Source organism: Strix uralensis, chromosome Z, assembly GCF_047716275.1.
Source record: "Strix uralensis isolate ZFMK-TIS-50842 chromosome Z, bStrUra1, whole genome shotgun sequence".
Lineage (NCBI taxonomy): Eukaryota > Metazoa > Chordata > Aves > Strigiformes > Strigidae > Strix > Strix uralensis.
The window spans coordinates 940,742-1,001,689 of NC_134012.1; the positions used below are offsets into that span (position 1 = coordinate 940,742).

The 60,948-nt window shown below is 45.3% G+C and overlaps 1 protein-coding gene across 1 annotated transcript; it reads left to right on the forward strand.

The window, feature by feature from the left end:
• The first annotated feature begins 19,991 nt into the window (after positions 1-19,991).
• ELL2 (elongation factor for RNA polymerase II 2) lies at positions 19,992-41,582 on the forward strand. Its single transcript, XM_074856177.1, has 12 exons — positions 19,992-20,143; positions 22,776-22,842; positions 23,277-23,398; positions 26,101-26,264; positions 28,901-29,160; positions 31,929-32,053; positions 32,194-32,281; positions 34,010-34,568; positions 36,855-36,921; positions 40,224-40,395; positions 41,295-41,339; positions 41,472-41,582. Exons 1-12 carry the CDS (start codon positions 19,992-19,994, stop codon positions 41,580-41,582), a joined length of 1,932 nt encoding a protein of 643 aa, XP_074712278.1.
• The last annotated feature ends 19,366 nt before the right edge of the window (positions 41,583-60,948 follow it).

A 60,948-nucleotide genomic window follows, 5' to 3' on the forward strand; every position in this document is an offset into this window, starting at 1 on the left:
GCCAGGGCAGGGTCAGACTGGCTCTTAGGAAGGATTTCTTTGCAGAAGGGGCTGTTGGGCGTTGGAATGGGCTGCCCAGGGCAGGGGGGGAGTCCCCATCCCTGGAGGGGTTGAAGAGTCGGGTTGACCCAGCGCTGAGGGATCTGGTGGAGTTGGGAACTGTCAGTGCTGGGTTAACAGTTGGACTAGATGATCTTCAAGGTCCCTTCCAACCTAGATGATTCTGGGATTCTGTAATTTATATAATGAAGTAGTCATGTTAAGAAAGATTCACATTCCGAAGAACCAATCTTGCAGAGAAACACATACAGGCAACCCTGGTTGCAACGGAACGCTGCAGCACTGCACAGACACACCCATGGGTATAACATTTATAGGACGTCCTTAACCCTTCCCTAAATAAGAAATGATAGCATGTGGATAGAATTATGCATTAAATGCGCAAAGGATTGTTACCATTAGCTTTCTTCTTCTTATATATTTTGCTTGCTTAGTTTGGGCAGGAAATAATCATCACGAAAAAGTGAAACTAAACAGGTCTATATTAAGAAATGACCTGAAGAAAGAGGGTTTTATGAGGGGGTGTGTGTATATATGTATGTATGCATATGAGTGTGTATATACATACATATATACGTGTGTATGTATATACCAGAAAGATATTTTGGTCTAGGGCAGCACAGAAGAAAGTGGAGGAAAAGAATAAAACTGGTGGAGATGAAAACATGAAAACTCAAACAGTAAATTATAATCTGAGCACAGCAGCCAGGAGACCAGACCAGGGCAGATATGGACGCTGTCTTGAAGGTGCAGACAAAATTTTAATTTGTGACATGAGAATTGTGCTTTGTGGGATACTAGTCAACATGTTTCAAATAGCAAGCTTTGCCTAACCCTGAAAAGACCGGACAATTTTTTTTTGGTGCCAGCTGACTGGGATGAATCGTAGAGCAGAAGTAAGATTAGGTATGGGAAAAATGAAAGTAGAAGTATTTTAAGCTGCCTATAAAATATTTTCTATGCATGTAAGTAATGTCAATGGCCACCCGGAGTCAGTAGAATTATTGGCCTGTAATTTTGGTGGGTGCTACAGCGGCTCCTCCTGCAGAGCACACGGGAGCCTTTGGATGCTGCAGGTTTGCCTCCTTCTGGGAAACTGGGGGGTGAGGAAAGACCCGGGGGGGGTTTGTCAAATTTTAGTGTTCATGCACGTGGGCTAGTCCTCACTGACCGACTTAAAACTGAGTGGGAGGGCTGTGTGCTGCTGGTTAGTGGTGTTAAGCGGCTGCTTTTCGACGGGATAAAGCAGTTCCCCGCTCATCTTTCATCGGCACTAGAAACCGGCTTCCACAATTTCACTGCCCAGCGTGCTCCTTTTTTATTCAAAAAGCGCAAAAAAATTACTGACAGCAGCAGAGACAAACCGCCCCTGAGGCACCCAACACCCCTCAGGGCAGGGGGGTGCCCGCAAGCCTCGTGGGGAGCCCGCGGAGGCCCTTCAGGGCGCTCCTCGCCGCTCTTAAGCCCGGCTCTACCCGCTCGCCCCGAAGCCCGGCTCCCGCCGCCTGTCCCCTCAGGCTGCCGCCGGCGCCCCCTCCCGCCGGCCCTGAGGAACCGCCGTCCCGCGGCGGGAACGGTCCCGGCCTGTGACGTCGCGCCGTGGCCCCGCCCCTCGCCGGCGTCCCCGCCCCGCCGGGCCAATGGACTCGGCGCGGCTGCGCGCGGCGCGGACAGCGGCGGGATGGCCGCGGCGGGCGGCGGCGGCGGCGGCTGAGGGCGAGGGGAGGGACGGGGCGAGGGGGCGCGTAAAATGGCGGGACTGTGGCCGGGGCCGCGTTTCGCCCCGTCCTGCGGCGAAGAGGAGCCGAGCGTGACGCTGCCGCCGGTCAGGATGGCCGAGGCCGCCTTAGGGTCTGCGGAGAGCTACGGGGCGTGCGAGGTGAGGGGGGCTCGGAGCGCTGCGCGCCGCGGAGCGGGGCTGCGCGGACAGCGGGGGGTGTGTGATTCGCGGTGTTTTCGCTGTGTGCGTCCCCGCGCGGGGCTGAGGGACCCCCCGTCCCCCCATCTCCCGCGGGGGTCCCTCAGCGTCCGCGGCGGCCGGCGCGCAGGTGGCGCGGGGGGATGACACCGGCGCTGGGCAGGGCGGGGGACCCCCCACCCCTGCTCCGCGGGTCGCGCCGTGTCCCCGCGGTCGGGGAAGCGCCCGGTGCAAGTTGGAAGTTGTTGCGCCGCTCCCCGCGCGCTGACAGCGCTTCGTAAACTTTCAGCGGCGCTCCGGCGCGCCTGCCGGCTAAAATTAACCAATTTACCGTTTACGCGTTCTTTTTTCTGCGAGACGAGCGCTGCTGTCACGGCGAGCGGGCAGCGGCAGGGACTTCTGCAAAAGGCTCGCAGCCGGCGGGTGTCCGCGCCGGGTTTAAAAGTGACTCAGGTATTTGATATTTTGAGCCGCGTGTCGTGGCGCCGGGATCGCGGCAGGGACGGGTTGGTGCTCTCCGGGAAGGGAGATGCTGTCCCGCAGCCCCGCGGGACACGCTGCCGGGGCTGGGACCGAAGCGACAAGGAGCTTAAAACTCCCTGTTTTGGGTGTTTCGTGGGGTTGCTGCGGGGAGCGGGGATGCCGCGGAGGCTGCGCGCGCGGAGGCTGCGGTCTGAGATCGGACGCTTTGCGTGTTGGAGTGCATGGCAAGTCGGGAACTGTGCTGAGTGTAATAAACTGCTTTCTTTACTGCAGGTAGATACATCTTGGAAGAGGTTTAATTATTTCTGATTTATGAAACAACTTGGGTAAATTATTTACTGTGTTTCTTTTTTTCCCCTAAACCAGGATCAATTTCCAAGTTAATATAATTTTGCATGAAAAATGAGTAATACATGCCCGATCATCAGAATATTGCAAACTGAGTTAAGAGCTACTTCTGGTAATTATGATCAAGAAAATAATTGAAGTTCTTTTCCCTATGCCACTATTTCCTCATCTCCTCAACTGTGAAGGAGTCTCCAACTCTTCCTGCAGGTCTGCTTTCCATAACCTGGTCCTGCCGCAGTTTGAATGTGCTATTTGAGCAGTGACAAGTGAAAGCATAATGGAACATAAAAAACTTAAAGTGTTGTTATTCTAGCCTCTGGAATTTCTGTGTTTAGAAAGGGTTGTCTTTTAAACTGTTGAACCAAATCACATGTTTCTAACTTTTGCGCTGGCAGAGACACCTCCCGTGGCACTCCTCGGGAAGTGATCCTCAGAGTTACTTTATTGCAGATGCTTTTTGGTTTGTTTTATTAATATGTGACAAGAATATCAGCATCGGGGGGGAGGAATGAGGGAGGGAGGGAGGAGAAAGTCTCTCTTGTCTCCATTTTTAATAGGTCCGGTTGAGATCTGCTTCCTCGCACATCTGTCCGGTGCCGGAGGAGGGCAGGATTGATGCTCGGTAGCTGATGATCCCCTCCCTCTCTCTAGTTTAACACTCAGCTACCTTGCTGACCTGTTTCAGTTCTGACTGTGCAACTGAAAAATTTGGGGCGAAGGCTTAAAATCAGCATTGCTGAGAACTGGGGAATGCAGTAAAGGGAATGCAAGGGAGGTAACCTACAGCTCTGCTGCTGCCTCTGCCCTGTGCAGGGAGATCTTATCTGTGTAACACAAGTAATATCGCAGAAAGTGTGTGGAGGTGAGAAATCAGGATAACCCCCTGATGACCTGCTTATTCCATCACCTGTAGAACCCAGGCAGCATGTAATCAGGCTCTGTATACTTGATTGCTTAATGCTCAAATTTAACAGTCTGCGTAAAGAACAAGGGACCTGGTCTGTGTGGTTACCTCTGATAAGGATTTTCTTAGATTGCCTGACAGTTAAAGGAAACTCAGACGACTCTTAAATTCTTACTCTAACTTCACCTCCACCTTCCGAGATACGGAATACTGATTGTACCTCTTTGGCAGGACTGATCTCTCAGTGTAGGTGAGGACAAATCCTGATTCCCTGCTCACTTTATACACTCCATTGTCATGACCTGGGGGTGACCGGATTCGGATGATGCAGGACAGCCTTGCCTAGATTTCCTTTGGCAATATTGAGCAGCATGCTTTAAGATCCTGGAGCATCATCTGTGGCAGTATTAATTTAAAGCATGGCTGACTGTTTTTTTAAATCAGGTTCTGTTTAGTAGGGAGTAACACTCTGGCTTTAGCTCAGTAAAGTGCTGCGTGTTGCTCTCAGAAGCCAGAGCTGCACCCGCTCTGCAGGAGGGATCCCAGGACAGTGCAGGAGGGCTCACCCCAGGACAGTATCTATATCCCCTAGGCAGGCAGGACATCTGGGGTCCTGCCCTAAAAGCAAGGCTGAGGGGTCCCTGCCCACCTCGGGCAGAGCCGTGCCTACTGGTGGGATGCGCTCTGGGGCTCAGTTGCTCTGGCATCTCACTGCTGCCAGACATGGCTTTGCTGGCCCTGGTACATCACTTCCCTTCATCCCTTGTATTGCCCTCTGGGACTTTTTGGAATAAATTTATTTAGTTGTGGTGTTCTTTTATTTCTTTTTACACGTTGGTGCGGTGCTGGATGGAGAAGCACGAGAGCTCACAGGCCGGGAGTGTGCAGAGAGCACGTGGCCAAAATAAGCGGTGTGAGCAGAACCTCCCTTTTTCAGCTGATTAGAGGAGCTCAAGTTATAGTGTGCAGCTCTGCCCTCTGCACAGCAACTTAGCCTAGCAAAAAAACCCCCCAAAATCACTTTTTGCTGGCTTAGCTCTATAGCTGGCTTACTCTATGGTCCTCAGAAGCAGTATGAAGGGAACAGGCTAAGGAGAAATGGAGTTGTTTTACCTTGGTGCACCTGGAGCCTCTCATCTGGCTTGGCTACAGCATATAATTTCACTCTTGCTGGTGGTAGCCTGACCTCATCTGCTGACTACGCTGGAGCAGATCAGGGAACGCTGCACTGTCTAGTGTCTGCAGAGCAGTGGGGACTTCAGCTGGTCTGGCTTTTCGCAGGATGCCTGTCCATCTACAGTCGTGTTTCAGCTGTGCTTCTCCAGGTAAAAGCAGCTGGAGGTGTGTATTTTATTCCACATGCTGTTAAAGCAAAAGTTTTGGCCTGTAAAATCTGAGCTTTTCAAACCAAAGGATAATGGTGACTCTTGGGAATCTGTTTTGCATTTAAGTTTTCATTCTTCAAACAGTCTTTGGGATGTTCCAGCTGCAGAGCTGCTGAGTCAGTAAGCATGAGAAACGCGATCTTTGCCTGATGTTCCCCCTCTCCAAGCAACTGAAATGGAGTCACAGGGCCCTGCCATATTTCATTTACCAGGGTTGAATTCTCCCATGGCTTGTAGCTACCTCAGACAGCCAGGGTCTGGGCTAGGGGTTAGGAAACTCATTTGATTGAAAGGTTTGGCCATTTAGGGACCTCTGGCAGTGTCCTGTGGGGAATGAGGATGCACTTCTGCTCACAGGTGGGGCAGATGTCTTAGCTTTTGCTTTTTTGCTTTCAAGGTTGGCTCTAAGGTGCACACCTTTTTAGCCTTTTCAAAACTTGCATGTCCCCGCAGATGTGCTGGATTTGGATTAAGGTGTGTAAGGATGGGCTCTCGCACCTGTGGTGGGGAGATGCTGCCCTAGATGAGAGCTGGGGAGTCAACAATGTGGGACTTGGCTGGAGGGGGAGCTGGAGGTGATGACACAAGCAGACTGGGAAGATAAGCCCTGGGAAAAGAGAAAAGCAGACTGGGGTTACCTGGGAGTGATGGAGGAAATGGGGAGCAAGAATGATTAGGAGCTGTGAGTGGGCAGCTAAGGGCTGAGGGCAGCTCCATCTCCCAGGGAAGGGGATGGGGTGAAGTGAGCTAGCAGGGAGCAAAAGCTGGGCTGGAAGAGGTTGAGCGAAGAGACTGAAGATCATCCCAGGAACAGGAGTGTGCAGGAGAGTCTGGTTCCTGCAGGGCACTTCCAGAGCCTGCAGTGCAGCTGGGAGAGCCCAAGTCCTCCCATTCTGCCATCAGCACATAAATGAAAATCTGCCACCAGCGTGTTTGCCGCCCGTATCCAAACTGCAGGTGAGTGGTGGTCACTTTGGTGCAAAAGAAAGGACGTGCCTATGTGACACCTCTCTGGTTTTGCCTCCAAGTAGCCTGTTGGAGAGTTGATAAGTTGTGTGTCTGTTTTCATTTGATTTCTTGAGATCTAAGATTGCATGTATGTTAACGTATGATGTAACTGATAGTGCGGAGACAATCAATTTGAGCAACACAAGTATTCATTATAAATGCATTTTCATCGATTACTGGTTGATTGCAAGCTCTTCTGAACCTGTTTTCTTATGGCAGCAAGGCCTGGGCGACCTGACTCTGCCTATTTTTGTGTTGCCACTAACTTCTGAGTCTGTTTTCACACAAATCTGTTACTGGGGAAAAAAGCCTTAATGCCTACAGTTTCTCTGGGGCAGCTGGGTGGTAGCTGTAGTTCTTCCAGTGGTATTGATGCGTTACCTTCATGCAGAACTTCTACCTCTTCTAGTGCACAGGACTGCCCTGGTTGAATCAGAGGTCTGCTATGAAGTCACTTAAGATGTGTATCCTGTTTCAGATGCCAGAAGGTTGCTGCTGGTGAGACACGGGGCTGCAGGAAAAACTTAAACTCTGTCCTAGCAAACGTGCCAAGTTGATCGTAGTGCCTTGCCTGTACCCTGCACAGGTGACACTAGAGACACAGCTGAGCTGAACATCCAGAGTGAAATTTTGAGATGCCTTGAACTTGGTTTGAGGTTTCATGACTATTGAAAGGGGAAGGTCCTGTTCCACTTCTTTCCATTGGAGAAAACTACCCATTTGACTTTTATTTTTGGAATGTCTTCTAGGGTAGCAAGTTGAATGAGATTATAGAAGAGGCCCACGAGTGCTGGAGGGAACGGGTAGAGAAAGGAGCCAGACCTTCCTCTTTCAGGCACTCTGGGCTGTTGAGCAAGAACACAACTTTTTTTCCAATACAGCTAAGTAGCTGTATTGGAATAATAAATAATAATAATAAATATTAATGATGATGATGATGATTTTTCAGCTTCCCTAGCAAAGTCAGTCCCACCTTCTGAGCCAGTGTCTCTCCTGCTTTCCCCCTCCTGAGGCTGCTCCTGTCTGGCTCCAGGAGGAGGGTCGAGCTGTTGAGATGCACCAGATAGGCCCGTTCCCCTCTGCACCTGCACGCTGCTTCTCCTTACCTTGTCCCGGTGCCAGTGCTGGCAGTCTGGTTTTGGCACCGTCCCTGGCGCAGGCTGCCACTGCTGTGCACTGGTCGTGGGTACAGGGAAGGGAGCCAGGAGCTACAGGTGAGAATATCGAGTGCCAGCGAGCCTCAGTGAAAACCAGAACATGGATTTTTCACATCAAAACTAACAGGTAACGCAAATTGTAATCATCTCTTTGCGTTACTGCTTGTAAAATGGTGGTGGTGGGAAAGCAGGAGGGTGAATGCAGTGGTATCTGTGCAGTACACTTGGTGTAAAGGTGAGTGCTGTGTCTCTCAGGTTTGTATAGTAACCAAGATGTGGAGCCCTGTGCCAAGGTTTTCTCAGTGTTTTGGGTTTTCCTGCTGAAGGAGTGCTGTCCAGGTCATGTGGAGACATTGTATACTTAAAAAACCACACAAACAAAACACCATAACTTCAAAACTAATCCTGCTGCTTCCCCAAAGGAGGCTGCATTCCCATATCCATGTATCAAATGTCTCTGCCACCACACAAGGGGTGGTTTCCATCCGTGATACATTTGGAGGTCCGAGGTGGTGGTCTGAACTTTGTTAAGCCCAGCCCAAAATGGACTTGGTCCGCGCAGGTTGTCTTTCCTTCCAAACGCCTTTTCTCCTCCTTGTGAGGAGCCCTGCTGATACAGGGCCGTGCTCTGAATTGACAAATAACTTTTTCGGGCTCAGTGGGCGGCTGTAAGCCCCAAGGCAGGGAAGAGAAGGTGCTGGAAGGAGGAGGAAGGGAGCGGAGAAGCCCTTAGGATGGCACTGCCAGAGAGCACCGGTATCTTATTCTAGCCTCCTCCTCTGTAATACACATGTCTTTAAAAATTATCAAAGCGTATGAAAAATTTTATTATACATCACAATCTCTTATGTGCTGATACAAAGGCATCTTCTGCTCACTCTGAGTCAATGTGCCTGAAAAACAGAAGATAATTAGCTTCATGCACAAGGGTGGTGCCTTATAAATATCCGAGTTGTTTGCGGTGTGCCGTGTGTGTGTGCAGATCTCGAGTCTTGCGAGCAGATGCAGTCCCTGCCCAAAGACTATTAAGCAAAACAGTGGACCTGGAGAAGAAAGCTGGTTAGCTCTTGAGCTTTTGCCCCCCACATTAGAGATTTAAGACCTTTTGCAGCTCCTCTAGCTATTTTTTTTTTTTAACCAGTCCTGTGTAGAAGAACTTATTCCTTATCTTAAATAAAATCATCAGATGCAAATAAAGAGTAATTACTTAAGTGAAGTGTGCCTGGAGCTGTTTGTAGCTTGGTTTTCAGCAGGGTTGACACTGGATTATTCCTACTCCTTAGCAAGGAGACGGGCACATCGCTCCAGTGGTTTCAGGTACTAACAGTTCCTCCAGGGTCACTTCCTTGGATTAACTAGGCGTGACTCTGGAGTTTATGCCCCAGGTGTGGGATCATAGAGTTTTCAAGTCTGTTCCAGACATTTTGGACTGAACTGGCCAAGCTGGTGAGTGGATTGGGAAAAGGGGTCAGCTCACAGGTGAGGTGAGAGGCGACGCTCGCCAGATTGGCACCGGAGGAACGATGTGTAGAAATGGGTCTGGCTGAGTGGTGGCTCTTCAGGGCAGAAGCGAGTCCACCTCTTGATTTCCCAGGTGCCAGTCCTGGAGCCAGTTTCACTTAACATGGTCAGCAGCGGCTCGGAGAAGGTATTGAGAAGTCAAAGCTTGGAGGTGATAGTCAATTTTTTCAGGTCAATGGGAATTGGTGCTGAGGAGCTCGGGAAAGACCTTGTCAATCGGGATCGGTGGCAAAAACAGTGGCGTATGGTTTTCACCATAGGTAGAGTAACATGTAGGGATAAAAATAAGCTCTGCATGACATGAAACTTGGAATGGGTAATTGCAACTACAGGATGAGAGACCTTGGAGTCACTGTTTCCAGTCCTTGGAAATCATTTGTTCAGTGTGCATCATCATCAGCCAGAAGAGCTAGCAAAGAGCCAGGCACTGCCTGGGAGGGTGGAGAGGGTCCCTTTGGTGCTGTGTAAAGCTCTTGGGCGCCCACATTTCAAGCCCTCTGCACAATCCTGGTTTGTGAGGGATGTGAGGGAGGAGAGATGTGAGGGAGGAGAGGTGTCCTCTGCTTGTGAGAGACCTCAGAGGCTGGGGCTCTACACCGGGGAGTGATGGATACAGGGTCGCAGCTTGGGAAATTGTGGGCGATGTGATGTTAGAGCTGATGCTGCCCGTGTCTCGCAATACTGGAGCGAGGGGCAGCTGATAGAACCAGCGGATAAAAGTAAAGCTGGCAGATCTGCTCACCAGTGGGATGGTGGTCTTCTGCACCTTGCTGTCACAGGAGGCTGGGGGTAGGCAGTATTGGGGAGTTTGGAAAGGGGCTAGACTAATTCATGGATGGCAGAACAGGGCTAATGAGGGATTCACCCTCTTAACACTCCTAACGAGGGCGGGTGGTAGGGAAGTATGAGGGGAATGGGCATGGGGAAGTGGTGAGACTCCTGGTCTCCCGCAAAGAGATGCTTCTCCAAAACTTCATCCTCTTTGCTGCGAGAAAAGAAACACAGGAAAACTGGGTGATCCCGGGGGAGCAGAGGGAAGGGGAGTTTGGAGAAGCGCTTCCTGCATCCGTGCTGAAGCCAGAGGTCCGTGTGGTGGTTGTTCAGAGCAGTCAGCTTGTTGGACATGGGGGTGACAGAAGGTTTGGCTGGAGGGCCAGGGTCCCCTACACTGCTCCCTGCCGCAGCAGCCTGCTGCTCCAGACCACCTGCCAACGGTTAGGTGGGACCTTTCTGCTTGATGCCCTGCTAAATTCAGATTATTAATTTTTTTTAATGACATTTCCTCACGCTGAAGCAGGGGAGGTGGCTGGTTACACCAGTACTGTTTCTCCAGCTCAAAAACCAGCTTGTGTCAAGTTCTGTGAGCTGCTGCAAGGAGGTGATGGCAGCTGCTGGTCCTACACAATCACTGCATCACGCATCTGTCTCAGTGTTTTATGAATTGCCTTCATACTATTTTCTATGTGGGGCATTAAAGTTCTTTCTGGAAAACCTCAGACAAGGGTTAGGATTCATAACTGTGTGCCAGACTTTGCTTATGTAACCTACCACATTTTTTTAAGTGAGTTTACTTGTACCTATCTGCTTAGCCAGCACATACGTTAGTAATCTCAAACTTGTCCCGCTTCTAAAAGTTTCTGGCTTGAAGTCGGGAGGTTTATGGAGCAGACAAATTTGCAGCAAGCCATTTTCAGGGCTTAAGGTTGTATGTGGTGTTGGCTGCTGCGTAACTTGAGATAACGTATAAGCCTCTGATCGTGGGAAAACAAGCATAATCATGTTTAGAGGCCCCACCGTCAATTAGTGTGGGAACTCCAGCTCTCCAGTGGTATTATTTCTGCACAAGTCCCTCTCCGGGATTTGTAGCATCAGGTGATGCTCACAGGTGATGTTGAGCACCGGTGATGCTCCCTGCCTGCCCTCCACCGGCTCCAGCGCTCGCTGCACCCCTGTGAGCAGCATCTGCTCATTGCCCAGCCCAGTGTGGGGAGTTTTCTGCTGGATGAGTGAGATGGGTTTTGTTGCAGAAGGGTGATACAAGTGCGAGTGAAGGAGGAGGAGCCTGTGTCTGGAGGGAGGAAAGGACAGGAGTCGGATACAACTGGGGTTTTTTTGGCAATGCCAAATCCTGAATGGCACCTAAATTTTAAGTCCATAAGCACTTGATTTTGCTGGAATAGAGTCTGTATTCATTAGGGTTTCATCCTTTAGTGCAACTTGTTTGGTGTAAGTGTTTGCAGTGGGTTGGCTAACTCCCTGTGGACAAAGCCTAGCAACTAAAGCTAGTCAGCGTAGCTGCCCTATGTTTTTGTGTCCAGCAGCATAATTTCAGGATTCAGTAAAGCTGAGCAAAGTCAGCATTGCTGGTAAAATGGGATATTCTTATCAGTGGGCTCCTGCTGGCACTGGTGGGTTGCTGTTTGGGCTGTGTCAAGGAGCAGGTCTGACCAGAAGCCAGCTTGTGACAGAGAAAAGTAGTTTCCAACTAGCAGGCACCTTGATTTTTTAATTTCCTCCCCCCCCTCCCCCCGCCTTAACATTTGCAAGTCTTCATGGACTGCAATGTCAGCACAGAAGCAGTGCAGGACACTTCCATTCTCGCAGGTCAGGAACAGGCTGCGCTTGGTGCTGTGAAATTATAGAGACAAGGCGCAGGTGGCTTTTGTTATTTTTGGCCTTATTGCGTATTTCCCTTGGCAGATACGTAGCTGAAGGACTGAGGATTGTTTGGGGGAGCTCAGAAGTTTTTTGGATCCAGTTCGACTGCACTGAATCTCTTTCTGTCTTTAAGACATGTGCTAGCTGAGATTAATTAGCTCAAGTGTATAAGAGCAGGAGAGGGATGCTATTCCCTGCCTCCCGGAGAACAGCTGGGCTGTCCGCACCGCTGGGAGCAGCACGGAAGGTGCTGAGGTGGAGGGGTTGGTTTCCAGCGTTGCCAGTGCTCCGGGCAGTTCTGATGTGTGCGTGGGGGTGTGGGCAAAGAGCAGGTCACCTGTGACAGTGGGGAGCAATGGGGGGCCCTAACGAGGAAAGCGTCGTTATCAAGACCTTTTGAGTAGGCAGGTTGCCTGTGTTAATCACACAACTCGAGCTGATAGCCAGAGCTCAGGTACACATGAAAATGGTGGAATTGAATAGTCTCTTCAAAAACTAAGCCAGTCCCAGTCTGTAAAGTGACCTTTCGTTTTTTTGTCCCTTTTTTGGGGGGGCGGGGGGGAGAGGGAAAGCAGGCCGTTTTGGACTACACATCCAATGGTGCTTTGGGCAAAGGAGGGGTTGTTTTTCCTTTCCCTGCCAGCAAATACCACTGTACAACCTCCAGCATTTTCTTGGGTGCCCCGTGGTGCCCCAGTGTCTTTGCTGGGCACAACAAAGCCCCAGCGCACGGGCTGCTGGGCTCAGAGCGTAGGAAACCCAGGGTGCTGCGAGGAGCTCAGATCCGCTGCTGGGGCCCCGGCCGCTGCTGCATCACAGTACGGGCACGAGGAGCCCTGCGGTTTGCTCTGGGTGCATCCACCTCCTCTTTCTGTGGTGAAATGTCTTCTGCCGGAGCACGGAGTTTTGCCATTTTACTGACATTATACTTATTTTCTTTCTCTCGTAGGATCATGTTTTTTCTCAACCTTCAGTTCCGTTTCAAGAATCCCAAGATGTGAGTATTTTGTACACTTGTTATACTGGAAAATAAATGCAGTGCAGATTAACCATTTTCACTTATTTAAAAAAAATAATAATCCTACAGACATTATTAAGATCTGCTTAGTGGCAGATGTGTTTCACTGTACGTTAAGAGTTGTAGCTGAAAGTGGAAGAGAATCATGCTTTAGATAAGCTCCTTTTTAATCTTGCTTTTCTCACCCTTTAGCCTACATTTGAAAGTAATGGGAATAACTTGTAAGTCATCAACTGAGCAGTGCAAATTTCATATTTTACAATGGACTTCAAGTGGTTGGTTTCAAGGTGTGAAGCAGAACTGCAGTTTTGAGGGGTGGGCTTTTGTACACCGCAGAGTACTGATGGTTTTTGACCCTTTTCTGAAATTCTAATAGAATGGAACATTTCGAGCCTGTTGAAGAGTTGAAGGAAAATGAGTAAATGTGGCCTCCTAAAGGCCACAGGTCCTGTTAAACAATCAATCAGTGGTGCAAACTGGAGAACTAAAGTTGAAGGTAAAATTAAATACAGGCTATGATGTCTCAGTAGAATGATTTAAGATTTTGAGTTTAATATTTAAGGGATGGCCAAAGACTCATTTTTGAAGACTGAAGCATGGATTGTGCCTTTTATGCTGTTAGCCTTGATTCAGATCCATTAACTGATCCAGTTTTCCACATGACTGTGTGGTGCTTGCATAGAGATAGCTGGGAAGGGATGAGAGGAGGATGGGTGAGCTCTTTATGGTGGTGTGAGGAGGTGCCCCTGCCCACAGGTGTGAAGCTACAGTCCTGGTCCAGCATCAGTCTGGCTGAAGGATACTCAGATGCTGGGAGAATCAGATCTATAACAAAGTGATTTGTGCACGCAAAAGTCTCTTAACACAGGGATTTTAAGAAAATCCTTTCTCATTATACCTTACTTGCAATTTATACTGGCAAATATTTAAACTACATTGGCAAAATAATTTCCTCACTAGAATGAATGACGATCTTAGTCAGCCAAACCAGGAGAGAGCGTCTGGGAGCACAGATCGATCTGAATTCATGCTGCCATCAGGAGGGAAGTCATACTTGCTGATTTATCTGGGAAGTAATCCAGTAAAATCCAGTAAAACGGACTGGCCGGCCCTACTGACCGGCTTCCTGACCCACAGGCTGTGGCAGCAGGTGTGCGAGCACTGCGAGGGATGGAGCAGGAGCCGAGTTCAAAATAAGCTCTCGGGGTATAAATAATTAACCTAACTGTTAGCGTGAAGTTCTGCTGTGAAAGAAAAATTACCAGCACGCCGTATCTACCCTGCACCCTCTCTTTCTCTCTGCAGAAGTTCACGTGCTGCTTTTTCCCGTGTTCTCTAGTAGCAGCTTTAAAGCAGCCACATGCGAGGTCTGAGATGTCACTTGGCTGGGGGAGACTTTTTCTCAGCTGTAAAAAATCCGGAGGTTTTATCAAAAGCTGTCAAAACCTCGGGGTTGCAAGACTGCTGAAGAGCCAGATGTTAACTTACAATGGGGTCACCCTTGTTTCTAATAAAAAGTTAATCCAGATGTGCGCTTTTTCATTTTTTTCACTCAACTGCTCCATGCTCTGTGAGATGGAAACATCTGCAGGGACTTTGCTGCTTGCTGCAGAAGCAGTAATCTCTTATGGTACTTTTCAAATCTGTCCATAATTAAGGAAATGCAAACTAAGGAATTTATTGCAGGTGATTCCTAGATCCTAGGTCTCTGCAACAGGGAGAGAAATTTAAGGTCATTAAGGCCAATGGTAAGTTAAAACACGACATTCACTACTGTACATACAGTGGGAGGGAAGCGATTAGCTTGTTGTTTCTGTCTATTGTGCAACTATGTTCTGAGTATTTCCAGAGCACACAAATTGCAGAGCCCTTTGAAAGGCCTTCCTTCTCCTTCTGGAGGTCTCCGGAGTGAAGAGTGCTCGAGGGGTGTTCGTCAGTGCCAAGGCATTGCAGGTTACCTGTGACAGCGAGACAATTCCTTAAATGCTGCTGAAAACAAATACTGATTTTATTTGTCTCTCGAGAGCACATCCTGTGCAATTCAGGCAACTATCTAACTCCCAGCTGAGGATAAAATACTAGCATGGAAAAAAAGGCATTTAAAATAAAGTTCCATTTCTAGTTATATACATCCTAGCCCCAGACCTTTATGGATAATGGGAGGGGCTGGAGTGGAGAAATAAAAGGAGCTTTCTAACTGGGGGTGGTCCAGAGTTGTGTTAGATGTGGGAATTGAGAGAAGGAGCCTTACACTAGAAGAGGCAAAGGAGGAGTTTTATTTCATCTGTGTTTAACAAGGAGCTAAGATTGGTGTCAAAGGGGTTCTGCAGTCACTTTGCCCCCCCCTCCCCCCCCCCCCCCCCCAAAAAAAAAGGCAAGCTTAATTTTTTTTCTGTTATACGGTAGAGTTGCTCTGAAAGGATCTGAAAAATATTGGAAGTGTATAGATGGCCTCAGAAGGCACAGCAGCGAAACCAGCGATGCGGTGAGGTGGTTTGCATTCAGTACGACCATAAATCAGCATGTGTGCTGCCCAGTTAGCCTCTAGATGTTTCTCAGTACAAGAACCACCGAAACCGTGCTGGAACAGTTTGCACAAAACACATCTAAGAACTCGGTGACTTGTGAATTAATAAAATATGTGTGATTGTTAAAACAAACTTTTGCACCAGAGCACAAGCTGGCCCCTGAGAGGGAGAACTTTTCCTCCCGTAACACTTTACTCCCAAACAGTCTAGGTGATAACATCTGCTGGTGAGGGAGATAGCTGGAGGATACCAGGGACTGCAAGAAACGCATCATTACAGTGATACAGATTAATTTTCAAGAAATACCTTGTAATTAAACATTTTAAAGTAGCCTAGGCAGCCTGGAGAATGTGCTAGAGACAGTAACCCCGAGAAATGTGAATATTGGCAATTGACTTCTAATGCAGTAGCAAAGTGTTTAAAGGGGGAAAAAAAAAAAAAAAAAAGTCTGTTTATAGTCCGGTGTGTTTCTGTAACGATGTTTCAAGCAACCGTGCTGTCCCTGCTGTGGCTTGCCTCCTGTATTTTTAACTTTCTCTGCAAACCTGCGGTCCTTGTGCCGGAGGAAGGTGCAGCAGCATGGTGATGAATTCCTGCTGGGCAGCAATGAAACCAGCACGGTGCCCAGTGCCCAGGTGAGCTGGTGCATAAGGGTGAGCTGCCTGGATTTGGGGGAGCAAACAGGAGTTCTTCAAGAAAAAAAGAGGGAAAAAAGAAAGGGGAGAAGACTGAAACTAAAAGAAAGCCTTCTGCCTTAAGGTTATCCATACATATCCAGTCAGTAAAATGTATACATTTGAAATAGTTTTTATGTAGTAAAATAATATTTTTTTGCAAGGCAGCCACGTGTAGTCACATTATTTCTGTAGAAAAGCATCTTAATTTCCTTTTTGAAAGGGATATTAGCCACTGATGTTCTGTAGTGTGCATCTAATGGAGGAGGAGGTTTAGTAGTTGAAGGAAACAGCATTTTTCAAAAAGACTGCTAGTATTAAAATGAAATGAAATCAGTGCTGAGATTTTTCTCATGTTTAAAAGCAGTTTTTTGAAGTTTCAAACTGTTCGAGTAGGTTTCTGGAGCACTTTTGTCTCCTTGAAGGTGCAGGCTGGACATCTACATTAACACAGACAAAGGAGCAAAGCTCCTTTAAGCTCGGGAAGAAGCTTAACTGGGCAGAAGCCACTGTAGCAAAGAGCCAAATGGTGCTATGAGAAAAATTATCCCTCTTGGGATCTGTAAAAGGGGAAGTTACATAAAACACAGCAGAATGTCCCTACTGAGCAGGGCAGTGCCTTTCCCCAGTAGCAGGGGTTTGCCTCTTGGCAAATAAAGCGTTGCTCTAAAGAAACTGTGAGTAAACTTCAGCTCAGAAAATGGATTAATTGGAAATGTCGCTCCAAAAAAATAGTAGGAGCCTAACTTGGAGGGCCCTGCAACTGTTAATTTTTAAATCCTTTAATGCTTTTGTAGAGGCTTATGGCCTGAGCTGGGTGCTGGTGTGGATGCTCGCACGGAGCAGGAAGCAGATTCCAGCTCAGGCTTGTGAGCTTATCCTTAAAAGTAAGGCTTTGAGGGAAAACCACTGATGAGATGGTAAGATTGGAATGATTCTGAGAAGAGACAAAGGAGATGGAGGACTTGAACATACCTGCTGAGAGGAGGCACCTAAAAATATGGTGCTTATGTCGCCTTGATGACATGACGCTGTACTTTGGAAGAACAAGAGGAAAGAGTGGGTAGATGTGTTCGAAAGGGAAGAGATTAAGTGACTCAGGCTTGGAGAGCAAAATACATCTGGCGTGAGTTGAGGGTACTAAAACAGTGCACGGTATCAGCGGGAATGATGGAAAAAAGGAGGACAGAAGTGATAAAAAGCTACGAGCCAGAGAAATTGGAGTGAGTCTGCACAGGAGCTTTTGGAGGAAGTTATGAAAACTGTTCTTATGTTAGAGAACCAACGCGGATGATCTGAGAGAGCAAGAGAGGGTAATGATAGATCCGGAAATCAATTACCAAGAGGAAGGGATTAAAGTCAAGGGTCTGAGTTGTTCTAGTGGATATTCTCTATTACTAGATCCATTAGATGGTAGAAATTGCAAGCCAATTTGAGGACGTATAATTTAAAATGACATTTTAAAATAGGCTGCAGAGCGTTTGACACTCGTCCTGAAGTGCTCCAGCGTGGCCATTGCTGACACTGGGGCCAAATCGAAGCACAGCACGCTGCTCCACCTGCACGTCACGTGCCGCTGCACGTGTGAGGGTCTGCAGGCGAGGGTTTTGGTGGAAAAATGCCCCTGCAAAGGGGGGAAAGGCAGAATCGGGGCACCCCTGTGTGCCACAAAGAGCGCTTCTGTTGCTGCCCTCGTCTGCCTGGCTTTCCCCAGGTTGCACAGGGGCTGAACTGGAGCTTGCCAGAGTTCATCTGAATTTGTTTTAAACCTTGACTCTTTTTTTTTTCCTGGACACTTAAAAGTGGAAGCTTATTTTCATTTGAAAAGATTTAGAAGTGGTGTCTTCATTTGTTTCCAAACAGCTTTCAGTAAGAAAACGTTAACATTTATCCTAAAAGCTCAAGTATCAAAAGCATATAAATTTTGAGACTTAACATCCACAGAACATCTGTTCTTCCACTTTTGTTTCTGTATCCTGTGCTAAGACTTTTTTTTAATTCTTTTTTTAAATTTAATTTTAATAAAGAGGACCCTATACCAACTCGGTCCTTCCTGGGATTTCCTCTTTTTTTTCTTTTCCTCTTTTTTTCCTTTCCTCTTTTTTTCCTTTCCTCTTTTTTTTCCTTTCCTCTTTTGGCCCTTTTCCTCTTTTGGCCCCTTTCCTCTGTGTATGCAAACACTGATGACATTGTTTTTATGAAAGCTTAGAGCAGAGGCAGAGCAAATTTCCTGCAGCTGCCATCAATTAAGAATGATCTGCTCAGCCACTTCTGCCTTTTCAGCATGGATCTAGAAAATAGGCTTTCTGCATCTCTACCCAGAGAGGTGCATTTGACAGTAATGGCAAGACTTCCTGCATGCTTCTGTTAAAATAATGCAAATTCTGTAGGCTAAACAAGCAATTACTTGAATTCCAGAAATGGAAAATACCTCTTCTGCTGTGGCTGCTGTCACTACCTTTTCCACGTGCCACCTTTGACAAAGTCTGTTAGTGGATTCACTAAAGATGGGTTTTTTTTCATAAACAGGAGAGGAGGAGGGTGATGGTACAGGTGATAAAGTGGTGTGAGAAGGCAGCTGTGAAGTAAAGCGGAGAGGAAATGTAGAAGAGAAGGGTTTGAAACAAACAGCTGGCCACTAGAGAGCAGAAAATTTGATCGAACCTGGTGGGGAAAACTGTTGAGTGTTCACCTGTCTGTGCCTTAAGTGCATCTCAGCTTGGGTTTTTTTGCCCTTCAGCACCTGCATTCTCCCCGATACCGTTTCCTGTCCGTGCAGGAGAAGCACGTGTGGGTGGTACTGATAGCACTGCAGGGATGCTGAGACTTTGAGGCATGAGTAGGCGTTATTTACCGCTTCATAAATTCGCATCCATCACAACTTATCTGTGTTATCTTATGAACCAGACCACTGATATTCTTTGAGTGTTTATCCATTGTGGGCTTAGCTAGAAGGTAGCAGGTAAGACAGGTATTAAGACCTGAGCTGGGTGTTAGCTGAAACTGGGCCACATGCCTGGCGGCTGCTGAGCGGCTGGGCGGCATGTGCAGGGTGGATGGACGGGGGAGCCAGGACCAGGCTTAGCACAGCTGCCTACCGGGGTGCATCTTCTGCTGCTGGAGAGTATTGCACGTGACAGGCTTCTCACATAAATGGGGAAAGAAGCGTGTGTGAGGAAAAATGTGTTTGGGCATGTGAGGAGAAGAATGACGCCCTGCCTGCCCGTGCTAGTAGCTGTTCTAGGAAGTGTGTACATGCCGTGGATTCGCCAGCTCAGACCAGTTAACGTGTCTGAAGCTGGGTGATGCGAGGGGGAGGATGCATGCTTGGTTTTATTAGGATGATGCCTAAACCAGGGGCAGAGGTGGTTGTGAACTGTGTTCGTAGACACCTCCTTCGAAGGTGGCCTCTCCCCTTGTCTGGACACGACCGGGGTGACTCCCTGGAGAAGGTACACGAACATGCAGCTTCTCTTCAGAGCTTTCTCATCTCCTTTCATGGCCCTATTTGGTCAGAAATCTCCATCTTTGCTGTGAGAGAATACAGCAAATTCCTACGTACCAGCCAGGATGCTCTTTATACGCGGAAGGTTGAATACGAATCAAAAGCAGCTTCTCTAAAACAAACGTGGTGTCAACAGACTTGCAGTGCTGCCTCTTGGTGCAAACAAAAGTTTGTTTTCTATTATGGATTAATGTCATTGCAGGGTATACTTTCTTAATAAAGGCTGCTTGACCTTCTGCAAGCATCACTGAAATAAGAAACACAAACTTTTTACCACTGTGCTTATCTTGCGATGAGTATCTTAATTCCGATTAAGCCAGAAATCCTTGAGCTGCCTTTTGAAGTTTTCAGAACCATATAATATAAATTTACAGTGTAAAAATAGGATTGTTTATTCAAAACAAGGGGCTTATTTGCAGAAGTTGCTGAGTCTGTAAACTGCTTGAAAGCGTTATTTTGTCTTGCAAGATACAGAAAGAAATGGCAAATATGTCAACAGCAGTAACTTTATCTTAAGGGTTTGAGGCGACAGTAGTTTTTGCAAACCTAGGTGTTGTCAGCAAGTTTATCTGGTTCAAGTACTGCTTTCTCTAGGTTGCCTAAAATGTGTTAATATTTTAAGGAATAGTTTCTAGACTGCATATTGCGTAGCAAGAACCCCATGCTTTAAAAGCGTGCCTCTCTAAGATAAGTGTACTTGATCTGTCAGGGGATGAGGTCGTCTTTGCACAGAAGCAAGGAGGGAGCCTTGAAATCTCCTCAGGTCAAAGCTGGTGGGTGGCATTTGGTAGAGGACAGTGCGCCAGGGCTGGGGTCTGCGCCGCATGGGTGGCTGCTGGAGCATTGTGCTTCTCCAGAGCCACGGTGTGTGGTGTGGTGGGGGGCAAAAACCTGGTGGAAACATCTGGCAAGCCAAGATCAAGGCAGATCAAGAGCAGCAGCTCCTGCGTGACAGTCTCATGCCATCGTCCTGCAGGTCAGCCTGCCGTTTCTTGCAGCAGCAGTCACCTCGGTGCACCCCAGTGTTGCAGAAGCCTGACACTGTGGGCTTGTGTTGGTTGGATGCTCGACCGTAACCTGCAGACCATTTTCTGTACAGCTGCTTCCCCATGTTGGGTTTTGACTTCAAGTGAGGTACCTTACACAGTCTCTTTTGAAGGGTATTGCACACCTATTTTCAGACCTCCATTCCAGTTTTTGAAGACTGATGTGAATTTTAACTCCATCCTCATGCATTTTGTCCCTGCCAGCTTTGTATTACCTGCAGATTCAATAATTATTCTTCATTCCGATTCAAAAATGTTTGGGCTTTCACTTTTGAACCATAATATGGAAAACAGGCTTATCTGATTTAATTGCAATTGATATCACTTAAAATGTGCTTTTTTTTTCCCTCAAGGTTTATCCCAAGTTTATTAAACTGGGTTATCTGAATTATGACAGACTTCAATAAATTTACTTGTTCAAGGGACAAAGCTTTTGGCTGTGTGGATATCCTGAACAGGTCCAAAAACAGTTCACAAAAATGAAGAGTTTGCATCTGCTGCATTACAGATTACATAATAAAACTTTGAAACTGAGGATGAAAGAATTAGATTTTTATTCTCTGGTTAGTTGCAGTACCATTTTTGAAATCTTTTAGCAGAGAAATATTCCCACTCTGTTCTTACATCCTCTTCATCCAATTGAATGAATGCCTGAGGAACGGTCATCTAGTTTTTCTGAAGTCTGTGAAAAATATGTCCTAAAAATTTGAGAATAAAAGTAATTTCTAGACCTTTTCTTGGCTCTTGCAAAGAGTGCCAGCTCCCCTGTACATCCACCCCGCACATGCAGCCCTTGCTGCTCTTCCCACTGCTGCCTGGCCACTCAGCAGCCTTCAGGCAAGTGACCCAGTTGTTTCTTTGCATGAGCAAAGCACAAAAAAAACTATTGCCGTCCAACAGCTTTATTCTGGATGTAAAATTAGCTCTCAGTAAATCTAAAAAGCTATTCTTCTGAAATTTGCTTGAATTTTTAATGGAATATTAATACAACAAGTTTTGCAAAAAGAAAAAAAAAAAACCTGTCGCAATGGTTGCAGTAGCTGGTTCCCTCATGACCTTTGGTGTCTTTCTTACGGAGTTTGTTTGTGTGTGTGGGAAGCTTTAAAACATTGTGTTCCCTTTTGAGTTTGCTCCTGGGAGCAAACATTGTCAGCGATAGCCTTCATGGGCATCTGCCTGTAAAGGGGCAGACTTGATTTTCTCCATACTTCAGCAGCGCCTTTTCAATATTTGGGAGAAATAGGACCTTGCTGGAGATAGTGGATCAGCAGCAAACGTGTGTGCTCAATGGTCAGCTTCTCTCTTCGCGTTTTTGTGTCGAAAGACATTGAGCCACTCTGTGGTTTGCTATACATCATGGCAATTGCCATGGCAATTCTTCCAGAATTTTAAATATAAATGTTAAGGTGCAGAAATTCCTAATGCTTAAGGCGATTTCATGCATATACATTCCTTAGGCTGATCAATGGAAAATAAAGATTTGCTCAAAATCAGCTTTGAGGATGAAGTCCAGCAACAGTTTCCTGCTTCCCTCTGCTTGACTGTATTTATTGAGGGCCAGCCTTAGACTGATCATAGTATACATTTGTTGGTTTTCCAGAAAAGTATATCAGGCTAAAAAACATTACCTCCTCTACAATTTAAATTAAATTTAAATTGTCAAATTCATACATGCACACTTGCTGTGTTTATAGTAAAACCTGTACACTGAAACATTCAGTCAGTTGTAGTTAACTCTATCGAATGTTTATAGATTAATTTTGGTGTCATTTGGGCCCCTATAGTTTTCTTGAGTTGATGGTTACTGGATAGTAACCTTCATAATCATTAAGAGGTAAAGCCACATATAAAATCCACAACTATGTGTTTGGAAACTTTCCCAATTTATTTCCATTTTTACATAAAACACACAGATTGCTCTTTTAGGCATACTGGTACTTTAAGCTGAAGTAAAAGAATATGGTGTTCAGGTGACTTGTCCTTCTCCTTCATGTCCAGTCACTGTCCCAGGCTGTTGATAAGCTCTGCCGGTACAGATGATTAAAATATAAACAGTAATGGAATTGTTTTGTAATAGCACTTTGTGCAAATGTTGTTTGCATTTTTGAAGACTGGGCAATCTCACAAGAAAATACTGAAAGATCTCTATTGAATACTGGTTTTTACATATCTGTCAGTTGAATTTAATATGCCATTAAAGAGTCAGGCAAATTTCAGAATAGCTTTTTAGATTTACTGCGAGCTAATTTTATGTTCAGAATAAGTAGTTGGATGCCAGTAATTTTTTTGTGCTTCGGTTTTTATTTTGTATAGCAGCACATTAAAAAATGTGCTTATGCCAATAAACATTTTAGTGATTTCTCATATTTACATTTTTAAGCTCCAGCAGAATGCGGCACACTTTGTGCTGAGTGATTAGTTCAGCCAAGGAACCGAGTTTTGTTACATCTGACTGAAGTTACAAAAAACTCTTTACATTTCACATTTATGCAAATTGCATCTAGAGCTGAGTAAAAGAAAAACGATTTAGCACCTGTTGGAACTGAAATTAATCTTTTATAGTTTAAGAGGTTTTACTCTTGTAATTTTGGGTGTTGCTGTTTACTTTTCCTTCTTGGAGCTGACTCCCGTAAGTGCTTCGTTAGGACCAAATAAATCTCGACGCTGGGGCAGCGTCCGAGGCGGGCTGTGCGAATCGCTCTCGTCTGTTTTGTTAGCTGAGCTTCAGTGCGTTGGATTGTGCTCAGGCGCTTGCGTTTAGAGTTAAGCACGTGCATATTAGTTCCACTAAATGGGAAAGGATGACTTGCTACTTGAAAGCTTTGCTGAATTAGAGGCTGAGCAACTGTAGCCTTTCCAGTGCCGTTACTGCTGTGACAGACGCATGGCCAGCAGTGCTCTCGGAGGGAGAACGGAGCCAAAGCAGCTTTTTTCAGTGATGCGACTGAAATCATATCAAAACTTTCAAAATACTGTTTCTCATTTAAAATTATGGTCCTAGCTAATTGCAGGCAAAGGAGCGCAGACTGAAGTTTTTACATAAACTTTTTTTTTTCCTTTTAGTTTTTTCAAATTCCCGAATTTGATCTGCCAGATGAATTGGATACATTTAACTTCCTCTTGTCAGATATTGGCAATGATGATCCTCAGGAAAGCTTTTACTGTGTCCAGCAAATGGACTCCAGGTAAGTTTTTACTTAACGTTTTCTTTCATGGCAAATTTAAGTAGATTCTGTGGCTTTGAGCATGCAGCGAAAACCTTTAACAGAAGCATGCTCCTAGTGATGAGCTGCAGAAGAAAATTAATTCCCAGCAATAGCATGATTTCTTGCTAATTATAAATACTTGCTTTTACATAGAATTCTTTTTGGGTTTGCTCTTAAAAAAGTAACCTTTTGAGTACTTTCTCAGCTCTTCATGCTATTTTTAAAAGCATTTGGAGCCTGGCATCAACCAAGCTAGACCAGATCAATTCTACAACCATATGTAAATATGATTATGGCTGGCAGCGTGCTAGCATGCTGCCCGGGATGGATAGCTGTCTTATTTTAAGAACCACATAAATCGGTGACCTTATCCATAATTGCATGACCGTGGTGTTTTAGAACCCAAATGTAATACAGCAGCACCTTGTCCTAGTTCTTTAAGTCAAAGTGAACAGTGTTAACATCTCCCGAAAAGGCAGGAAAGTACCATGCTTTTACATTAAGTTTTCTTCAGCCTCTAGAAGATGACATTCAGCGTAGTATCAATGTAGTCCAGTGGGGTTGAATAACTATTTGTCCCATTTGATTAATTAGGACGTGACAGGCAGAGTTTATGCACTGATCTGGGAAGCTGATAGCAAACAGGCACGTGGACACGTCTCCAAAAGGTGCTGCTCAGGTTCTCAGTCACAGGCGAGCTTCTGCCCTCAATTTTGGAACAGAGATTTCTCTAGATAGTGGGGTTTGGGAGCAATAAGCGAATGAGCTGGTTTAATAGCTCTTTGCCTAACAGGAGATCTCTCACCATCCCCATCCTCCTCTTTGTCCCCTTGCGCTAAGTCTCTTCTACCACAATACAACCTTTCAGTGATCTCATTTAACTGATGGGATTGGCAAAAAGCCGGATGGTTTAGTGGCAGACCTGGGTGAGCCTGAGGCAGCGTGGGCTTTTTTTGGTTTTGGGGGTTTTTTTTGATTAAACTGTATCTGAAAGGGGCCAGACAGCTGCCTCAGCTGGCAGAAAGCAAGCGGCAGGAGTGCATGCCAGGGCTGAGAGGTCCTGCCTCCGCTCCTGGCTTGCCCCTCCCCAGCATCTCTGATGACACTCTCTCCTTTAGGAAGGAGCACCTTCAGTTAAATTAAACTGTGTTTTTTTGAGTAAGATTAAATTTAAGCTGCTTTAGCTCTGAATAATTCCAGATAGCATGTCTAGGTAGTTTTAATGTAGTTTCACTAATCTTCTTCAAAATCTAATTCAGACTAGCTTTCGTGAGGTCCTTTGTAGCCAGCTCTCAGTTTGTGCAAAGTGCCTGCAAAGTTAATGCAAAACTTGTGTGGTGTTACACGCAGAGTCATTTAAAAGAAAATAAAAACAGAAAGGACCTCTGCAGGGTGTCGAGTCTAATTTTGTGCTCCAGGCAGGTCTAGCTTCAAAACTGGCTTGGATTTTGAACATGCCCAGCCTGAGGAGGGGGATTACACATCATCTCAGTCAGTGCTCAACTGCTCCTGTGGTGAAAAAGCGCATAAAAACAGTGATGTTCGAGGAAACAGGCAGCGGATAAAAGCTGTGCTTTAGGTGGCACGAAGGACCTTTATTTCTGTTGTAAATGCAGTAATTTTGGAACAAGGGATCAATACCTAGCTCTAGGCTATGGACAAAACTGTAGCTGTATCATCTTGAAATGTTGGTCAGGGGCTTGGTCCAGCTTCGACTTTCAGAAATGACGTGGTAAATTGAGACATGAGATTCTTGACCCTTCTTCTTGGAGGTTTGATGGGGAGTTTGAGGGTGGCTAAAGTGTTTTCGGGTGAGCTAAAGCCAGTATATTTTAGCCAGCTAAACCCAGCTAAACCTCTCTCTGGTCAGAGCCATTGCGATGGCGGGTGCCACACAGTGTACTCGTTAAGAGCAGTGACAGGCCAGTTTAAACGAAGCCGCTGTTAGTCAGTCGAGGTGCCCTCCTGGCTGGACGCAGCGCACTGCGGGCACGCATGTGGGCTGAGCATGGAGGGCTGGGCTCCTCCGGAATGGCTGCCTGAAGCCCCACGCCCACCCTGACGTTATCGGGGGGACCTCACTGTCCTTCCCCTCACTCGGCGTTTGCTCTGAGTGCCTCTTCTCCAACATGAATCCTCACAGAAGCGGGCGGGTGGACCCCACGCACTCCTCAGCGCTGCCAGAGGCACAGAGCGGGCGACGACGCGGGTGGACATCTTTGGAAGCAAGATGAGGGGAGATCAGGGCGCGGGCCGCGCACGGGTCTCGAGGGGAGGCTGGCTTGGCCTCCCCGGGCCTCGCAGTGCCCATGGCCACCACTGGCCACCTCAGGAGAGATGTGCCCAGCTGAGAGCCGCGCAGCTGGTGGAAGGCCTCTGGGTCGGGGCCCACCAGCCATTACAGGGCCGGTGTAACTGCCCGAGTTGTCCCGGCAACAGCCATGACAGCAATGAGCGCTGCGGGGAGCCTGTCTCTCAAGCACAGTACACCGACAGGTAAAACTGGCACCATTGGGACATGCAGAGACAATCTGGAATATATTTACGCCCTAGCTAGCTGTCAGGACTGGAAAAAAAAGGTTTTTCTTCACATGTTAAGACAGGTTTAAAAGTTCCTGATACAACCATACTTCTAAACATGAACTAGTGCTTGGGCTCAACCTTTTCCAATGTTTTTATAGTTCTGGAGCCTCTCAACTCAGTTGCCTGGGACTTACACAGAATAAAATTTCAGTGTGTGCCACAAGTGATTCCTATCCGACGACCCAAGCGTGCATGACCCAGCCAGAGGAGGAGTCGCGCAATGGAAGTGCAAAGTTTATTAAACCTGGTGGACCATTTTTAGGTATGGTGGTGTTTCATTTTTTACTAGATGCCTGTAAGTTTTTAAACTCAGTAATTCATTTTTTCAGCATATTCTTGGGAAAGTCGGTGTGTTCCGAGATCTCCGATGTAGGTAGCTTGCCCTCATGTTACAGGTTTGCAGTCTGCTCCTGCTGCATCCAGACATTAGCCCTTTTTTTCCCCCGAGAAAGCCTGCCAGTCGTTCCTCATTCCCATATTGCTTGACTGGTTGAAATTTTGACCACTGAGGTGAGGGATTTTACCACCCCATGCACTGAAATTCTTTGGTTCAGTACCTAATGTTTTGTTTTTGTGACGGCACTTTTGAGGACCTAAATACTGTGCTAAGCCATTAGCCTTAATTTGTAATCTAAAAAAATTAACATTGAGGAAGTCTCATACACAAATTCATAGGCTTAACAGGAAAAACTTTGCTTTCCACACTTGCTAATGCTGATTAAATTTTATTTATGTCTTGGCCATCAGTAAGCAACTGCTACCACAAGACCATGGTTTGTTTTCAAAAAAAAAAAAAGTTAAAGTAAGGCAATGCAGGCATGGGAACATGGATTTCATCATTTTCCACAAAACAGAAAGCATTTAGGTGGTATTGTTTGTTATTAAACTGCTCTGAGTACCGTTTTCCTGAGGAGCCTGGAGCTGGCTGCAGAGAGGCGCAAGGTGAGCATCCCCTTTCTAGGCACTCAGTGGTACGGGCAGCGGCGGTCCTGCCTGCAGCAGCGAGCTGAACCAGGTACATCCATCTTCATTACGTAAAACAGGCTCTCACTTGGCTGTGGCCGCAGTCATCCGCCAGCACGGACACCCCTGACAGCGATGGTACAACGCTTGCTCTGCCTCAGCAGGGTGTTTAAGCCAGCTTCATCACAGCTTTTTGGAGATACAACACTAAGTGTCTGTGGTCTTGACACTAAGGCAGCTCAGCACGGGTTGATACAGGGACATGGAGTGGGGACTGCTTCCCCTGCATTGCCTAAACTGCTCTTTAACGGCAGCGTGAGAGGAGCCACTTCCATGTATTTCAAAACTTCTCATTGGGGAAGTTCTACTTCACTTGTGAATGATCTGCGTGATTCCTGTTGGTGGTTTAAATAGATCTTAAGTGAATATTTAACATTAAATAAATGGGGTCTGAAGATTGACAGTAGGACAGTTAGGATATTTGGGGGCACTTTTGTTTCAGACTGGCATTGAGGAGGCCCAGGTAGGACAGGTCTTGTGGCTGGTAGGTCACGGGGGTGACTCTGCAGCGTGCTTCATGCAGTACAAATCAGGAACTGTGGTTGTTAATCATGTTAATGCTTGGTTCTGTTCTCCGTTTTTTTCTTTTAAGTGATTCAGAGACATGACTTTAGGAGGTGTTTTGTTTGAATGCTGGTTACCCCATCAGCTGTGCCGGGAGGGTTGTGTATCTACACAGAAATTAGCTTGTCAAAACGTTTGTAATGCATTGAATTTGAAACTGCTAAATTCATACTGTTCAAAAAATGTAACTGTGTGCATTTGCATGATTAAGTTTCTTCTTTAAAACCAGAAGGGCAAAGTCCAGGGAACATGCGGGGTGGAAAGGTTATAAAAGTTTGGCCTCCTCTGCAAAACAGAAACAAATTCCTGCTACTCCTGAGGACAAGCAGTACATAAGCACAGCTCAGTCTCTGTGTGTCTGATGGAAGAGAGCAAGCTCCAGATTTTCTCACCAAACTCATTAAGTCTCCCTCGTGTACCAAACGTGAGCTGTCGGTTTCAGAAAAATGTCTGGTTTGTGTCACATCCTCTGCTGGATTGCAAAGAGTATTTACTACAGTGATTTTCTGTAACATTCTGATAATTTTTTTTTTTTTTTTTTTTCCCCCTGCGTGATAGCAGAGCAAGGAGCTCAGGTCTTTTTCTGGAAAACTGAAATTCAGCTTGGGTGGTGTTACTTTTAAATTCTGGATTCATCACTTGCAAACACTTGCATTGTTCCTCCAGTTGAGAAACACATCTTTTTATAGAGTTTGATCCAAAATGTTGTGCAGGCCATGTTTTAAAACTTCTCTGGCCTTGGTCTGAAGAACTGTTAAATTTTAGGTGTATTGTTGCTGACAAACCTGGGGTTACTTAACAAGAGGGGAACATTTCAGCTTAAAATGTGGTGTAACTTACAGTAGCTCACAAGTGGTTAACACCAAGTGTTGGTAGTTTCTTTAAGCAGTGATGCAATTAATTGTGTAGACTTGTTCTCCCTAGGCATTAATGGGGGATCCTTTAGTTATATGGAAGACCTTTGCATAACACTTTGGGGTACTCTCCTAAAAAAAAATGCCTGATTTTGAGTATTCAGTGCTTGAGTTTATAAACTGGAAAAATAATAAAAGCACCATCTATATAAATAATCAGTAAAGCCTTCCTATCAGTATCACTCACCAGTTTTTTTTAATACTGAGCATTTCTTTGTTAATGCCTAGCTCAATGCATCTTTGCCACCTGTATTCTTATAGATCTTGAAATGCTAACTAAATAATTTTTAGAGTTTATGTGGCTTGGTAAATTCTTTTAAATCAACTTTCTTGTCTTCTGCCAATCTCCCACATCATTCACTTTTTGTTCTTTTTTTTCTTTTTACCCTTATTTCAGGAAGAAAAGCACAGGTCAGAAAAGCACCACAAAAAATTCCAGATCCTGTGCCTGTGAGGAAGAGATCAACACCCATGAACCCTGCAAACATAATACGGAGGATTCGCACACAGAACGTGGTTTCTCAGCGACCGTACAGGGATAGGGTGATTCATTTGTTGGCACTGAAGAATTACAAGAAACCAGAGTTGCTCGCTCGCTTGCAGAAAGATGGTGTCAACCAAAAGGACAAGAATTGCCTTGGAATGATCCTTCATCAGGTGAGATCATAGAGTTTGTGCCAGAAATTTTTCCCTCCTGCTAGTCTTTTAATCATAATTTTGAGCTGTGTCACTTCAGTGTTTAAATTAGAAAATAATAAACAACGTAAAGCTCCTTAAGTTTTTCAGTAAACTTTATGCAGACGCCCCAAACTGCAGGTCAGTGTGAGGAAAATAAAGACACATGAAAAAATTCTTGTGGAGCGGTTTTGTTTTGCTAGAATGCCAGGCAATATTAACTATTTCTAGCTTTGTTTCTCCTAATGTCTTATTTTTTCCTCCTTTTTACTTGGACTGCTTAATTGAGAGAAGCTGACCGTACATTCTCTCAGTTGTATGAAATAGTTTGTCATAGTACTTCATGTTTTTTGTGATGAGTTTATGTGGAGAGAAATTTGGTAATTGCAATCGCACAGGTTAGTACTTCATTTGAACGTGGCTGTAAGTGGTACTTGACTTCCCTTGGGATCTGTTGGAATTGCAACCAAGGGAAGGGTGTTCCAGCCAAATTGTAAATGATAAAAGTGGTGGTCTGATTTTGAGCACATTATTTCTTTGCTATCATATGGACTGTGTCTTTACTTTCCTTGAAACCTTTTTTTATTCAGTAGCTTTTTCAGTGCTCCTTTAAGTCCCACTTGCATTTCTTTATCATATCCCTCAAAATTATTGGTAAGTCTATAATGTTGTATAGGCTGCGTGTTCAAAAGCATCACTTATTAATTTGCTACTAAAACAGTTTAGGAAAGGCTTCTTAAAGTATCGTAAGATGCAGTGGCTCCTCCCTTACTTTTCAAACACTCCCTGTACCCATAGACTGTGGCTGAATTACGCGTGTATTAATGTGTAAAGTAGGAATATTTCCTATTTATCTAGGAAAAAAAGTGTTTTGGAACCTATTAAAGTGAGCAACATTCAACATTTATACAGCTTTGGTTGATCCTACACTGAATTCTAAAAACTCTTTCCTTAAATATGTCAAGTGTTATTGCTTTGTTTCCCCAGTGTGATGGTAGTTGGTTTTTTTTCACCCTGAAAACACACAATTTAACAGCCATGTTCTTACATACAAATTGAAGTAGTCAATCTATATGTTAAGTTGGTTATAAAATTCTAAAAGCTCAGCTCCCTAGAGCATAAAAGGTGCAAAAACTTTCTCTTGTCCCATTATGCTTGGCAATGTTTAAGGAGACTTTCCTGGAGTCTGTTTCTTGTGTATGGTGTGAACCTCAAGGAACCAGTACCTCAAGGTACTGGTTTGCATCAGAAATGGTCGTGTTAGCAGCACTACACCCTGAAAAGCCTTGCTCATGTTTTTCTTAGCTCTGTAATGAGGTTTTTTTGGTACAAATCGAAAATCAGCAGCCTGAACTTGCTAAGATCTAATATGCACCGATTTGCTTCTCTTGGAATACAGCTTTAGTTGTTTTTAACAAGTGAAATATTGCTTAAGGGTATCTTTGTTACTTTTAATTTTTTTTTTTAAGATGGGGACAGACAGACATGGACACAGGCATGAATTTGTAGTATTTACCATGTTTTGAAGGAAAAAAATAGGCTGAACTGAAAAGTGGTGGTGGTGTGTTGATGAGTTATTCGGCATTTTGTATCAGGCAAATAGAGACTGTTTTGGGGTTTTTCCCTGAAAAAGGTGTCAGCTGATGAAGTCTAAACCAGCACTTCAGGTGTCAATGATCTTGAGGGGGTTTTTTAGCTCATTTTAACCTTTTGAGTATACTTTGCATTTTTCTTAAGGAAGCTATAAGCCCGTTTTATTTTCAAAGGTATAGAGCGAGGCATGCACAGAACCCCCTTGTGACAATACTGAACCCTGCGTCTGCAAAATGAAGAGCAATCTGGGCCTGCACACCTCTCCTTAAACATTTCAGCACTAAAACATGTTTTCAAAATATAACTTATTAGATATAAGTACAGTTACTTTTTTTCCCATTTGGTACAATTTTGATATGGCTTAAAACTACTGGGATAGATGAAGAATTCATCTTTGTACCAGAAGTACTTGTCTAGCGCCAGTTAGGTTATCAGGTACAACCGTTCAGTAGAGAGATACAGTTTCTTGTGGCTCAGGCACTTGAGAAAGAAAATCAGTTCTGTTTATCAAGACAAATGACGGCACACTGTGTTCATTAATGTGATGATGGAAAATATGCATTGTTCCAAGCACAGTCTGTGCTCTGCCATCACAGTCTAGCCGTGTAGAACCAAAGAACAGCAGGTGTCCTCCTGAAGTTGAACAAATCTGGATTTGTATGTGGAGATAGTGTTCTTCAGTTCTTAAAAAAAACCCAAACAAACAACAATAAAACAAAAACAAAACAAAAAAACCCAAGCCCAAAGCAAAACAAAAAAAGGCAAACAAAAAAACCCCACAAAATAGGCCTCTCAGCATATTTCATGCAGTGAATATTTAAAGTTTTGGCATAGTTTGCCTTCATTCCCAATACTGTATTAAAGACAAAAAACGAGATCCATGGTGCAGAGAGAGGTTTTCACAGAGTACGCTTCATACCTGCTGGCAGCAGTTCAGGATTTTCTTACCTTCAAATTTCTACATCCCAAATTGACCACATTTTTAAAAATTGGTGCTCGTTACATGAGAGCTACTTTGATCTTCACATCTAAAAAACCTGGAAAACTGGTGTGTGATTTTGTTTTCAGCTTTTATTTTACTTTGCAGTACCAATCTTATTTCTGTAGTGTGCATTTAGGTATAATGAACATTTATTTTCTTAAATGTCTGCCCATAGGTAGCCAGCCTGAATACAAAGGATAATTCTTACAGTCTGAAGGATTATCTGTTTAAAGACATTCAGAAAGATTGGCCTGGATACAATGAAATAGATAAACAGTCATTGGAGTTAATACTTTCTAGGTAAGTTCAGTCTCTAGGGGAAGGAAAATTGCCATTTAAAAAACTTTCTGGGAAATGAATGTCTGTCCTCCCTATAATGAAAGAACTATGACATAGACATTTTTTGCCTTGTAACCTGAAGTGTTGGGTCATCCTTACAGAAAATTAAATTCGTCTGAGGATGCCCCCAGCACCAGTCATTCGGGATCTCCTGCAACTCCCAGTAAAGATAGTCCATCAAATTCTCAGGTATTTTGTACTTTTTTTTATCATTATTTCCAGTGTATTAAGATTTATCACACTTTATACTGATGTAAAAGTTGTGATGTGAAGCACTAATATTGTCTTTAACACATGAAAAACTGAAGCATTTATCTCTAATTGGACTTTTCTTCTTTTTAAAGGTGGTTGCACTGTCAAGGACTGCAAAAAAACTTAGTCATGTACCTTTAAGTGCTGCTATATTTAGTGTTCTGTATTTCAGAATGTTTATTAAAATATTTAGAAAAATAAAAAATTCCTGTCTATGCAGTATTTTGTAAGTATTTTGTAAATATGCATAGATCTCCGACAGAGAGTACCCCTGTTGTGTTTGAACAGCCAACATGTTGGCCTAAATTTCAACTGTCCATCCGTAGCATGTCAGAAGCCTCAACTTGCCTGTAGAGTTTCAAGTCGTTTGCTTAACTTCTTGGTTACCCGTTATTGTTCCACAACCCTGTACTTTCTGGTTAAATACTTAAAGCTGTTTTGTACTGCCACATAACATGTTCATCCTGGTGCATAGGAAGGTCTTCTAAAGACAAGATATGTATTTTTGTTACACGGTTGCATGTGTTCAACGTTCCTTGTGGCATGGTAGCTATAATACATAAAATATGCACAAACATCCTTGTGCTACTGTTTAAATGTAAAGCTTAGGCAAGTCTAGAATAAGGACGAATGGCCGTAGTGATCCACTTGGAGCAATATTTTTTTTTTTTCTCCCTATAGGCATCAGTTAAGCACCCACTTTGATCCAGGGTAGCCCAGGTGTGAAAAGGCAGATCTGAATCAGCAGGTAGTAGCAGGACTTAAAAGGCATATGTCCGGTTTTCCTATCAACACAAGAGGACCATGCCAACCCTTTTAGAAGAGGCTTGGAAAACTCTGCATTACTTTAAAGAAAAGTTTGATACTTTCTGTGACTAGGACTGCACTTCAGTGCACGCAGTGTGCAGCGATAAGATGGGAAGTACAGAAAGCCTTTCACCACTGAGATATTTACATTTACGCAGAGGAGGGAGGGCACACCTCTGTGTTTCCCTTCCAGAGCATGAAATGGTGCAGGTCCCAGGGACCTCTTCCCACCTGCCTCCCTACCCACAGAACCCAGATTTATTCCAACAGGGTGGCACAGAGCCGTGCCTGGGACTCCCGGCCCAAGCTGCCGCTTGTACATCGACGTGAGCAGCGTGCGCTTGCTAGAGGAGAGGATGTGAACCAGCTGGAGAGCAGCTGGGACAACAACTGCAGCAAAACTGGGGGGTTTACCCGTTCTTATCGGCTTTGCACATCACACGCTCTGAGAAGCATGCTGCTGCGTGCTTCTCGGGGCCGCTGCAGTAAATCGCGTGGCTGTGTGCCAGCAAAAGCTGACTCTTCACCTGGTGTGTCCCAATGGAAATCGGTGCCTCAACGACACCAACCTGACCTCCTCGTTTTGGTGAAGCCTCTGATCGAGCTGCTGGAGAGAGTGTCTTGCTCCCAAAGCCTTTTAGCTGTAGATTTGAAGAACGACTTGCTAAATCATAAGATTAGAAACCAAGAATGAAATAAACCATGTATTTAGCTGCCGTACTTCCTTGCTTGACAGCTATTTTCAGATAAGAAAGATGTGTTTTCAACAATTGCCAGTTCAGAAATGTTCCTTTTCCAGAACGGGAGCAAAACTTAGTTCTGCTGGTTTTTAAGTGGTTTTTTTCTTTATTATCACAGAAACGGGTTTTGAATTCCTCTTTTATCGATCCCCTGAACAAAAAGAAGAGGATCTCTCGCCTGGGCAGTGGAATCCCGTCCCCACTCAGAGACCGCTTGTCTGCGTTCAGGGAGAAAGCCGCTGCCGCCCCTCCGCCGCCTCCCCGCCCCCCGACCACCTCCATTCCCGCTCCTCACCCGCTGCCTTGGATGCGCCTTCACGCTTCCCACCCTCCAAAAAATGCCAGCTCCACCTCCCCCAGCACCCCTGAGGGGCAGGGGACACAAAACCTGCCCATGGACAGCTTCAGTCCAAATAGCCGTAAGGCCTGTGAGGACCAGCAACAAAAATATACCTCTTGGAGTTCTTTGGGGATCCCAGAGCCTGCCGGGGTGCAGGCAAAGCCTGCTAAGTCCACAGGCAAGAAGCTGCACCTGCTGCCCGAGAAGGCAAAAGAGCTTAAGGAGAAGGATGAAGGCAAAATGCAGGACACTGTGAGTGTGAGCATGGAGGAGAAAGACCTCAGAAAAGAAGAAATTGCTGAGCCGAGTACATCCTCCTGTTTGGATTTGGGTGAAGGTATTAATACGTTGCTTTTCCTAACTATTGTGTGGGTAACTGTGGTGCAAAGAGACCTGTAAAATGAGGGACTGGAAACGCAAATGGTCTAGTTTTTCACTTGGTATATATTAAGTGCTTTGCCATTATCCCTACTTTATGGTCATGAAGAATCCATATTGTTTTTCCGCTGTTGTATTACCTTGTAAATGTTAGTTTAAAGAGAACAACAACAAAAAGCAGAAGCTGTTCTGCTGGAAGCTTATCTAAAATTAGGTTCATTTTTAAGAATTCTCCCTCTGTAGTACAAAAATCGTTAGAAAGAAATCTGGAATGGATTGCTGTAGGGCAGAAACTGGTTAAAAGGAAGAGCTAGGAGCTAGAAAAACACAAGGAATGGATTTTTTTTTTTTTTTGCTTGATTTCCAGTAAACTGACAGTTCACTCAAACTTACTCCGCTTCTTTCATGAGCAAGTTTTAAAGTCTGCAAGCTGCAGATAAAAACCTGTCACACGTTTATGGCATGCTAGCTTACTGAATCACATAGATCAGATTTAAATGTATTTCATCGTGTATCACAATGCAAGGTTCATCAGCCTCTGCCTTTTCATGGAAAGCCTAAAACCTGCGTAAACTGGCATGAGGTTTGCTGGAGTTTTGGTTTGAACTGTGCTGTGAGCTCCTTCCTCTCTATCTTAGCTGCAGAATTTATTACTTCAAAAGATGTAGAAACGGTGTGCACTGAAAATGGCATTGAAAAGATAAACAGAAACGCTTGAAGAACACTTATTTCTTGACACACACACAGTAGGGCAGAGTTCAGTCCCTTTGTTAAATCTGTGTGTTGTCTAGTTTCAGAGGTTTGACGTGCAAATGAGAAGTCAGGTTTAGCCCTTTCCTATCACAGCCCGGAGGCATGTTTGGACTAGGCAGGGTGCCTCTCTGAAGAGCTGTTGTGCTTGTAGACAAGGGTGCTTTGAGATGCTCTTTTCACTTTTACCCTGGACATACTACACAGTGCCCACGTGGCTTGGGATTCCTTTGCAAATATTTGTGCTTTCAAATATTTATGAATTTATATACAGGTGAGCGTCTTTCTCCAGATGCCAGTAACGAAATTCTGAACAGCTAGGGAAGGAAAAATCTGCACTACATTTCAAGTTGGTGCTTACACTGAGCCATGTCAACAAACAACACTTGAATTTTTGGAAATTAAGTGCTCGCAGTGGAACTGTTCACTGAAGTTGTATTGTACATACCGTGGCGTTAATATTACTGTTTGCATTTCTCTCAAATTTTGTCCCCATTTTTACACCACTTTTTCTACTCCTGCTGTACTGCATAATAATACTAAAAGAATAGAGTAGAACATGACATGATAGCTTGGATAGCTTGGAGGTTGGCAAGAACGGTTGAGCTTTAGCAGAAATACTGCCTTTAAACAGTGGCAGTGTAAGAAAATAAAGAATATATAGGACTGTGTGTTTTAACTGCAAAACCCCAGATGAAAAGCAGAGGGAGATTACCAAGATCTTGAGTGTTCCTCCGTGTTCCAGCTAACTTTTCCTTATGGCAGCTATTTTTCTTATTTATCAAAAAGATAGGAGGCTCCTGAAATATTCCTTTAAAAAGAGGGACTAGAGATTAAGTGTACTGTGCTCTCATAATGCCGTTTAAAAGAGCAAAAGAGCAATTTACAAGTGCAAATAACTTTCAAACCCAGTTTTGCTCCGTTAAGGAGGAGCAATTCTTTGTTGCAGGTTATTGAAGCCTGAATGCCAGTAACCCATACACAATGCTCTTGACTTTCCTGCTTAGAAATTAAATCTAACTTTAGATATCTGTAATTGGCAGGGAAGGAGGGATAGAAAACATGGCATGAAAAGAACTTCAGCTTTCTGCTCTATTTCTCGCTGGAACCTGGATGTTGAGATACATCTATATCTACATAGATACAGATACATCTTAAGCTGTTGTCTTTTGTGCAGCTACATCTGTTGCTGCATAATTTGAATGGCTGTGCAGATGCCACGTCGTGTCTTCAAAGAAGAAAAGCTGACCTTGGGTTAATACTGCGGTAGCGCAGAACCTGTAGAATAAAGTAGCCGTGCCCTCTTTCTAAAGCCCGGTACTGCCTACTATGGAGAAGGTCATGTGAGCCCTATTATTAACTTACAGAGCTTATTCCAAGTAATTTACTGTGAGAATAAAACTCTAAAGGATTTTTTCAAGCCCATTAAGCTGGTATTGTTTGGCTATATTAAAAATCTGTTTATCGCAAGTGTCAAAGTTCTGCTTTTCTCTAGGAGTTGAAGAAACTTGCACTGCCTCCACAGGTTCCCCTTCAGCAAGTGAACCACCAGACTACTTCACGTGAGTAAAATAACAATTAACTTTCTTGCCACTCACTGAAGCAGATGAAAAAATCACCTATAAAAACTCTCGTTTAGCTACAAAATTGAGAATTGACCAAAATGTAGTTTTAGAATAATGACGAGTTCCCTCAAGTCACCCAGCTGCCTTATTCAACTACCTGCAAGTTTTAAACTCTGAGGTTGTCTCTTAATTATTGCGGGGTGGGGGAAAGAAGCGATAAAAAGAATTTTTAATATACTCTAGAAGACTTAAAACATTTAATTTCATTCTTCTTCAAGAACACCATAAAAAAGGAACACGAACCCGTGCTGTTTTCTTTTTAGAGGCAAGGCAGAACAGGAGGAACGCTGAATGCTAGAATACATAAATTTGAACATCTTTCCTGCATTTCCACTGCTTAGTGCATCTAAGGTGGAAAGTGGGGAGGGAAGGTAGCAGACTTCAAAGTCCGGAGTTACAAAGCCTATATGTGAGCTAACAGGAATTAACCATCAAAGTTATTTCTAAAGCTTTGATGTAAAATGGTCACTGGCTAACTTGAACCTACAGCAAAATATCCAATTTCACCGTAGAATTGCAGACCACAGAGATAGAGAAAACAGAGGAACCTCAATTCAGATTTTAACTTTTACCCGCTTAATTTTGACTACAAAGCAAGATAAAAATACATTAAACTTGCATGTGAAAGGTAACATACCTACAGTGACTGCCATGTTGCAGTCTGTAAAATTAGAGAAGGACTTCCTGGTGAGTTTAATTTTGGCTCCTGAACAAGTTGTCAAACATCAGATTGACATTTCCAAAAAGTTAAAATTTGTCTGCTCTATAAAAAAGTTTTTCATCCGTGAGAAGTGTTAAAGAACTTGCTTTCAAATTAAATACCTCTAATACCAGAATCATTTGGTTGCCTAAATACTTCTTTACAGGAGAAAAACTTTCCTGTGAGGAGGATTTGTCTTTACTGTTGCAAAACAGGGAAATAGCTTCTGCAAATGCCCAGTGTCTGGGCTTTTCCCCCACTGTTTTACTGGTGGCCTTTCTTTAAAAATGTGAAAGTTGAAGGAGGCCACAGTGGAATAACTGTGGAATAACGTGGTCAGCGCCACCTGAATTTCTAATAAAATGCACTTTTTTGGGGGGAAGATGGGTGCAGTGGGGAGCAGTCTAAAGCTCTTTCCTGGGTTGGAAGGGTGAGTTTGAGAAGGTTTTGAGGGGCCTTCGGTGCTCAGAGCTGGGGTGAGCACCCCGACAGGTAAAGCCAGGATGAGCCCAACACTTCCAAGCAGCGCAACTGCCCAGCGGCGGCAGCAGCGCTGAGCCCAGGGTCGTGTCTGCGGCGCTGGAGGGGAGGGAGCAGTGTGTCTGTCTGTTAAAACACTGTGAATTGTCAAGTTCAGCAGCTTCTGTCCAAGGAGCAACAACAGCAAGGGGGGTCAGGCCCCCCTGTAGCACTTGAACTTGGGTGCATCTTCTGTCTGTGCTGAAGCAGACGGCATGGCAGCGCCCTGCATCTCACTCACTGCATTAAGTGATGCTCCACGGAAAGACTGAAATAAGTCTGGCCCTGCAGGGAAGCAGTTTAGTGCTTCACGTGTTAGGCTGAGAACTCAAACCGATGTTTAATTCTTGGCCTCTGCTGGGTGACAATGAACAGATCCAGCTCTTCGCTGTCTGCTTCCCAGTGGGCTGAGGGCAGTGATACTGAGGACAAAGGTTATCTGATGTAATCTAGTATTAAAGTTGGATGCCAATAGCCACTGTTAAAAGGTTAAAAAAACCAACCAAACAAAAAACCCTTCATGCAAGGTTTCATGAACTTGGTTTAGTTCTGACTGGGATTAAAAACTTCAACGAAGACTTCCCTGTGAAAGGAGCAACGTCTGGAGCAATCTCACAGATAATCTACTGGCCACAGTGTCCTGGAAAAACATCAGGTTGTGCTGTTTCAGACTGATCACTACAGAAAGATTGAAACCTGAGAGCACCTACAATTTGATCCAGTTTAAAGGACTTTGGTAGTTTATTTCAATTTCTCTTCCTGTCTAAGTGCTCTGTAATTCATGAGTATAATCACAGCTTTAGCATAAAGATACTTTCCATCTTAGTCTAAAGATGATGAGAGTAAAGAAACTCAAGCTTTTTAAGCAAAGCTTAAGCAAGAGCTAGACAAACCAAACAGATTCACCTTTCTCCCCACTTCTATTCTCATTTCTTCCCTCTGCACACACATTGCGAGTGCTCTGGTAGGCTCTTCTCCTGTGCTCGACTCTTGCTGTGGGATGTAACTGTGCACAAGCTTCACAGGTCCTTCCCAAAATGTTGGAGGGCACCTGTAGTTTTCTTTTAAAAATCATCCGGCGCTCTAACCAGGTGCCTCTGGCCTGGGGTACATCACTGAGCAAAGTTGTCATCTGCGTTGGCACAGGCTTTCAACTTGTTAAATTTTTACTGCTCGTTAAAATTAATCTAAAGGTGGTTTGAAGGATTTGTCCCCGTGTGGAGACGCCTGTGTCATCCGAAGAGAACCAGGTCTTTAGGCTAGGAGGACCAGAAGTGCTGGTGTGGGAAATCATATCTATTACTCGCATTCCCGCTTCATCTTGGATTTGCATAACGACCTTGTTAAATCGGCTCATGCTGATTTGAGGGAGAGAAGAACGAAGAAAGTTTCAATCGCATCAGTGGCTTCAAGCATTTAAAGGTTTTTCCCTCCTTAGGAGGTGATGTGATGGGGTGTTTTTTTGTTTCAGACCTCTCTGCAGTTTGTTGCTGTATTGCAAGTGCCTTAGTTGAATGGACAGCAATGGAACTGGTGTTCTCTAAAATAATAAAATGTTATCATTAACTATGCTTGGCTGTTAGGTTTTTGGCTACATTTGTGCCTGTCTAACTGCATCCAACACTGTAAATGTAGCCCCTTCCAACAATGTAATGGAAATGAATTTTCAAAAGTAGATGTAAGCTAATTGTCCCTTTGTAGAAAGAGATTATAATCTAGCAGTTTCTCTTACTGAGGATGATGCTTCTATATTTGAATGATTGCTTATGTTTTCTAAGTATGCTACGCCTTTCTTGTGCACCTTGTGAATAAAAACTCTAAAGAGTAAAATATTAGCAAACAGCTCTCACACAAATATGGTAGATTTCTGTCATTACCTAAACACATTCCCTTGGAGCACGTGTGCTTACTTGTAGAAGCAGTCAGTCACGTAGTTAACTGACTTCAAGCTTGGGTGTCTGTGCTTGATATTCATTATGTCCTTGGTATGAAATTGCATGTGTGCTTATTTTTCCCCTAGAAAATACACAGCTATAGTCTCCTACGAGCAACGCCAGCGTTACAAGAATGACTTCTATGCAGAGTATGATGAATACAGGAACTTGTATGCTCAGATGGAGAGTATCAGCCAGAAATTCACGAGCCTTGATGCACAACGGCACATGCTTTCTCCAGGGTCCAAAGAATATAAGGTAGAGAAGGATAAAACTTTGAGGATTGTGTTTCATCTCCCTCTTATCCCATCCAAAAGTCCACATGTTCAGCACAGGCAGACTTTTCAGTATGTTTATCTGTTAAGTTATATTGACGTGGCTTTAAAAAGAACATCGCAGGCTGAGTAACCGGTCGCAGGGCTGGAACTGTCAGGCTGGCTCGTGCTTTGCTGGTGAGGCGTGGGGGTGCTGGGTGCTGTTACACAGATCGGGGAGAGGATTGGAAGCGCATGGAAACCAGCGGCCGTAATCCCAAAGCTTTCCTGACCCTCTGTTTCCCATGGTTTTATACACTTAACTAAACCTGCAGCCACAGGTTACCCATCTTCCCGATCCTAGCTATGATTCTAGCAGAGAAGGGTGTTAAAAACCTGATATTCTGGCCTTCCAGCCCAGACTTCTCTGATTTGGACATACAAATTCCTCATGTTCAGTACCAGAATTCTTTAATTCTGTGTGCACCCTGAGGATTCTTGTCTGGCTTTTTTTAGTTTTTGGTCAGATTGCAAGTGTATTTGTGAGCAGAAGGAGTATTTTAAAGTCCCTGGTACTGCTCAGTCAGACAAAGGGAAAACTTCTAGAATTGTCATACATCCTCAGACCCTGTGTGGGCTTGCCCTGATTTTTGACGCTTGACAAAACCCTGCACAAAGTTGTTCAGCCCTCAAACTCCACCTGTTTGAGCTGTCTGCAAACAGACAGCAGCGTGAGCGACTCATCGAAGGGAATTGTCAAACACATGCCCCTTCTGTTGCCTATTTACAGGTTTAATTGCAGATTTGGGGTGATGTGGGGGGATGGGACGTTATTTTTGCATTTTCGGGTAGTAGTGAAATGTTATTCATGTTGTCTTCATGTTTGTTTTTCTTTTCTTGAAGATGCTTTGTAAGGAAGTCTTAGAAGAGTACCACAAGTTAAAAGAGGTATGTGTAACACCAGATTTGTGGGAGGTAGTAATCACTGAGCCTGGCTCGAGGCTGTTTTTAAGCAAAGGACATGAAATATTAAACTCTACAGAAACATTTTCATGCCAAGATTTTCTTTTATCTTTACAGTCTAGCCCCAGCTACTCCGAAGAGAAGCGTAGATGCCAGTATCTCCACAACAAGCTGTCTCACATTAAGAAACTAATAGGGGAATTTGACAAACAGCAAGAAGAGTTGTAGCACTACTCCGCTTTGACCAGGACACGTGAATGAACAGAAGCTTATTTATTTAAAACTTAAGATTAGTTTGTCTAAGATTCTAAAAGTTAGCATTGAACTTTTCTGTTACAGAAGTTTCAGTATTAGCAGATTTAATTACTTTTATTGTTGTTGATGTTGCTTATATGCGTATTTAAAGCTGCTTTTTCCAGTCCCTTCTTTTCTTCAAGATTTATGTTTGTCCATTTAGATAGTTTTATCAGTAGATCACTGGGGAGTCAGTACCTTTACTATGAAGTTGTGCACATATTAAGAAAACGTTGTAGCAAACTGAAATGCTTATGGATAGATGTAAGGCTGTTTTCTGACCTTTCTTGTTAATGCGAACTCTTTGCCTTAAATGGTAGAAGGTTTAGAAATTTGCACAAAACAAAAAAATCACATTGTTTTGGAGGGTTAAAGAGGCATGTAGATATGCTGTATACAGTGCATTTTGTGACAAAAGAAACTCGCCCCTGCAATTTAAACCCCTTGTTGCAGTGGTTGCCTTAAGGTGTTTGGTTATGTATATTTAGTGTAGTTAAATTATGAGCTGCACTGCTTCCCGCTTTGCCGAGGCGCCTGGGAAGCACTACGTGGCCTGTCGATGTCTGGAAGCGTGTGCTTGTACCGTGTGTGTGTGAAAATGTGTGGGTGTGAACATGTGTAATGGGGAAAAAAAAAAAAAAAAAAAAAGCTGCTACTCTAAGTAGGCCAAACGCTCAGGTTAAAACAACTGAGGAGTGTTGCTGTAGGTTTTTTCCTGCAGAATTGCTACTTCTGCTGTGGAAGGCGAGAGCATTTCCATTTCAATCATTTGTCAGCTTTAATAATATTGGGGAGATTGATACTTTACAAAAATGAAACAAATATATAGTTTTGGGGCAAGATTATGAAAGTAAACATGTAGGTTACCTATTTATATACTGCTTAAAGTATTTTTTGAAGAGAGATATGCAAAGAAGCTATTGCCTACATGAAATATATATTTAAAGATTTTTGTCCTGGGTACCAGGAATATAACAAAGAGGACATGTATTTAACTATAAAATACTGTGATCACCAAACAGCACAAGTTTCATTTAATGAAGTTTTTTTGTTTCTTTTGATGCAAACCATTGCTTGCTTTATCAGGTGAAAACACAGGTTATTTGGTCAAAACTGAGCAACATCTTTCTGTGTTTTACTGTGTGTGTCTTTTCAACATATTGCCAATTGAAAAGGGAAGCATTATGTTTACAAATCTGATTTTGGATCTTTGGCCAAAATTTTGGTAGTATTGCTGATAGACTTCATCTCCAGCATCAGAAAAAACTGTTGTATTATCACTGTAAACCAGAAAATGTCTGACTGCCAGAAAACACGCATTCAGGTAAATGGGAGCGATGGAATTTTTGCCTTAAATTTCTGCGTTCTGAGACGGTACGTGTTTGTGAAGACGGCACAGCGAGGAGGGCGCATCCCTTTCTGCTGCCCGACAGCGATAGTGGTGCTACCGACGGGAGACCAGGTGGACTCTGGGTCCCTTGGATTAGCACAGCTGTTTTCCCTCCACATTTCAAGCGGCGGAATGAAGGGCAGATGTCTTGCTCCCCGCTAAGAGCTGAATTCATCCAGGTTTAACAACCGCGTTCTGTCCCTGCGCACACAGGGGCTGTTAACTCCACTGCCCCCGCGCTGGGGGCTCAGCTTTCAACCTAGAGACAGAGCTGCTGCTCAGATTAAAATGGTGGGAAGTTCCTGATGTTGGGACCCAGTTTGGCAGTTCTGGGCTTTTTACCGTGTGCCTGGGTCTGATGTTAACCGCCAGGGCGGGACACCCCATGCTACTACAACTGTCTCGACGGCTGGCGATCACCCCCAGTGCTGTCACTGTAGAACTGAGACCCGGTGCAGCCAGTTGATTTCCCCCCTGCCCCTTTTTACCATCGCACGCAACTTCTGGTTTAGAGGCCGTGTACGTGTTCCCGCTGGAGGTTAGAGCTGCTTCAGAGGTCCCGCGCTGCAGACCACCATCGGACCAGACAAGCTACTGTAAAGGCCTTAATCCAAGGTTTTACCCATTTGCGTTCAGCATTTCTGAAGTCTCGCAAGCATACCTGACAGCCTATGTATTGCAAAATAGTGCTGTAATTGTAAATATCTCTTGTTTTCCTGGAGTTGATGTTCCTGTTCAGCAATCGCTCAGAGCCCGCTGAAGCAGGGACTCTGACTGTGTTGTTGCCTTTCCTGTAAAACTGGCCTGCTTGCTCAGAGAAACAAACATTGCCCGTGGTGGCATCTTGGCTGGGGATATACACTACTACAAATCCGAAGCAAATCACTGATGTAGAGAAGGGGCAACTTTGCACATCTCCTTCGTGGAAACTGTGAATCTCGCTACAGTTTATTAAAAAAAAATATATATATACATGGTCGAAAGGGAGGCAATAGCCCTTTCCAGTTGGCTGAAAAAAACCCATAGGTTAAGATTGGTTTCCAACTTGTTGGGGTTTGAGGGCGAAAAACCGTGCCCAAAGTAATTTTTTAAAAAATTGTATATATGCTCTAAACTGTCACTTGAAGATCACTTGACTACTCTTAAGTGTTCAGTTCAGCTTGTTTGTGTTAAAAAAAACCAACAGACCAATGTTCACATCTTTTGGAAGTGTTTTGTAAAACGTAGACAAGTGTTGGAGGCAATTTACTTCAACAGGTTTTAAACGGAAATTGGATTTAAGTGTTGATATTGTAACTTTTCTCATTTGTTAGCTTTTTAAAAATAGTACTGTAACAACAAGTCTTTCTAGATATGTAAGTGTTGATTCATGCAGAGACCTGTGGCTACTTTGAAGTATGGTTTTTTTCGTAAGTTTACTGTTACTTGTGTCTGTACTTGATGGGGGAGGGATGTGGCCAGCACCTCCATAACCTTTTTTTGGCGAAGAACAGTAAGTTAATCAAGGGAGGACAATATTTGGGAGCGTGAAGGCTTAGAAGAGGGCTGTGAATCCCCCTTTCTGACTGTGAGAGTATTTTACAACTTTTTCAATTGTGTCTGTAAAAACTGTATTAAGACTCTGTATGTGAAACATCCTGGGGCTGTTAATGAGCACTTGAGCCATTGTTGCCCCTCTGTTCTACATCAGTTGAACTTCAATAAAATGTTAAGTTTACAGTCTCGACTTTGGCCTTTCCTTGTCTGGGGGGAAGGGTTTTTCTGGATTTCTCACTCTTTCAAGTTTTGGTCTCCTGTCTGTCCTTCTTTATTGCAAACCACCGTCCTGGCAAAACACAAATTTAAGGGAAGCTGTCCCGGGCCGTGGGGTTTTTCCACCACACAGGGGAGGAAGCCAGCAGTGCTGCCCGGGCCAGCCCTTTCTCCTCCACAGAAATCCCTTATCCATTGCTCACTAACTGTTGGTACAGGACGGTTGCATCACAGTTGATTGTTGGTTATAAATATGACACCAATGCATGGAGAAAGGTTTTTACAAGCAGATATCCCTATTATGGTTCACATTTCACTGTGCCCATAAACTGCCTTTAGGAGGTGTGATTTCCACAAACTTAATAGGCCTGTGTGTTTCTGTCTGTCGTCTCAATCCAGATCCCAAAAAAGCAAAGCAGGAACAAAATGACACTCCCCCAAAGAGTAAAAAAATCACCACTCTTCAAAACCCTAAACCAGAAAACACTTCTAAAGCTTTTGGTGAAAAAGTCACCAATCCCATAAGCCATAGTTGCCTGAAAGGTGGAAAGCTTCCATAAAACCCTGGTAAAAATAATTTTGTAAGGTGGGTAGGCTCTGTGTAGCCTGGATCTAACTCTTCCATCTCCTCAGCTCCAAGTGCTCCTCTAGCGTTTATATTTCTCTACAGTTTTCTATTTCAGCCCCAGTCCTGGAGCAAGTCTTCATTTTCCTGAAACCTATATCCAAAGTTTGATGGTGAACAGGTATAGAAATATTAATTTTTTTTCATTTACTCGAAGCCCTGATGCAGAAAGCGGAGGGCTGGGAGCAGGATGAGGGTTGTGACTCGGCCGTGCCGGGCTGCCCAGCTCTGGGTCACACATCCCGGAGCAGAGGTCCCTGCTCCTGGTTCTTCCCTGACTTGGTGGCCAGGTGGGCATTTCCACTGGGACCTAGGGGTGGACTGGCGTCATCTCCTGAGGTGCCAGAGGCATCTCCATGAGCACGTCCTCTAAAGCCTGCTTGAAAATGAAATATTAAGACAACATGAAGTTATTCTCTGGGAATAACACTGCAAGATACAACAGTGACCAAAAGCTTAGTGGGTTTTTTTTAATGGTTAAACTTTTCAAACTTTCAAACTCCGCTGATGCGTGGTCGTGGCTGGGGAGCAGAGCAGGAACATCCCTGAAGGCCAGGAGGCTGCTTGAGGCCCTTGGGACCAGGGCAGGGCACAGTGTCCCTGTGTCTTATTTGTTCCAGGCTGGTTTTGGAGCCACAGGCAGGTTGCGGGACCGTCCTCAGCTTTACCCTGGTCAGGTCGTGTGTGTTGCACAGCAGTAAGACTGTGGATTTTCTGGCAGGTTGATAAAGGCAGTCTCTGACCTCTCTGGTTCTGCTCCGGCTGCCTTAGTTTACTGCTCAGAAAATAATTACCACATCACAGAAACAGCTATATTTTTGGTGTAGGAAAAAGCAGACAGCAGCCTGTACATAAAGACAAAGATATTCCAGTCTAGAAATTTCTCATATATGAACTGGAGCTTCTCTGCTCTTCACAGAGGATGGGGCTGTTGTGGTCCCCACTTGCCCAGATATTTTTTCACGTTAACAGAACATCTCTGGACATTTAAAAGATTTTATGTGGCTGTTGATTGTGCACTTACTGCCCAGAGCCAGCCCCCAAGCCTTTATCCTGAGCAAAGAGTAGAGAGAACTTCATGTGTTCATCTTCGCCCTGGAACTCCCAGGTAAATTTCCAGATCACAGGGTTAAGAAACACCCAGTCTTCTCCCAGACAGCCACAAAAGTCAAAATCAGGGCTGGCTTTCCTGCAGCCAAGTCTTCCTCCCCAACGCCCACAGGACTCGGCCAGCAGCCTGCATGAGATGGAGCTGGAGGCGGCGCTGTCCTTGTTAGATTCAGCTGTTGTTTTCAGCTTTGCCGGCCGAGTGTCCTGCAGACCACAGGCCTACTGCTTCCCCTCCCTGCTGAAGGCTCTGTCCGTCTCAGAGCACCCTTGTGAGTGCTCTTGGTGTCGAGAAGAAAAGCCTCAAAACTCACTTACACGCCACGCGCTGCCTCCGCCCGCGCAGAGATGGAGAGGAGCCACCCTGCAAGCTGCCGCCGTGCTTCCTCCACCCACCTGGGGTGAGTAATTCCCACACGCCAGGCTCGGTCCAAGCCCTTGCTGATGCCCTGGGTGGTACCAGCTCAGCGACCCTCCCCGCGCTCAGCAGGGTTGGGGGGGATAAACCGACCCTTCACGTTCTCCTGGGGCAGCTGTACTTGAGCAAGCAGCCAGGAGCAGAGCAGAACTGCGAAAAGGGAAGGGTCTTAGTGCTAGAGGAGGTTTTTTTCTCCTTCATCACTAAGCCTGAACCTCCTTCTCCTTTCTGAATAGGCAACGTGCACAGGCTAAGAGCAGCTTCAATACTTAATAAAACACATGCTTTTAAAATAGCCGTTTTACTAGTAATGACACTGAATACTAAACCCATGCACTAAAAAACTCTACGAGGCCATCTCTTCACTGGAAAGCAAAAATACTGACCTGCAGAGGAAGAATAACTGCAAGCCTTTTAAAAATAAAGCTTTGACCAGAACTCAGTCTTCCACCCCAACCGACCCACTATACTTGGGGGAGGTGTTGCTGCCTTAGGGGGCTGTCTTCTCTGTCTTGCAGTCTGAGGCTCCTGGAGCAGACCAAGACTGGCTGATATGTCTGCTTTCATGCTGACAACACTTTCTGCAGCGTTTTCTAAAACAGACTGTGGTCTTGTGCATGAGACTGCTAAGGACAGCAGCTACTGTGTTACTTGCACTCCACTAGCAGAGCTTCCCCTGTTACCACTGCTGTGAAATGGGCACAAGCCATCTCCAGGGAACCCCTGATAGCTGAGTACCATGTCACAACCCCAGAAACAAGATGCCAGCTATTACCACTGTGATCTGCAGCAAACTTAATGCTTAAACCACTGCATGATGTCTAATCATGCACACATCCATCCATCCATCCATCCATCCATCCATCCATCCATCCATCCATCCATCCATCCATCCACCCACCCACCCACCTATCCCACAATAAACCACTGGCAGTTGCACATTTTCGTCACAACATGTCCAAAATTTCACCAGACAAGCTCTTAGGAAAAAGAAGATGAGCGGGTTCTCACAGATTTACAGTAGTGGCAGCAAAGGTAAGATCAAACAGTCTTAAGGGTGTCCTTGGCTGAAATGCCTCTTGCTTCCAGAATCACTGGAAAAAGCTGACAGACTATGAAAAACAGAGAGAGGCTGATGTCTGTAAAGCTCCTCCACCCCCAGGACAGTGTTAGGAGAACCAGCACAGGATGAGAAGGCCAGAAGAGGGAACTGGAAACTAGTGATGATTTTGCAGATCAGGAGAGAAAGGACAAAGCAAGTGCTTCAAGAGAAGCAAAAAGAAGGTGGCCCCTAGGACGTCTTGCAGTGCTGTCAGGAGCAAATGCAGATAATGCAGACAGTTGTGGAGCAGTAGACACAAAGTTTTCCTTTCTAGCATCTTTCAAGTCACATTGAGAGCCAAAACAATGACGTGATGTGTGGGAACAACTGTCATGTTTCAGAGCAGGCTTGCTGTGTGCTTTCCCAGTGAAAGCATCTTCCTACCAGTCTGGCAGAGAAGGGTCACTACTGCACCTGGGAGTGTCTTTCTTGTCTCAGAAGTTGCTGGCACCCCAGACCAGCACAGTGGTACTGCCGGGGTGGCCCGTTGCTCATGTCTCACACTTGCCCGTGCCATGCCACCACATCCAGCTAAGGAGCAGGTACTACAGGCACCTGCTCTGGGTATACACGACCTGTTCATACCACTAAATTAACTGTGGCCATGGCCACACTCCTGCTGGGGTTACAAAATTCTTTAAAGTTTGCCAAAAAAGAAGGATGAAACCAAGTATCATGCAGTCACAAGCTGCCCAACAGGTTGTTCAGCATCCATGCCAGAGACCAGAGCTGAAGGACTGCGGGAATTTTAATGGTATGGAAATAAGGGAAGCACATGAGCTAGTGCTAGAGAAGCAGCAAAATGTGGAAGCTGATCTCCAAAGCACCAAGGTCCTTGGGTAAAGCGACACTCCACAAAATATTTCAGAAACATCCCGGACTCATTGCACCAGGAATTCACACATGGGACACTGTGTGGTGGCTGCAACAAAAATTGTCATGAGTAGAAGGGAGAAAAAACAAGAGACACTGGGGCTTGGACATGTGAGAAGGTGGTTACAGGACAGCACTGATGGCAGCCTCTTGGGCACTGCCTGTCGTCTTCTACCAAAACACCCACCTTGGAGGGGAGGAGGACGAGATCATCTCATCCTCCCTTGTTTGTGAATTGTGCACAGGGCATCCAGTGCACTGACAATTACAGGGCACAAGGGTGAAAAATACTCAGGTGAAGGCAAAGCAGAGCGGCTACCTGCACTGGGATGAGGAGATGGCTCGGAGGGACCCAGCGCTGCCTCAGCCAAGGAAATCTCTGTAATGGGGCCAGAAAGCAGATGTGGAGAACAGACGCTTCATCTTTTTTCTGAGTCCTTTTGAAAGGGTAGAGGTTGCATTGGTAAGCACTGTGAGGGAGCAGACTGGTTACTAAATACGAGATTCCTGTCTTCAAAGTCTATCAGCCAGTATCTTGCGTAAACAGATGTTTCAGACTGATTATGCACAAAGATGCACAACCCTTCCACGTGCTACGACTGGGTATCAGGGTATCCAAAGTGACATTTTACCTCCAGCTTCTGACAACGACTGTTCATAAAAAGGATTTTTCACTCACCACTCACTGTATCAGTTCACATTTTAAATAACCAACTTCTCCTATGAAGAACAGAATCTGGACTGCACCTCTCTTCTCCTGATGCTCGGCTCAGCCACCTCTTACAACAGCAACCTGTCACCCAAAGCACACTTAAAGTAGGTATTTTGAGGGTTTTTTTGCTGGTTAACGTTGTTTCCCCCTCTTTTTTCGTTCCATCCTAGTCCCACTGATAATCCACAAATTATGCTAGCAACATTTGAAAGAAAAGAGAAGAAAAAGAAAAAGAAAAAGAAAAAGAAAAAGAAAAGAAAAGAAAAGAAAAGAAAAGAAAAGAAAAGAAAAGAAAAGAAAAGAAAAGAAAAGAAAAGAAAAGAAAAGAAAAGAAAAGAAAAGAAAAGAAAAGAAAAGAAAAGAAAAGAAAAGAAAAGAAAAGAAAAGAAAAGAGAAGAAAAGAGAAAAGGAAACATCGTGTCCTTGCCTTTTGCAAGTGTTTTCGTTCCAGGTGTTGTTGCTAAGAGAAATGTTAAAATAGGAGGACAATGATTCCCACAACCGATACTAAAGTTTCATATGATTCAAAGAGGGCTTATGTTGATCGTTGTTTGCTGCCGCCAGCTAGAATTGTGCCTGCTTGTTGATCTCTTTGTGACCACACTAATTAAGAGAATTAGCTGAGGCTTGAGTTAAAAGCTGTGGTTATGATGAAGCACACAGAGCCACGTGCTTATCTTTGACTGACAAGACAGCATACCTCAATTTCTGAGTGTTTCTGCTGTTTTGAGATAAAGCACTCGGGAGGGAAAAGCAGACCGAAAACATCAGCCCTTTCTGAACAGAGCTCTGAAACTCCTCAAGGCTCTTTGCCCTGTGGAAATGCGTATGGTTAGAATTAAGATATAGCAGGAACAATGCTGTCTCAACATGAAAAATGCATGTTAACTAAATTAACCAATAAAAGCTAAGAGCCTGTCATCACACCAGGCCTGTCCTGGAGGATGCTGAGGGCTCACCCTGCTTGGATCTGCTGAAAATACCAACTAGAATTGGGAATTTGTGCTGTGGTGGTCCCCTTCTCCAGACACTGATCTTTGTGCTTTTAGGCTGAAGAGGGTTTCTTTGTTGGTTTTTTATTATTATTATTATTATTACTACTACTATTATTATTATTGTTGTTGTTATTATTATTGTTATTATACTCTCAGAGGGGCTTCACGTTTCACCTGACACCCAGCATCTTTCTCGGGGATGAGGATGTTTTCCTAAGCAAATGCAGCCCTTTGCAGTTGTTTCTGTCCTCCTCGTGAACTTGGCAGCTCAGGGAAGGACTCCAGCAGGTTATGTTCACACCTTTTCCAATAGTGACCGCTGCTGTGATTCCCTCCTGGTCTTATACAGGGCATTGCTGTGAGAAATAACCTCATGAACAAGTGTGAACTGCAAGAGTCACAAGTGTATATATGCAACAAAAAGCAAACGGGATGGTGTTTGATGGTAAGAGGCAGACGTGAGTATGCAAGTGATTTTACTTAAATTTAGTTCCCGTCCAACGTCAACTAATTATGGAAAATCTGAAATTATTTTTTCCTTCCTTAGCATTTCAGTGAAAATGAGATGGCTTTGCTTCCTAAAAAGAAACTCTCCATTATCCTTCAGTTTTGGCTTTTTTATAGGACTTTTACTTAATTCAGTAAATCCCTGCCATAGTGTTAGGAGCAAAGATTTACCAGTGAAGTTTTAGCCGCATCAAAACAGGGATATTGTGTGAGTGCATGGACAAGGGAAGGAAGGGATCGCTCTGAAAACTGGGTTTGTTTAGTCTGGAGAAGAGGAGGCTGAGGGGAGACCTCATGGCCCTCTACAACTACCTGAAAGGAGGGTGCAGAGAGGGGGGATGAGTCTCTTGAGCCAAGGAACCAGCGCCAGGACAAGAGGGAATGGCCTCAAGCTGCGCCAGGGCAGGGTCAGACTGGCTCTTAGGAAGGATTTCTTTGCAGAAGGGGCTGTTGGGCATTGGAATGGGCTGCCCAGGGCAGGGGGGGAGTCCCCATCCCTGGAGGGGTTGAAGAGTCGGGTTGACCCAGCGCTGAGGGATCTGGTGGAGTTGGGAACGGTCAGGGTGAGGTTCATGGTTGGACTGGAGGAGCTTCAAGGGCTTTTCCAACCGAGATGATTCTGGGACTCTGATTCTGTGAAATGACAGAAAGTGAAAGCCTTTGATAAGCAAACATTGACCACGTTGGAGGTGACCAGCACTTATGGATGCAAAGCAAACACCCAGCACAGCAGGAGCGATGCCACAGCTGGAAGCAGGGTGACCATCTCACCCCTGTTTGCCTCCGCAGGGTGAGGGGCCAGCTGACGCACAGCAAAACCCCTTTCCGAAGGCCAGTCCTGCCGCCTCCTGGCACGGCTCCGGCTGACTCCGCTCCGCCGGTGTCCACAGGACACCTCTTCCGGACAACTGGATGTCCACCTCCCTCAACACATGCCTGCAGCACCTGCTGCATCCCCTCCCGCACCGTAACTCTGCCTTTTGAAGCACTTGAGTGTTTTTAATGCCTTTATTTTCTTAACATGTTAACATATTTTAACAACATTTATAGTGGTATCTTCCTTTTATTCTGCTATTTTTTGAGGGGGGGAGAAGAGACCACAATCCCCAGACCTTCCAAACATCTTTGTGCATGATGCCTCTTCCAGATCTCTTTTCTTGCCCTTGTTTCCAAGCCAGTGCTTTCTCTAAAAGACCGATTATACAGGGACACCCTCCCCTGTTGAAGGCAACTGTTTCAGAAATTATTTTCTTCCTACAGATCACTGGGGACGTTCACAGAACCGCTGTCATCTGTGTGCTGACTTCAACAGGACACACTAATGCCCCACTACATTTCGGAGGGAAAACCTGGGGGAAAAACCCTGTATAATTTCCTTTAGCCACAGGAAAAATCTTAATTGGAGCTTTCATCCTCCTTAGATGCTCCGATGATAACCAGCCACAAGAGAAAAGTCAGTAGAAAGTCAGATTTTATTAATTCTAGTACACACAGACCTGATTTTTTTCAACTCAGATTACCTTGTATGTCAGAAGTGGCTAATAACTTTTCCTTCCCTCCCTCTTGACTCACTGTGGAAGACATATAATGACAATTAAAATAGAAGAGTTATGAGAAGGTACTCGCATGCAGGTATCCACGTACAGCATGCAGAAGGGTGCAGAGGAGACAACCTCTATCAAGGGGCTTGTGCTGGTCCAAGGGTCCCTCCTCCCCTCCAACACACCCCCTCCAGCTCACTGTAGTACCACGTAGTTTTCAACTACATGTCCAATGCACAGAGCCACAGACTGGTTTGGGTTGGGTGGGACCTTAAAGATCACCCAGTTCTCACTCCCCTGCCCTGAGCAGGGACACCTTCCACTAGCCCAGGTTGCCCAAAGCCCCGTCCAACCTGGCCTTGAACCCTTCCAGGGAGGGGGCAGCCACAGCTTCTCTGGGCAACCTGTGCCAGGGCCTCACCACCCCCCCCCCAACCCCACCCCACCCCCCCCCCAGGGAAGAATTTCTCCCTTAGATCTCATCTAAATCTCCCCTCTTTCAGTTTAAAACCGTTCCCCCTCATCCTATCTCCACACCCCTGACCAAGAGTCCCTCCCCCCTTTCCTGTAGCCCCTTTCAGTCCTGGGAGGCCGCTCTAAGGTCTCCCCGGAGCCTTCTCTTCTCCAGCTGAACCCCCCAACTCTCTCAGCCCGTCCTCACAGGGGGGTGTTCCAGCCCCCCGAGCATCTTCGTGGCCTCCTCTGGCCCCGCTTGAGCAGGTCCGTGTCCTTCTGCTGTTGGTGCCCCCAGAGCTGGACCCAGCACTGCAGGGGGGTCTCCCAGAGCAGAGCAGAGGGGGAGAATCCCCCCCTCACCCTGCTGGCCATCTCTTTGCTGGATGAAACACTTTGAGAAGCACATAGCAAGAGAAAAAATACCAGAGGAGAACGGAAATAAGAGCAACGTATATAAGACAGTCACAAGAAGAGTTCGAGAAAGATGCACAGCAACAATCCCCCCACTCCCACCAGTGACACTCGGTCGCTTGCCTTCCTGAACCACACTGCCAGAACTGGCATGCTCCCTGCTAGAATCCAGCCTTTCTCTGTGTTTGTCAGGGCAGCCATGCCCAGGCTGGCATGTTTTTCCAAGGTAGGGTGGCAGACTGCCGTAGCAGTATTTATCATTGTTCTTCATCAGAAATTAGTTGAGCACTGACTATCAAAAGGTTCAATTTTCCCCAGGTATCCCAAAGTTCAGGCTGTTCCTACTCAAACATCTGCTGGCAAGATCAGTCTTGTGGAAAGACCTTGCAGGAGGTTCAGGCTGCGGCTGAGCCAGGAGTGTTACAAAACCAGCTTTGATCTCCGCCGGATCCCCAAAGCACCAAGGTGTGCGAGAACACCTGCAAAGCAAATTTTGCCATGTTTTCCAAGTCTTAAAAAACAGCTCACCGCCTTGGACAGCCGAGTCAGTGCCCTCACCCTTTCTCCTGCCGTATCTGGCATGGGAATAGCAGGCACATGTGCTGGCAGTGATGCTCAAGCAGCTTGACCCTTTTTTGGGGGGGGGCAATACTCTCTTCCTCCTGAGGGGGCAGGTACTTTTGCATCGACCCTGATTGCTTTGGGTAGAGAGAGCAGGAATCTACAGCTATTTGGTGAGGCTGGGTCTGCCTTTTTTCCGTGGTTGGGGTAAAATTACTCCAGTTGAAAACGTGGTGTTGGATCCAGAGCATTGGGATCTCAAGTTTTCTGTAAAAGCTGCCTAACATTCTACCCATAGAAAGTTTCCTCTCAGACCAACGACATTTTGAGTCAGTGACCCAGCGCTTGCAAAAAAGGACTGCCAGAGCTTTCCAGAAAGGCATAATATAAAAAGAAAATAGGTCAGACTCTCTTAGAGAAGGACAGCATGGTTTGTTGAGTAGAGGTCAAGCTGCATCTCGCTGTATCTCCCTGAACTCTGTGTGCTCATATTTCAAAGCTGGATGGCTGCTTGCACCCATAGCACACGGGTCTCCAGTTGCCCGTTGACATGCAGCCTAATGGTGGCCGGGCTACATAAAAGCACTTTACATCAAAGGTCCCGCTGCAAGCGCTGGAACTGGCAGGACAGTACGGTGTATAGAGGATTAAAGTGCTGTCTCTGCAGGAACAGCAAGTGCAACTCTTACCTGAAAATCTTGGGCCTTAGAAAGTCTTGGGGAGAAAAAAAGTCTAAATGAGACACAAATTGTGGTGCACAACACGGAAGGAGATCAGCCCATCGTGTGGAGATGGCTGGAGAGGAGGGGGAAGAAAAAGGACCATTCCTGGGCCATTCAGCAAACGTGCTTTTCCATGATTATTAAAAACAGCTTATCCTTGTCAGCAGTTCGCACACATAAAGGTCACGTTGATAAATATTTACACACCTTGCCCAGCCTCAGCTGCACCACGACCTGCAGCGCTTCGCGGCGCGATGCAGCTCCTCCGTGGACAAAAGGGAAGAACTGAATCACCTAATTTATTAATTGCACTTGGTTCTGACTGAAAAAACTCTTCGTGTTTATGCACAGACACCTCAGACAGCGATGCCGTCAGTAACACGAGCGCTAATGATGTAGAGATAACAAGATTCACACAATGGCCTTTGGAGTGAGGTTGTGCTCCTTGTATACTCACAGTTTGCACAGTGCTTGAGAAAAGGTACCAGACAACCTAAGTACGCTGTAGACTCCCACAGGCAATAGCTTTGTCTTGTTTCTATATGGATAATGAGCCTCAGCTAAATAATTATTAAAAATATTCATATTAATGCCATTAAAAACAAAAAAAAAATTACTTCTCAGCCACCTGGTTGGGCTTGAAATAAGAAGAAAACTTTGATAAAGAGTCCATCACCTCTCACGGCATCCAGGGTGCAAACCTCGACAGAGCCACGGTGTTATGTAGTGTGGGAGCAGAACTTCAGAGGCACGCGGCTCTCCTTTCTGAGCTGCCTCCTACACTGCACTTAAATTAATGCTGCAGTTTACTTTTCTCTACTTTCAGTCCAATATAAGTTTGCCTTTACAAAATATGTAGCACTCACACCACAGCTCCTCAGGCCTGATCTTGTCTGCCCAGAAAAAAAATCAGATTTTTCTTGGGTGTGTCTAGCAGAGTATAGATTTGTAGAAAAAATAACTTTAAATATTCCTGCAGAATTTCCATGGCAACTTTAGGTAGAAGTTTATTCTGAGAATCAGAAATAAACCAAGAGTGGAATGCACCGCTTTTACCTCTCAGCAAGGGCTCTCTGAGCTATGCCTCATTTCTCCAGCTTCCCAACACCCCAGAACTAAACCGTGGTTTGGGGACTGACTCGGAGGAAACTCTGTCCCCTGTGGAGTCACGGCTCCTGCCACGTCCAGAGGCACCGGTGTGGCACTGCCGCGCCGCTGCCAGCCCTGCCGAGCTCCAGATGGCCCCGAGGCAGCGAGATGTGGAAGCGCAGAGGAGGGGGAAAAGCCAGGGAGCGGTGGCTCAGCTTCCCAGCCAAAACTACCAAAAATTGTTCTACCACTTCTTGCACCTCCGCCGTTCAAGGGTTCCCAGCAGGAAGCAGGGAAGCAAAATCAACACCAGCTGTGGCAACTGCCAGCAGTGCCCAGCCCCGAGCGCCTGCAAGCCAGGAAATTTCAGGGGAGACAGCACGGGGGCTTGGAAAGCCCCTTGGTAATGAACCGCCAGGTTACTGAGTGGGGTGTCCCTCGTGCAACCGCGGGTACCCTGTTCCTCGAGGACAACTACAGATTTGGTTTGGCCCCTGGATCTCAGTGACTATTTACATAAACATCTGCTGTTACAACAAAGTTGAGGCCAGACTGATGCGCCCCACATGGGCTGCTGGAGGGGCATCCTCTCTCACAACATGTCACGATAGAGGAGCAAAGAGAAATATCATTAAACCCCTCCAACCTTCACCACGTCCTGCGCAAAACATGGTTTTTCCTGCTGATTCCAGTTAAAAGTGAAAGGCAGACACAGCCACTGATCGCTCCCCCTCATTATCTCCACATTAAAGACATTATCATTGCGATGCTGAGGGACACACCATCTCTCTCTACAGCAAGTCCTTTAAGCAACAGCACAATCTGAGCTGCTTCTAATTCCTGTACGTACAATATGCTTATCACCTCGGTAGGGCACAACTTTCCTTTTCCTTCAAAAATACTTAAAAATAAGTAATTTTCTCTGTAACACTGAAATCACTGTCATATAAAAAACTCTGTAATACTACTACAAAAAAAAAAAAAAAGCTGAATGAAATTCTCAGTGTGAACATCATGTCTCTCTAACAGATACAGCATGTCTTCTTCTTCCCTTTTGACAATGCTCTACAATTTTAAAATAGCCTCCGAGGACACCCTGTGCCAGAGCTCTGCAGAGGATTATCGTGCCTGAAGGCAAAGAGCAAACCCCCACCAAGCGCCTCTGCGTTGCTCAGATGTCAAAAAGCAAAATCGCCTCTGACCTCAGCAGAAAAAGTTTCTGAGGTGTGACCTCGGGTGGTCACAGCTTCTTCTCTGCAGGCGCTGCAACCCTCCGCAGGCATTTTGGAGCTGGGCACATCCACCCTGTGCTGGGACAGAGAAACCCGTGAGGGACTGCGGGGAGCGGGATGCGTTGGGGGGTGCTGGCGTCCCCCGCACTAACGTCACACCGTTGATGGGCACAAGGATGAAAGCAACTTCAAGCCTTCAGTCTCATTTTCTTTGAGGACACTGCGCCTCTGAAGCCAGTTTCGGGCATTTTTGTGTTTGTTTCCAAGAGGTCAAACAAGCTGGTGGAGGTGGGGAAGCCTGGGCTCTGACTGACGAGGGCTGTGCGGAGGGAGCGGGTGGAACCCCTTGCACAACAGCAGGTCGTCTCTCCAGGGACAGCTTCCCCAAAAACCTGCTCCCTTCTCCTTCCCACTGATCATGTCTCAGGCACAGGTCGTTCCTGAAACGCGGATTAAATATAAAATACAAAAAAAAAATAAAGCCATACTCTTTACGCAGAGAGTCTGTTGCGAGCCACACAGCAGTGATGCAATGGGATTTCTCTGACACATCAGCCAGATTTTGCTACTCTCAGCCGTTTTCCTGACGCCCCACTGAGCTCTACGCTTCCTTCAAGATACACAGCAGTGGAAAACAGGGGGAATGACCAAAAACAGGGCGCAAACACAGACTCAGCACAGCTGGGAGCCGAGTGCTGAGTCCGGGCTGACGCGGCACTGAGGGGTGCTGCGCCCCAAGGTGCCAGGCTCCTCCCTGCCTGTGCGGCAGGGGCAAGGGGGACCTGCCACCCCTGGCCACCCATCACGATGGTCTGGGGACAGCAACATCAGGGCACGGCTACAGATTTCTCACTGTAGGCAGGATAATGCGTTAAAATCCTGCAAAACTCCATTTTAGTGAAGTTTGAACTCTCTGAGGACATACGCAAGTAAATTGGCATCTACACCATCTGAGTTTTGAAGGATGATGTCCAGCCTCCTCAGTCCCTTTTAGAAAGAGCGAATAGTCACAGGGAAATCTGGTTTACTTCCTAATGAGGCAACAGAAACAGCTGGATGCATCCCTCTGCATCACCACTTTCTGCTCAGATGCTTTAACATCCAGGGGATGGGCCCCCTTAAATCACTCTGCAGGTGCTTCAGTAATTAAGGATCAGTTAAAAAAACAAACAAACAAACAACAAATGCAGTAAGGGAAATGCCTTTTCATATCCAGTTGATGCTGGGATTTTTCCTGCCCCTTTTTTCAGAAGTTCAGTCAGTCTGGCAGCAAAACCAGGGTGGCATTATGCTGTAACAGAGCTCGAGGCGGGGAGGTTTCCCAGCACACCCTCGGCGCTGACTGGGATTCCTGGATGGACCTGACAAGAGAGGAAGTCTGCCTACGATTTCAGCATGGGGGGAGAAAGAAATCCTGACTGCTTTCGTGTTTCAAAAGCTTTTAAAGCATTTTGCAGATTCCTTTTCTGTTCTCGAAGCGCCGGCTCCCTGCTGTCCCTGCCCCAGCATCAGTGGCAGCAGCAGTACCTGGGTGCCCGTCTGGGACATGCCCATCCCACAGCCACCGTCATCTGGCTCCATCATCTCATGGGAGACACTTACCAGCATCTGCTGTGCCGCTGCTCCTTGACCTGCCGCAGGCAGGGCTGCTCCTTTTTCAGTTAAAAAGATCAGTTTGGGAGTATATTGATAGGGTGCTCCAGCTTCAGACCAATTTACAGCGATGGTGATACCACAAACACTTAAGATCTGCTTTGTGAGGACCTTCCAGTTTTCTCACGTAACATAAGCAAGAATACACTTGAAAGTAAGAATTATTTTTAGCTTTGATCTCCCAGCTCCAACTACAAACTGATTTGCAACTAACTTTTCTATGCTCCAAAGCAAAGGAGGAGGGGACCACATCTCCCTGTTTCTCTTAAAAATGTTGCCTCTGTTTACCAGGGCAACACAGCTTCTCCTAACAGACAAAAACATAGTCCAACTTGATTGTTTTACAAGAATTCTCAGAAACCTACACTGCGTAATAGTATTATGTACAATTATGCTGCCCTCAGAAATACACACAAATATTAAGGTTTATTGTCACAGAAGTCAAAAGAAATATTAGTTTGATAGATGTGGTGTTTATTTTTCTCACAACATTTTTCCTTGCTCTCGCTCTGCTCTGTTCAATTCAGCTATTACAAACCTTACGGCATCGATTCTTCTTCCACACTCAAATAGCCCAACTGACTTCATGGCCAATGTGTATCACAGGCGTGAAAGGAAAAACTGTGGATGCAAGAAGCCCGCAAGATAATGCAGTGACAGAGGCTCGCACACACTCCCAGCACAATGCTGAGCAGGAGCATTGTCACTAGGAAATTGGTTTGGCATTTCTATACAATTACAAAAGCAAGAGGAAATATACTGAATTCCAGCCCTCCAGCAGTCCAGCGCGATAAATAACTCCAAACACTCCTCAGCTGCAATATTATTCAATTAAACAAATACTCCATCACCCAGGGAACATTATTACTTAGAGAAACATAAAGACAGGAAATCTAGTCCGCAAGACAAACATGGACCAGAAACAGAGGACGGGAAATCACGAACCAAAGTCAGGCCAAGGGGGAGACGCCTGACCAAAGCGATTCCCAGCGCCCCTGCAACAAGATCTGTGCAGATACACAAAAGGTTAATTTGGGCTCCTGTCCTGAGCAGTGCGGCCAAACAAAACCACTGGCATTTCCCCAATAAGCAAACATGAACAAGAAAGGTGTTTGGGTTTGGTTTTTTTTTTTTTACATATGTAAAACAAACATGAGGATTATTTATTCTGTTGAACAAACATGGAGTGGGCTTCACCAAAAATTTCAAAAATAATCTGCACAAAGAAAGCAAAGGTTTAAGTTCACTGGAAGGGAGGCTTCAGATCTGGTGTTGACACAGTGTCAAGAGGGTAGGTAGAGTTTGGGGCTCTCCAGCTGACATCTTGGGTCACCTGTAGCAAATTCCCTTCACCTTGCTGCCTCTCAGTTTGGGATTTTCTAAAATGGAAGTAATCAAACGGGTGCAAGTACTAGAAAATAAATCCGCAAAAATCTAGCACCTGAATGAGACCAATGCCCGGGTATTTCATGATTATAACTAATAGCCTTAAGATTGGTGAATAGATACACTAGTATTACTAGAAAGGCTTTATTTCTTTAAAAAGACAAACTGAAGGATTTATTGAATTCCTTCAGATAATTCCTCTTTTGCCTCACGTACCAGCCACGTTATCCAGCACTTAAGAGCTGATGCACAGGAGAACAAGAACAGGTTGGGCTTGTGCCCTTTTCGTTTGCTGTTTTTTGGATCTTGTTTGTTTTCCCTTAGTCCTTCAATTCCTCCTTATTTGACATGTCCTGCAGGAGACTCAGAGAGGAAGTGTTTCTGATTACCTCAAAGTTAATAAAGACAGGGCCCAAAACAGTGCTGGGGCATAAAGGGTGTCTCCCAACAAACCAGACTTTGTTTGTGCGGCATCTGCAATGACCAGATGAGAAAACCCCGTTCTTCAGGTGGTGTCCTGTGCCTGTGTGAACCCTGTTCAAGCCATCCCATGAAATCACTTGACCCAAGGTGTGCCAGACAGGGAGAAACTAAGCAGGAATGAGTTTCCAAAGAATTATTTTTTTTCTCTTGTTCTTTACATACAGAGTGTGAGTCCCCGCGAGGACACACAGAGTGAATTGTGGCTGCAGAGATATTGATTAGGAAAAGGTCTCGCATCCAGCTTGGCTGGGGCAGTTCACAACAACTTGTAAGGTGTGGGTACGC

Coding starts and splice junctions, on each gene's coding strand:
- ELL2 (XM_074856177.1), top strand. CDS start 19,992: ATGGGTGGCTGCTGGAGCATTGTGCTTCTCCAGAGCCACGGTGTGTGG. Junction 22,843..23,276: donor CCTTCTTGGAGCTGACTCCC/GTAAGTGCTTCG, acceptor TTTTCCTTTTAG/TTTTTTCAAATTCCCGAATT. Junction 23,399..26,100: donor GTCCAGCAAATGGACTCCAG/GTAAGTTTTTAC, acceptor ATGTTTTTATAG/TTCTGGAGCCTCTCAACTCA.